Here is a 64,998-nt window from a genome sequence, read left to right on the forward strand (position 1 = left end):
AAAAATAAGGAAAATAAGAGGACAGGAAAATCTCAATTAGTAAGAAAATGTTATCATACATTTTGAAAAACTTGTTATTCTTATGGCTATAAATAAGTTTAAGAGATTTTACAATGAGTGAAATCTCAGCAAGAAAGACATCAAACCTAGGCAAAATCTTATTAAAAAAATCTAGGCTACAACGCAAAATAAAAAAAATAACAGCAAGATCGAAAGCATGGTCACAGCAAAAAACAAAGAAATATGTCTTTTAATCTCTCCCTCATGTGGATCTCTTTTAATGGATTATCAACATGTTAACGACATTTATGCGTGTAATGTGGTCAAATTATTAAAATGATACAAACTATCAAGTGATTGATGCTTGTACTGGCAGCTCCATTTTTTTTTTGAAGACTGGTTAGGGGACCCCCAAGAGCCTTGACACAATTCGAACATTGTATGAAACCCTTACTAAACTACCTATGATTCGTAAACTTGCCAAAAAAACACGGCTGCGTGATGACATCAGACTCGAAACACCAAGGATTTAGGCTCCAGTCACATTGCAGTTTTAGTATGCAACTATTTGTACATGCAGCTGCAAATATGGGCGGGGAGCAGAATATGAGGAAATTAGCGCAAGAATGGAGGATCACGCCCTGAGGAGAGAAACGTCACGCCGTGACGAATCCATCTGGTCGCACGTGCTCACGTGATGCGAATTCTCAGGTCAGACCGTCAGAGTTCACCAAACTTGAACTTTGGAACGCAGCGGCATGCGCAACTTCGCAGCAGAAGCTTGCGTTTCTAGTCTGTCGCATTCGCATGCGTATGAATGGAAGTCAATGGAGCAAAAAGACATCTGTGATCGCGGCTTTAGTGAGAGTCGATATTTCGCTGCGTAGCAAAGTTCAAGTTTGGTGAACTCTGCCTGCGAATTCGCGTCACGTGAGTGCGTGAGACCAATAGAAGATCAAAACGTCACAGGTTGACCTCTCGGTACAGAAATGTAATCTTTAAAAATATATATTTTTACATGCTCACTAAACTTTCTGTAAAAGATTTTGCACTCAAGATTTGCAGTGTGGACTTATACAAGTGCTCTGTTCAGACTGTGACCCTGTGATGATGCCACCACACAGCTCCTGGCTCAAATCTAGTAAATACTGAAAACTTTATCTTACATATCGCTGCTGTCCTTCTGAAACCTTGTATCTCCATATTTTTACTTGATTTTTTTTTGTTGGCATAATTATTATTGGTTAACCTTTATGTTTGTCACTGGGTTTTGCAAATATCTAACCAATAAAAAGTGTTTAAAAGTGCGTGTCAACTTTGACAACACAGTGTTGAATCAAGCACAATGTTTTTCCATTTCCTGAAAAACAGCGAATTTGGACATAGAAGGTTTTGGAAGGACAGCAGTGATATTTATGTGTTATGTGAGATGCATAAATCTTTGCACCCCTCTATAAAATTGTGAAACTGTACAATTATACCATATGTGAATTGGGTTACCCTCAACAATGTTGATGTGCAGCTCTCCACTCTCTTTGTGCAGGCTAATGGAGAAGTGCAATTTGGGATACAGGATGGAGTTACTTGTCGTCATAACACCAGTTTGCTCAGAAACGCAGGGTGTCTCATCTGCAGAGGCTGATATACAGGAAAAGAATATGAGTGTATCAATAAGGTATTGTGAGCACTTTCTGTTTTTCAATTATAAAGAAAAGCATGACATTCTCTTGTTAATGTAAATGTTGAATTCCTTAGAGAGAAGAAGTGACTGCTGGGTGGGTAGAAGTTTAGTCCTATTCACATAGAGAGACCTTGGTTATTCATTATCACAGGTACATAATTTGTAAGTAACCTTTACAAATTGTTACAGAAGCTGTGTGCTATGAGTAAGATCAATGTATGTCAACCACTATGATTATAGGAGCAGGTTTCACAATACGAAAAGGTTAGAAGTAGCCTCTGGGGAACATCTGTACAGAATTTAACAACATTAACGCATGCCACTACAAAATTTCATATTGCACCTATACCTAACCCATTAGTGGATTAGTGGAATTCTACAGATTTTTAAGGGTAGGATTGAATTCGTTCTTAGATTTACCAATATGGATGCAGTCTGAGTACAATAATCCGACTTCTCCTGGCTGAAATGGACTGAAATAAACAGCAGGTGCTGGTCACGCCTTATAGCCTCCCCCATTGTTTTAATATTCCATTCGATTTTAGCTGTCATTTCCATACCTTGCCGCGGGAGGGAGAAGACCTCATCACATCCTGTTGCCTGGTTACAGGTGTCGAGCTCGGCAGCAGATGTGTCGCCGGCAGCTCCATGATCTTTGTAGTTTATTACCTCTGGAGAAGGGACGGAAGGTTTGGGCCAGTATATTTTCGGGAACTTCAATGATACTTGAGGCTGGATCGGTTCCGTCAACTTTTGCACACTGAACTGAAATGTGTACATGAAGAAAGGAGTCAGAAAATAATGCTTGAAAAGCTAGAGAAAAAACAGTTTGATTGATTAGATATCTACTGGTGATAAAACAATGAGAATGTGCCTGGCCCTCGAGATCTTAAACCATTAACCAGATCCGATACTTTTTATAATGATGATGTGACGATGTAAAACCACTTATCTTGAACCATAGAACATCTGCAGTGAATACAGACTGACCTTGATAAACCTAAATTTTCTCCTCCCCAATAAAATTAAGATGTGCATGTAGGACTGGCTGAAAACACTCTGAATATTACTCCAGAGGAACTGAGAAAATAATTGAAAACAATACTCCAAACAGAAATCCAGAGAGCTGAATGTGGCCAGTCAATATTTTCTCATCTTTTGCATCCTTCATCAATAGAAATTCTTCTTTTATTTCATCACATCCTGGACATGTTACAACATCATAGATTTAACACTGAATGGCGAGTTTCACGTTTAATTAGAGTTTTGATGTGAAGCATCTGACATGAAAAACACAGGCGAGCATGAATGAAAAAATCAATAGCAGAGTGGGCAGTTATCAAGCTGAACGAGAGCGCAAAGAGAAAGGAGCAGACAGAATATGCTTATATTTCTCTCAGCTCCCTCATAAATGATTAATACCGGTGCAATGAGTACTCGCCTACTTTACAATATATGTCTGACCTTACATTAAATCTAGAGTTCAACACAGAAAAGCACTCAGCTCTGTTTTCATCTCCCATCTCCTAAATATTAATTTAAATGTTTTTCTAGATATAGCAGCAGCATTTACTGCACAGGTCTGCCTCTTTGGGATTTTTATTTCATTGCTCATATCCCTGAAAGAAAGAACTGAGATACTACTTACTGATTTAAAAAAAAATGGAGCTGAGACAAGGTTAACCAATGTACCCATGGCACTACTGTCACTTTAAGAAGATCAGCCCTAATAATAATAAAAGATTTGCTGAAAATAATTTTTGTTTTGTGTGCTTCGTGTTGATATTCCTTTCAGTTTTTCTGCTGCAAACAGATATTCTGATCTGAACAGGTGATTATTCATGACTGCTTATTTTTAGTCACAAACACTATGTGATTTGTGACTCTGGGCTGGTTCAAGGAAAGCTTGGCAGCTATACAAAGACATGACACAGAAGAGAAGTGTGTGAGTATGTATACACTTTTTAATCTCAAAAAGTGTTTGTGTATGAACGTCAGTAGAAATAATTCCTAAACAAATTATCTCTGATAAAAGCACTCTAGATACCACTCTAACAATAACAGTCTTTTTGTCTCACGCCTTCCCGTGTGTGGTTGCATTTGGCATGAACTGTCTGTTATTTGCGAATGTTCTTTGACACACAGAAGTTCTAGGAGAGAAAACAGCTAAAGTGAGTGATTTTCTTCATTTTTATATGTATGATATAATGATTTTGCTTCAGATATTCAAATTGATATGGAAAGAGTTATGTTGTGCTATACATGAAACAGATATACTGTATATTCCTACTTATGACCATTTTGTAAAATGAAGCTTCAGAACAGAATTAAATCTACTCTGTACATCTCTCAAAATTTATATATTTGTATATTTATACACTGCTGTCCCAGATTCGCTGAGATATTTTTTTAAACCTGCAGAACATTCTGCTGTATTTATGTATAAAATTTGCATACCATTTAGAGGCTATTACATGGATAAAAGATGGAGGTTCTCTACATTTTGAAGAGGAACTCATCCCACCCTTGAAATTCCCTCCCTGGTCCCCTGCATTCCGCCCCATTGCCAGCCCTGTATATATACACATATAAAATATAAGTCTATGATGTTTAGTCGATCAGCAAAAATATTCCAAACATATCGGAAAAGATACTTAGTCTCTTGTTGTATAAAAGCTTGAAATGTAATATCACTATTTGTGCCCGAGACTGAGCTAACCTGTGTTACGTAACCATCACTTCCATCCTTCCGCTCAGAGCGCATTCATTTTGGTCTGTACAACGTGTTCTTGGTTCTCACCTGTTTGTGATTCAGTTTCCTCTAATATCTGTTGAGTACATTTCTAGCTTTTGTACTTGTGTGTATTTAAATATCTGGATACTGGTCTGTCTGCGTGTGTAGGTTTGACTCTTACCTGCGTGAGAGTGTGCAGGATGCTTGGTTTGGCTTTCTCTGGGTCAGTGTCATCCCCAAGTTTCCCCTTCTTACAGCTCTTGCAAAGCAAGGAGAGACCACAAAGTGTCAGCACTCCAGACACAGTACCTAGTGTTGCCCCTAACAGCACTGTCGCAGACATGAGAATTCCCAGCCAGGAACAGACACCCAAACACACAGAATGAGGTGCAGAGGAGAGAACAGGAAAAAACAGGACAAACAATCCACTTCACTGATGTGCTTCCATGGTGAGGTAGGAGAAGGAGAGAGCAGATGCAGAGGAGAACTGGTCTAGAGAGGAAGACCTAGAGTGGCACGTGTGCTTCAGCATGTGTGTGTGTAATGTACTGTCTGGAACCAACTCCGCCAGAACAGGAGAGAGAGAGAGAGAGAGAGAGAGAGAGAGAGAGAGAGAGAGAGAGAGAGAGAGAGAGAGAGCGAGAGGTAATGAAAGGGGAGGGGTTTAGATTGCTGGCATCACCTCCTTATTAATAAGCTCAAGTCTGTCACAGCAGCCAAGCACCCCTCCCCACTATCACAAAAGTGGTTGTGCGTCATCTTTAACGTCAGAGCTGTGTGAACTCACCTTCACACACTGGGTGTGCTTTAGCAGAGCATCTAATGAATACAGGATGCAGGAATGTTTAAAATAAAAAATTCATAGAGTGAATCTATTGTACATGTATTATTTATTTACTTAGAACAAGTAAAGCATTTTTATGAATAAAATAATAAGGAATTCGAAATTTTCTAGAATTAGGAAAATATGCCAATAATAAAATTAGAGAAATCTTCAGGAAAATATCTGTAGTTTAGCTGATTATACTATAGTTCTATGATTTGGATGCTAGAAAAAACCCAGGGCTTGCATAGCTTTGGTCATGCTTTTCACTTGCTTTTGTGCATGTTAAAATACTTGAGAAGAGAGTTTATGATTTAACTAATTTTAAATGATATTCAGGCCCCATCCATTCCCCTATTTTTCGTATTTGCTTTTACAAACGACCACAAAGGAACAGCACAGAATACAGTACTATCCATCATGTAGGCCTACGTAGAATTTAATACAATCACTAATCAATAAACTGGGCATTTTATTCTGTTTGTTTATCATAAGGCCAGGTCTTCATTTTAAGTCACTAATTTATAGGTATATTTATTGATGTTTGCTGATGTCCTGTCTTTTCTTCAAAAACATATAGCTGTCCTATAGTTATAACACCGGTTGCATAAACATAGCCATGGTTTTAAGACATGTCTAAGAATTAGTCTGACTAACTGAAGTCAATTAAGAAAGACTGTTGCGTAAAATAAGCTCATGGTAGTCTTCAGTAAGACGGTCTAAATTGTAGAAAAAGTAAGACACTGAACAATTTAAAACAAAATGGCCGACAGTAGGCGCTAAACCCAGTTTTTCTTTTCTGAAAATATTGGCATATTAAGAGGAATACAATGCCGCCAAATCAACTTAAATGAACACATTTTGTGATTACAGTGCAAATAATCATAAAAACAAAGCTTGGACTACAGTAACTGAGAACATTAATAGTGTAAATCAGTTCAGATATTAGGATACATGAACACTTGTCACTGCGGTCAAGCCAGCCGCGGTTTGAAAATACACGGTCAAGCCAGCCGCCGTTTAGGTTCAGATGCGCGCTTATTGAGTGGTTTACGGTACAGGAACACCGCTTGTAAGACTTTATTTAAATGTAGATGATCCGCGTCTCTTGTCAATAACCTATTTCTTGTTTTATGTTTAGAATATCTCGTTTTTGTCGTAATTTATGCAGGTTTTTTTCTCCGAATGTTTGCATTATGATTGCTGTAACGTTATATTGTGAAACCAATGTCTCTGTCTGTATCTTAAATATGTATTATTTTAATGCCTTCTAGACCTTTGTCCTGCAAATAAAACTGTTTATGCAGTTTGCAATTACAGTACCCATGGATTTGAACAGATTTAATTACAGTATGTTTTTTGAAAGCATTTTGTTTGAAAAATATTATTCCAATATAATTGACTATACAAACATTATTTCTCATAAGTAGAAAAATATGATGGTGGGTTTAAGTAGGAGCCATATATACCCCACTATATGCACACAATATCGATTTATTTCACTGTAACGTTTTGGAGAAATACAATATTTTCTACTTCAAATGCCTATAGAAACTGAAGAAAAAAACTGATGGTGGGTTTCTATAGGGGCCATCCCACTCTATATGCACACCATATATGGAATTATTTTACTGTACCGTTTTGGAGAAAAACACATTTCTCAACTTTGAAAGCCTATAGAAACATTATTTCTAATAAGTAGAAAAAACTGATGATGGATTTCTGTAGGGGCCACCCACACTATATGCACACCATATATGGACCTATTTTACTGTACCGTTTTGGAGAAATACACATTTTTCCACTTCAAATGCCTATAGAAACATTATTTCTAATAAGTAGAAAAAAACTGATGGTGGATTTCTATAGGGGCCATCCCACACTATATGCACACCATATATGGAATTATTTTACTGTAGCGTTTTGGAGAAATACACATTTTTCAACTTTGAAAGCCTGTAGAAACATTATTTCTAATAAGTGGAAAAAACTGATGATGGATTTCTGTAGGGGACATCCCACACGATATGCACACCATATATGGACTTATTTTACTGTAGCGTTTTGGAGAAATACACATTTCTCAACTTTGAAAGCCTATAGAAACATTATTTCTAATAAGTAGAAAAAACTGATGATGGATTTTTGTAGGGGCCATCCCACACTATATGCACACCATATATGGACTTATTTTACTGTGGCGTTTTGGAGAAATACACATTTTTCCACTTCAAATGCCTATAGAAACATTTTTTCTAATAAGTAGAAAAAACTGATGATGGATTTCTGTAGGGGCCATCCCACACTATATGCACACCATATATGGACTTATTTTACTGTAGCGTTTTGGAGAAATACACATTTCTCCACTTCAAATGCCTATAGAAACATTATTTCAAATAATTAGAAAAAACTGATGGTCGGTTTCTGTAGGGGCCATCCCACACTATATGCATACCATATATGGAATTATTTTACTGTACCGTTTTGGAGAAATACGGCTCCGCTTGCGCTTGGCGCTGCTGAGTCACGTGATGGCGGACAACAAAACACGTAGCGCAGAGAGGAGCAACGTACGTGTGCAAAACTATTTGTATGGGAAAAGGTTTTCTATATTATACACTTATTAGCTACATTAGTAAATAAATAAAATCAGTAGTAAAAACACATTAGTATCGATGTTTTTATGTTAGGATCGATCCTTTCCGATACAACCTCTGTATCGGAAGTATCGCTACTTCAGGATCGATCCGCCTCCCCTAGCACAAGTCCTTCATTTCTTACAACAGAGGTAGTCCTTCATTTCTTGCAGAAAGTTGTTTGCATTGATGTTATTCATTTGACAGTGTGTCTGTATCTAAATGCCTTTAAATAATTTATTATCACCAAGCAACATCTATATATTTTTTGACAGCCATGGCGTTCTTGTACAATGTTCGAGTGGCATGTCTAGCCATGTTGACGTTGGCTCTACATTTGGAGTTTACCAGTGCTGCAGTTTACAAACTTACGAGCCAACAAACTCTCAAAACAAAGCCGATGCCTATGTGAAGGTCTGGTGCAATGATGTATTTGGGGGTATGACGGAACATCGACCTGATCAAAATAACCCCTGGTGGTCCGCAGAGCTCAACTTTCCAAACTGTAAAGTCGATAACACCCTGAAGCTGGAGGTGTGGGACAAAGATTTGTTTTTTGATGACAAAATGTTCGCATGTACCGGAAAACTGAAAAGCGGCACATACGATGTCACATGTATCGCATCTAAAGGAACTCTGTATTACAAATACAGGGTGTATTAAATCTGTTCTGAGATCATGTCCACTGTAACCAGCTCTGTTGTAATAAAGTCGACATGTGCATTTATATGCCGATGTAATTCCCGAAACTTTGCAGCGTGTATGTGGCCGTTGGTCTTAGCAAGGGAAACAAGTTTTATACAATTCTGAATAGATTATATATAGCACAGAAACAGCACAATGAGCACTCCCTTTATAATTATTAAAAAGCTGTCACTTATCTTCATCGAGATCTCTATATCTTGCATAAATTTAATCACATTTGTCATTATAATTTTTACTCAAATACAAATATCTGAGGGATCCCCCTAAGTCTATTTTTTACTTCTTATGGGGGGTCCCTAATGCCTTATGGGGGGTCCCGGATTCCCCAGCCCCCTTCAATTCGAGCAGGATGCTACATTGATTTGTGATTGCTTTGACCTTGACAACGCCATAGGATGGATCTGTGATGCCATCTTGAGGTGATAAAAAGCAAACATTCTCATTGGGAATGAAAAAAATTGTTACAAATGATGATACTGTAAAACACCAGTTTTCTTCATATAATACAATACTCGATATAGTAAACGTTTTATTATTTTAAAACTATTTGTGGTTTCTTAGGCGGTATTTTGGGAATGCTTCAAATTCAATATTTTTGTGGCATTCGTCTCTTCACTCATTTTCACGGGGTTAATAAATAGTGTCACAACATGTGCGCATTATTTGATAACAGAACAACGTGCGGCCACGCCCTCTTGTCATCGCAGTCAAGGGGGCGGGGTTTCGCCTCTGCATTTGGTACCAAGATGGCAACGTCCATAACACTCAGCCTGGACAACTTACCTTCCGATCCGTTACTCCTGGTGCTGTCATTTCTGGACTTCAGAGATTTGAACAGGTAAACATTTTTACGGAGGCTGTTCCGTCTGTCCGCGGTATAAGAAACAAGTTTTAAGAATGTTTGTTGCGTAAATGAGCTGTAAAATAGTGCATAGTTAGCTGCCAGTGCTAGCAGGATAGCTTGTTATTACTTAACCAAGTGCAATTCGAGTTTGATAGACAAATTTAATTTCATATCTTTGATAAGACAAACATCTTTCACTTAGTTATCTTATGCGTTTTATGTTTGAATATAAAAGTGCATGTCTCAATGTAAATTGACATAGATGACAAGTGACGATTGCAGCTGCGGTGCATAAAAGTACAAAAGCTTTATGTCTGCTGCAACCTCACTCTCACAATAGTTGAACATGCTTTGGGTATCTTGAGTTAATCCATGCTTTGATGATAAATGTGTTGGTTTTGAAATGAGTGGTGAGAATCACGTGATCCTGCTGACCATCCTAAAGTTAATGTAATTGGTTTTGTTTATTAGTGCTTTATTGTAAAGCGTTCTAAACACTTTAATACTGATGTCGCGCTTTCATTTTTACCAATACAATTATTATTGTATTGGTTATCCCTCAAAACGTTATACCCTTAAAAGACTATATTTGTCTGTGTGTTTTTCTCTCAGCTGCAGTTTTGTAAGTCGTCGACTCAATGAGCTGACGGGTCACAACCCGCTATGGAAGAGGCTTTGTCAAAAGCACTGGCTTCTCACAGAGTAAGCTCACCCTAAAATAATGAAATTCAGTTAATGATATATAAACGTACTATATTTGTTGTAATCCAAAAGTGTTGTTATAATCATTTTTAGCAATCATGATGGCAAATGCCTTTCTGTTTTCAGGACAGATAAAGCCCAGAGAGGCGTGACCTGGAAGGAGTTGTTTCGGGAGTATTACACCGATCTGGGCCGTTACATTGACTATTACAGCAATCTCAAGAAAGCCTGGGATGACCTGAAGAGCTACCTGAATCAGAAATGCCCTCGAATGATAGCTTCACTCAAAGGTCTGTCCACACTAACACACATCAGTCCATGTTTTGAAAAACCTATGGGAAGTCATTGAAAAATACACTAAAGTTGCAATGCACATGTGTTTATATGTATAATATGAGTAGCCTTAATGATGACTTTTAAATATTAAACTTGTGTTTCCCTTTCTTTGCATAGAGGGAGTGAGGGAGGATGAGCTTGACACCATTGAGGCTCAGATTGGCTGCAAACTCCCTAATGACTATCGTTGCTCATATAGGATACACAATGGGCAGAAACTGGTGGTTCCTGGGTAAGAATTCTCTCTTATATTAGCGATTCAGAATATTAGGTATAATTCAAAACATTGATATCAATGAGTGCATTTTCATGCACATCGCTATTAGCCAACAATTTATGTCATGTCAACACATTGGTTAAAATATTTTAGGCAGAACCTGATTGACACACCTAGTTTTTATTTTTGGTTTCACTTTTACATGCAAATGCTTTTATCAGTACTCTGTGAGGAATGTGCACATGGCTGGATGCGTAAAAAGACAGCAGAAGTCTAGTCAATTTAAAATCTCATCTAGATTTGATTTTCTTTTCATTGTCTACTTGTTGATTTGCATGTAATCCCTTAAATTATTTGTAATTATTATACATTTGTCATTTAAGTAATTAATTATTATTATTAATTGTTATAATATATATTATAAGAAAGCAGACATGCTTTCTATAATGTGTTCCCATCTTAAAAGCCACTTTGCGCCCACTTCTCTCCTTCACAGGTTGATGGGAAGCATGGCCTTGTCCAATCACTATCGCTCAGAGGACCTGTTGGATATTGAGACAGCAGCAGGAGGGTTTCAGCAGAGGAAGGGCATGCGACAGTGTCTTCCGCTTACTTTTTGCTTTCATACCGGCCTCAGCCAGTACATGGCTCTCGAGAGCACGGAAGGACGAATGCGCAGTGAGATCTTCTATCAATGCCCGGTTAGATGGCCACTCTTAGATCACAATGCTCTACAATGCATTAACACACTTTTACAGGGCTTATTTGGGGTTGAATGGCAATGAAAGTAAAACAGATGTTTCACTGATGTGCAGGTGTTTATGGTGCAAAGCTAACTTTCACTAGCTTCTGCAAAAAAAAATTCACACAGTGGATGAAACAGCAGCCTAGAAGATCAGATTGACATATTTTTGTGCGATTTATGTGTTTTAGGGTTAGATAAAAAGTGGGATTTTATTGGCATTGTTGCAGCTTTACCAGTGAGAGGTGCTGTTGTCTTCCTTTATAGCACAGCCTCTATCCTTATCAATGTGCTTTTACTTCACAGGATCAGCTGGCACAAGATCCCTCCGCTATTGACATGTTCATTACAGGTAACAGTGCTAGATTTGCATTAAATGCGTTTCAGTTTCACAAACCAGTTTAGACTATTTTAACTCTGTGTCTCTCAGGCTCAAACTTTACTGAGTGGTTTACCTCTTACGTCGATAATGTCGTAACGGGAGAATACCCCATCATTCGGGACCAGATATTCAGGTTGTCTATGCACCATACCTTGTTATATTAAACAAATAAGATGATAACAATGTAAATGATCAGAAAGTGTTCATTTTTAAGTAAATGATTTCTTAATGTCAGCATCTTACATCACAAAAGCAAATTATAAGTGCTAACCAAGTGGCTCCTTTTTCTCTGTTTGTGTTTGTTCAGGTATGTACATGACAAGCGCTGTGTGGCGACCACTGGTGACATCACCGTATCCGTCTCTACCTCCTTTCTGCCAGAGCTCAGTTCAGTCCATCCGCCACACTTTTTCTTCACCTACAGAATCAGGTACGTCACAAAGGACTACAGTAATCAGATTCAGCCTGTTAGAACAAGACTTGAGCTCTGCTTCTGTGTTATTCCATGTTTGTTAATAGATTGCACAGACTGTGATAAACATGCTATTGTAATCTTAAAAACATTTTATACTTTGAACATTGTATCTCTGTAACTAATCTCATAACGTTTCGCTTTGCTTACTCAAATTTTAATAGCAGCCGCCTCTGTTTCTTCACTAGCTATTCTATATTGCCAAAAATAGGGATCTCAGTAGAGCAATTTGTTAAGAAAGTATGTTTACAAAAGGCTGACAGGGTTAGTTGGAATGCACACAGTTCTTACTGAAATGATGAAGCTGTTCTTTGCTATTCCCAAAGTGAGCAATAACACAATGCAGCTGAGCTAAGGCTCAATAGGGCGATACAGTGGGTTAAACCTGCAACCTCTGACCTGTGCCATATGCATCAGGATTGAGATGGCAAAGTCGGCCCTGCCAGAGAACGCATGCCAGCTAGACAGTCGATACTGGAAGATCACGAATGCAAACGGAAATGTGGAAGAGGTCCGTGGACCCGGTGTTGTGGGTAAGACCCATCCCTGTTTCTGTTTTGTAAGAATCAACTTTCCTCTGGTAACAAATATGCAGAAGCTTCAGCATGAGAATTTTTTCTTTAGTCCAACAGAAGCTGCAATCTTTCAGGCCGTTTAATGCAGTATTGTCGGATCAATAAACAACAGGTTTTTTATTCTGCAAGAATGGCCCGAAATCTTGTTTACACTGGTGCTTTTTGCATGTGATGTACATGCAGGTGAGTTTCCAGTAATGACACCCGGTAAAGTTCACGAGTACGCCAGCTGCACCACATTCTCCACAACCTCCGAGTACATGGAAGGCTACTACACATTCCACCGGCTCAAGAACAAAGAGGAAGTGTTTGACGTTGCAATCCCACGATTCCACATGGTGTGCCCACCATTCCGTGAATCAATGGTGCGGTCGGTGAGTCCGTATTCTCTCACAAAAATAAGCTGCTGTTACCATCACATCCAAGATGCTCAAGTGTGTGGATTTGTATTTATTAGTATGTACTAATTCTAAATCCCTCATTGGTTATTTCTCTCCATTTAGTGCTCGGTCACTGAAGTGTCTGCTCCCTATAATGATGAGAATTCATCAGACACAGATGACTATGAGGAGGGAGACATGCGTGGAATAAACATGGCTGATCCGGGAGGACGCTGCCCTCGGCACGTCTGATGCACTTTTACATGTTAATGCTTGGCCAGCAACACCCACCCACACCCAGGCACGCTCATTCAAACAGGAGCACAGGGGGACAAACAGAGCTTTTAGGAATGCATTGTTTATTGTTCAGCGCCTTTGTGCCTGTCACCTCTTGAGCGCTATCTCCAGTTTGTGAGGACATGTGTCTCTAGTCGTGTGTGTGTGCGCTTGTGCCTGTGAATGTGTGACATCATTGTATATATATGTTTGAGTCTGTTAGCGTTTTTTGTGGTTGAGTGAAAGACAGAAAGTTTGTTGTATGTGTGAGATATTGGTTTCGCGGGTTTCACAATGACCTGCTACTTATTGTACACCACACAATTGTAGTAATCCTTAAGAGAGAAATTACTGACCATGTGTGTGTGTGTTGAGAGATAGGCAGAGTTAACTATTCTTATTTTAGTTTGCAAGACAAATTAATCCCATTTGTACTGATGACTGTGCAGTGTGAATGTGTTTGTGTATATCCGTTTGTGGTTGTGTTTGTACAGAGAGTTTCAGGGGAGATTCTGTTATATGAAACTGGTCCAGTTAAAGAGATAAAAGCACATAGACTCAAACCAGTCTGTTCATGCACTGCATCAGCTTCAACACATTTTAGCGATCATCAAACATTTATTAGTTACTTGGTGTTTGCTGGTTAGCAGAGACCTGTTCTCACACACATCCAGATAGAAGTACACTGAATGTTAAATAGACCTCATCTGCCTTCTCCTTAGCTCAGATCATCGTAAGGACTGGATGTTATACAGATTTGTGCGAAGAGCGAGAAAAAAATAGTTATTAATTTCTGAATTTTTACTGATGTAAATGGGTAGTGTGAGAGGAAAAAATTTGCAGTCTTGAATGGAATAGACACTTTTTCCTCATAATGGCAAGTTAACCTTATCTTGTGTAAAGACAATATGATTTTCATGTTAAAGATTGCAGTTGTATTGTAATCATTGCAAAATAATGCAGTGCAGTGGGATTTTTCAGCAGTTATTATATTCTTGGTTTAGCCATATCTGGCTGGTTAAATAGCCCTGTCTGGCTGGTTAAAGCGATACTTCACCCAAAAATGAAAATTCTGTCATCATTTACTCACCTTCAAGTTGTTCCAAATCTGTATAAATTTCTTTGTTCTGATGAATACAGAGAAAGATATTTGGAAGAATGCTTAAACCAAACAGATCTTGTCCCCCATTGACTCCCATAGTAGGAAAAAATACTTTATAATTTTTTTGTTGTTCTGTTGAACACAAAAGAAGACATTTTGAAGAATGTAGGACAGCAAACAGTTCTGGGGAATTTTTTCCTACCATGGTAGTCAATTGGGGCAAAATCTGTCTGGTTATAAGCATTCTTGCAAATATATTTCTCTGTGTTCATCAGAGCAAAGAAATGTATACAGATTTGGAACAACTCGAATGAGTAAAGGATGACAGAATTTTCATTTTTGGGCAAAGTATCCCTTTAATAACTCCCTGTTTTTATTTTGTATATGTGATTTTTGTTATTTGGAGCAAATAAAAGGGTAATGGTGTATTGATAACATTTTATTTTATTTGTTTATCTCTGAGATCAGAATGTTTTCTACTAAATAAGAACAAAGAAATCATTGATCTTGTTTGAAGAATCCAGCCATAATGCTATTGTCTCATGCTTTGGTTTAAAACAAACACTTACTGTTCTAACACAAAACGGGGAGTCATTTCTCATTCTGACCCAAACTCTAACCCGACCTGTAGGTGTCAGTTGTCATGGCAACAAGTTGAAAAGGCCTTTTGGTAGTCTGACTGATGTTTCTTTGTTGTGCTGGGGGTTTTTTTTGGCTTGATTCTCCTCTCATCCTGTTTTATTTTAATTTGTATGTCAAAGAGTGCTTGTAAATCTGCTGTTTGTGTGCACTGATCAGAGACTGCCCGATGATATGACACATTTAGATAAGTGAATGCAACATTTCTGCGAGTTAAATGTAAGTACTCTCACAGAAAAGAAAAACACTTGCTTTTCTTAATTCTCTCAAGTGGTCACATTTAGACCTAGACAACAAACATGAAGGCTATCAATGTTATAAATTAAATTTTTGTTTTCTAGTTATTCTTGTTTATTACAAAAATGATGGGTAAAATTTCAGGTTGTTTTTCTAGACATTATTTGAGTTATTTCTGTATTTAATGGCCCTAGATGTGTAATAACAATGTAATTGACCGTTGGTTCACGCCATCCCTCATTCAGAACCACACACATCTGTTATTGTGCCACAACAGAATGGGCCCTTGTCTGACTCCATGTTCAGTAATGACAAATGCAGAATACCCATGTCTGCTAATGCATAATCTGTTGTCATATGGTAACAAGTAGGGATCTTGGCAGCACATTTTCATGGGGAATGTCCATGCAGTAAATTACTCCGGAAATTTTGCATAATTAATAAAGTAAGTGATTTAATGATTTTAGGTCAGTAAATCATTAACGTTACAATCCAAACACATGCCTAGTTGTCATGAAGTTACTAATGTTTTAAGTGTGTACCCGCCAGATCCCTACGCTCTGCAACCTTATGACGTCTTCTGTGCCATCCCAAAAAGGGAAAAATCACTCTCACGTACCTTCTCTGGATCTGTTCCACATTTGTGGAATGATCTGCCCTATGCGACAAGACCATCAGATTCTGTTGCCATCTTTAAGAATCGGCTGAAAACTCTTCAACACCTGACCGATTAGCTCTGACTTCTATTTCTTTTCTACTCTTTCTATCCTTAAAAAAAAGAAACCTTAGCCTTGTATACTGTGGTAGGCTACATGAGACCAGTTTTACTGGACTTAAGCTTTTTGTTGTCCTTATGTTGCTCCAATTGCTTCTATTGTTCTATTCTACCTCATTTGTAAGTCGCTTTGGTTAAAAGCGTCAGCTAAATGACTAAATGTAAGTATGAACAGATATTTGGAAACGTGTGATTTATATAGGAAAATATGTTGTCGGTTTCATAAAATAATACACACACAGCTGCAGATCACAATTATAGCCTATGTGTCCAAGATTGTCGATGGTATGTTGAATGATTGGCTAAAATATTTTGAATACATTTGGATTTCTTGACGAGCATTGTGGGCGTGTTTAGGACAGAGTGAGTGGACTCAAGCTCTTCAGTTTTCAGAGTTGTTTGGATTTGTCAGCAGCTGGATTCCTTCTTCACATCGGGGTAAGCCTACAGAGGAGTAATGGATAAAAATACTGCCATAATGGAAAATCAATTGGAAATGTTTTATGTTGCTTCATGGACATGCTTTGCTTGTCAGCCAGGCTGATTTAAATTGTCATTTTGGAACTTATAAATTAAAAATTAGGCAGTAGTTTTTATTTTTGCAGAAAAATGCTTTTTCAAAAGAGTGAAGGAGGAAATGTGTGCCTTATTACTGTTCGGGTTGTTTTTTGCACATTCTTATTTTGAGCTAGCCTTGTTTTGTAGATATCACCACAAATAAAATGTATAATTTATATCTTTGTGTAAATTTTTGTGCATTTATATGATTTCCAGCTCGCTCACAACCAATGCAGTTTTCCATATAAAACAAAAATGTTTAGTAAATCTATAATTTAATGAAGGGAAGACCAAGACGTAGTGAACTGAGATATTTTGATACTCTATATAAAATATCCTAGTTTTCTAATTGTATAATAACTGATAGTTAAACAATGGAACACCTGCATACATTAGGGAACGCATCGACAACTAAATAAAGGTTTGGGAATATGTGGTCAAAACAAGGTTTATTTTTTATAACTGTTAGGTTGGGACAAGTTGTTAGTCACTCTTGTTTCTTCACAAAATCAGATACACATTTTCTTTCTTTTTTTACCCGCTGTAATTTAATTTATCAATTGAAGTTTTTGCAGCAACAAACCAATTTCCCCTGTTGTCATATGTGCTGTGTTCTGCAAATTAAGTTGTGATTGATATTTATTGAAATTATAAGACAAATTATTTAAATAATATTAATAATGTAAGATAGTGTGTGTGTAATTTAAGATGATTTGCTAAACAAATGCTAAACATTTACAATCACGTTTAGGTTGTTTAAAACCTAATGATAAAAGCAATAGAACCGTTTACATAACAGACATATAAATCAACCTAACTAAAACTGTTCAAGAGTAATAATGAGAAATAAAACATCATTTTATTTTTAATAAAACCCTCCCCTTCATTCTCTCATTTTTACCTCTTTGACTCTTTCTGTGTTGATCAGGATTAGACGGATAAATTGAAGGCATTATGAAAACTTCTGTTGGAGTGTGTGTGGTGTTCAGTCTCGCTCTGGTGGGGCTTGGTATGTATTAATTTCTTGTAATTGTCACTGATTCTATTTACAAACAAGTATTTGTCTTTTTTTGTATTTATATTTTCTCTGTCTCTCAAGGTTCTGCCATTAAATGCTACAGTTGTAAGGACTACACTGGAACATGCTCTAAAATACGAGACTGCTACTATGATGATGCCTGTGTGTCAGTCTATGAGAGAGGTGACCTATTTCACGCACACTGTGTTTTCCTGAAATCTACAAAAATAGCACAGTAGTGCCACTTATTCATTTTTTTGGACTTTGTGCCTTCCCCCTGTTCTAGGTGGTGACATACACAGACAGTGTATAAAATACTCTGAATGTGATTACAGCACAATCGCTCAGAAATTTCCTAAAATTTCCAGCTTCAGGTTCTCCTGCTGTGCCTCTGATCTGTGTAACACAGGCACTATGTCACTGGCCAGCCACTCGGTCGTGGGAATTCTGCTCTCGCTTGTATTCTTCTGGTGGTGTGTTCTCTAAATATTCACAAAATGCTTCTGCATTGTTCCTCATATATCTAGTAGTGGTATCATGCAGCAAGAAATCTTCTATCTCTTGGGTCAAATGGTCAAGATTTGACAGCTTAAATCTAAGCTGCATTTTTAAACTGTGTGCGTGCACACTGCTAAGGCTTGTAAGCACTGTTTGTTGTTTTGCACTTTACAGTGACAGGGAAACTGTCTGATTATAATTGATTGTAATTTGTGGCTTTCATTGTGTGTGTTTAATTTTCAAAGCTAATACTTAGTGTTACACATGAAAATGAAGAATCTGATTGGACTCATTCTGGTGTAGAGGATTCCTATGCAGTTTTTCAAAGGGTACTTTACCACTGCACTTTTTATAAATGGCCTTCATACATGCTTTCATTTGCCTTGTTTATGAATGTCTTTAAACAAAAACCTTTGAAACACTTTGTGCAATATATAGATGTCTCTTTTCAGCATAACAACCTGCTTTTTGTTACCACTACAGTTACTTACCAATAAAAGGAACATGCTGTTTCATGCAAATTTTGTGAATAATATTTTAGAGCTTGAAATTAACTGGAAAAATGTTTATTCATTATGTAAATGGCCAAATATTAAGAAATATCTTGTTTTTATGTATTTAAATGCTTATTTTGCCCAATTTTAAAATATTAGGCCCCCATGGAAGTCAGCTGGGGCCCCCTTGTGCATGGGCCACGGCTCCCCTGTTGAGAACCACAGGTCTATATGATGATTCCTCAAACAATTGCATGTGTCCTAATTAATATTCACTGTAAACATCATATTATAAAATATTAACCTTACAATATATTTTAAAATGTATACGCATTTTATGTCTACAAATTGTCAAAGCCTATAGACTTAATTTTCTCACCTTCTAAATGCACTAATTAACAGTAAATTGTGCAGCAATATTCAGCAGTTATCAGCTACAAACCATCACAAATATTTAGAAAGTTTTCAATGTTAAACACAACAAACATTAGACCAATGCCAAAAAAGGACTTTGATACCACACCTAAAATGTTTTTTTTTTTTTTTCGTAAGAGGGTTTGAATGATGAGTGGTATGAAGAGTTCTGATACATTTTACAAATAAATTGCAACAGATTATCCTATAATTTTCTTAGACTGTAAAACTGGATCTCTTATATCTGATAACATCAGTTCTCAATTCTTCCTGGGAACTTACATGAAGTTAGTGTGTCTCTTTTAGGCTACCCTCCTTTAGTGTTTTTGTACAGATTTTAAATATTTTATAACACACTAAACACAATTAAGACATATATAAAAACAACAAATTGTACTACTAATAATAATAATAATACATTTTATTTATAATGCGCCTTTCTTAAACTCAAGGCGCTACAACATGGTAAAACATAAATAAACAAAATAATTTAACACTACTGCAATCGCAAAGACAAGTCACAAATCATAAAAGGTAAATCACAATCATAAAACATTCGGAGGATTCTTGTTTGAAATCATGGATAAACAAGAATGAACAAAGGCCTACCTATTAACACTAGCAATGCATGATCAAACTGTTATTTGTCTAGCATGCCAATCACCCACCAAAACTTTAGCTGCACGATTCTGGATAAATTGAGAATCACGATTCTTTTGTTTCAAATAGAGATTGCGATTCTTTTACGATTCTGAATGATGCCTAAAAGTAATACATCATTTAGAGTTCTGACAAAAAAATAGTTTATTTAGGTATGTAATATGTAGGACTTTGCTTCAAAATTATTAAATATTTCATGGTTAACCTACAGTTAGACTTTTCATTGTATTTTTGCGGTAAGTCACTGGCAGCACTATTGAGTGACTTACCGTAAGTTCCCCCTTACAGCAGCTTAACTGCATATGTACCTTACAGTAATATGACTGTACTGCAACTTCTTTTTACACTATAATCTCCATACTGTAATGTCATTGTACAGTATAAAACCCTTACCACAATTTGGCTTCACAGTATTATAACTCCACAGTAACTTTACTGCAATTATAACTTGCTAAATAGTATTGTAAATTGTATTTCATATTATTTTACAATATGTGCCACTAGCAGTACAAAATCTCTACGAATAGTTTACATGAATACTGTTAAAATTTAACAAATTCAAAATAAGTGACAGAAGTCCATGTACAACAACATTTTTATTCAGTACATTATTATTTCTTACATCCATTAATAATGGCTTTTTGAACAATGTGATATAACAATGCCTGATGACAACTGATGAAATCAATATAACTCTTTAAGAATAATCTAACAATAGGTTGAATACTGTAAATGCAGCCAATATTTTCATTCAAAATCTATTACAACAAAACACACCAGCATGATGTTAATGAGCCTACAGGCACAATGCTTACAAGATCCATTCTAGGCTTGTCTCTGTTCTGGCGTTGAACTGGCACCGGTTCATTGCTAGACAGATGATCTAAAGAGAAACAAAAAGAAAATGTTTGAGAAATTTTCTCTCATTTAAACTGTCGATGAACAGACAGGCTAACAATTTATGCAACAGCATAAAATACAACAATCAAAATATTATTTTATTCTCTTCAAACCACCAACTTTATACAGTTTATACAATTAGTTGGAATATGAACCAAACTTGTGTTATTCTTTAAATCAGACAAAACATAGCACATTTTCTTTCTGATAATATTTTTTTACCATTTCACACAAATAACCTAATAAAAATAATTATGTGTGTAAAATAAGAGTCTCACATGGATGATGTTTTTTTAGTTTGTGCCGCACTGGTTCCCTCGACCAAGAGCCACTGGATTTTTTACATAGACTTAGATCTGTGATTAACAAAGGTTTGACGATCCACCGGCGGCAACCACCTGCGGGCCACCGGCCTTTTGCTCATCGTTTCCCAAGCGGTCCACCGGCGGCAGCCACCATATTTCCGCTGCTAAACCGCTGGTTTATTTGCTGGCGGCCCACGGTTTATAATCGTTAAATCATGCTAACCAAAATGTCATTCAACATAAAAACCAATGTTCAATAACAACTGCAAATTTAATATTTTAACAGATTAAATACACAAATGCATTACATTTATCAGACCAACACACAAATACAGTATTTGTACCCATATGGAATATCCATGTTTTTTTACAGCATTTGCAGTAAGACCATACAAAATCTACTACAATGATTGATTGTTGTAGCAAAACCACAATAACTATGACATTACTACAACATATAGAAAACCTATACAGACTTTCACCATGGTTTCAAAAGCATCAGAACCATTTTTAAAACCTTGATTTGAAAAAAGAAAAAAAAAATGATTTCATGGTTGCAGTGTTTCCACAGTAAAACCCAGGATAGCTGTCGTAAGGGTATAGAGCTTAACAATGCATATAATTTCAAAGCAGCTTAAAAATGCATGTTTCAATGTTACAATCAAAAAATATATCCTTTAATCAGCCAGAGGTGGCTGTGACTCACTGAGAAACAACAAAGTGATGTTCATATCACAATAGCTCTAAGACAATACTTAGCCATGTGTTTAAAGTAATGTTCAGTTAAACAGGCAATATTATTATAGGTTAAGTTTGCAGATTTTCAACCCATATCCGGCAATTTTTTTGTGGACAAGTAAATGGAAATATCTCAGCAAGTAACTAAAAAAATAAGGGTAAACATTGTCCATTTACATATACAGCCATTATTGTAATAATACAAAGTGGCTTGACAATCAGCAAACTTACACTTTCATAGGCAGTGTAATCAGGCAGTGATTACAATATTTGGCAGGTTTTGTGCCTTTATTTGTACAGTATAGTATGCAGGGTTCCCACACTTTCATCAACACCAAATTCAAGGACTTTTTCAAGCACATTTTGGTCAAATTTAAAACTGTGTTTTTGTGCCGTCGCCGGGCACTTTGGGAAAAGGATACCATTTTTTATGATTTCTCTCTTCACAAAGCGCCGTTTCAGAAGTCTGTTAGCAAAGGGTACATTCAGTCACAGACATAAATAGACACCGCATTCAAGGCTTTGGCCTGTTGCTGTTATGGGTTCAACAATGCTGCCATATTGGAGAGGACAAGACATAAACAAAAGGGAGCTTCTTTGAATAAAAAGCACAATAACGTAATGTAAACGTTACATAGTTTTTTTTAATGATTTACAGTCTACGTGGAGTATAAAAATGTCTCATCTCGAGTTACTTATAGATAGTCAGACTTCGAAAATTGTTCGTTGTTTTGAGGAATTTAGAAAATTCACACTGGTCAATTAGTGATGTGGCTTATTTTTCATAGTAACCGTGGAGACATTCCAATGCAAGTATGGGATACTGTACAGTACAGGCGCCCGCTTATGATAGTATAAAGGACTGAAGCGGAGACAAGTATCACACAGAAGGGGTTTCTTTTGTTATGACAACCGACTGGCTGTACATTATCCTGATTTTAACATGGCTACTTGCCTCAAGAGCAAATTATATCATGTATTAAGTATTGATTTTAAATATTTTATTAAACCATTTCTAACAAATGCAAACCTACTGCAGGGAAAACATTTTTACTTTTGGTTTTTAGGCAAGAAAAAAGTAAAAAAAAAAGACAAACATTCAATTTGGTTTAATCATTTGTAAATATAATCTCATATATGTTATTATTATTGTACTTGTCAGAATGACAAGTACCTGGATGATTGTGCATTATTAGTTTTGATAATAAACAGATGAGAATGCCCTCAAGGAGCTTAATTCAAAGGGTTCTGCCCTTCAAAGGTAGTACAACATAGGTGAGTTCACTTCTGTTTGGAATTCGCCTTTCATTTGAATATTTTTATTTTCAATTTATTTATTTAGCATTCAATGTGACAAGTAATCAACGGTGACCTGAGGGTGCTATGTACGCTCAATGTTATCTGTCAATCTGCGTAAATAGTGCTCTGGAAAGTTTCAAGACATTATATAAAATAAATTGTAAATAAAAATATATGATATTACTGTATGATGATTATTATTACTGTTATATTCAAAATTATATTCAAAATCGCCTGCAGGAATACACCAGCATTCAAACATTTCGTTCCATCACTGCTGATATGGTGAACTTGATAAAAAATGACTGAGCGACTTCAGACACAGCAAGCTCAAATATCCAAACCTCCGCCCAAACACACAGCAAAAGTTCATTACTGCAACAGATAACACTGCTGGGAGCATGTTTTTGTTTTCACTAAACCAATGCTATCTAGCTAGCATTTCAGTGTTTCTTAACATCCTAAAAACGATTCAAACTCTTAAGGCACATTCACTGACAAGAATAATGATAACTAATGAAATTATTCTTGAAATGAATGTAGCTGAAAAGAAACGTATTTAGCAGTGGTTTAATACAACATATGTTTGACTGTATACGATGATCTTAACCGTTTTGCTTGATGCATAACCTGCTGGTGTACTCCACATCTTAACTTTAAACCATATTTTTATTATAGCGCAAGCATCGTTGAATTTGCACTTCTCTGGCATTGAGCGAGTTAAATAACTCCACGCCTCTGACTGATTTATGCAGTACTGCACATGATCACGATCCATCTGCTCAAAGCCTCTTTTTTCAAGTTCTTCCCGCTTTCCCCCAGATCAGCAACGTTGTTTTGTTTTGGCTTCGGCAACACTAACCAATATTTTTAACAGTGCAATGCAACTAACAAAATCTAGTTTGTTTAATTTAAGCACTTTCAAGTACCTATGTCTGTTTTCAAGTACTTTCCAGTCCTTGAATTCATATGTCAGAAATTCAAATACTTTCAAGCACTTTCAAGAAGAGTGGAGGATAGGAGGAGTGTCGTGGATGTCAGACATTTACGTAAACATGACGGATATATTTTTTAAATGTATGTTTTGATAAAATTCAAAATTAATTTATTAAATAGTTACATATTCACATTAAGCATTTTCTTACTTAAGGTAATAAGCCATATTTTGTTGTAGATTTATATGTAGTTGTCTCTGGGCTCTGTAAAGCTGAACAACACAGCTTATGTATTATAGAGAAATATTAAATAACAACATATATGCATATTAAGAAGTGTATACAGAAGAATAGTGTATACAAATAAATAAATATACATTAAGCAGTTGCATTTACTTCATGACAAATGAATGCACTGCAAACATAAGTATCTATTGCATAATGCTCGGGTGGCATATCAACATATGAAATACAGAACAATAAAAACCGGCAGCTCCTATCCCAAATAACTACAATGGGACAACAAGTGTGATCGACTTCATGAGGCGCTGCGCAGACTGATCAGCGAATGACAACAAAGTACCGTGAGAGTGATTAGAAAGCATCCGGCGTGATGACCTCAAGTCTGTCCCAAAATGCGCTCCCACGTACCCTTGTGGACTCGTGCCTAGTGCCCTATAGGTCTGCACTTCCTGACGTCACCAAGTGTGGACTCGGAGGAGGTCCACAAGACGTCATTTGGGACAGGGCCGACCTGACCGGATCCAGCCATGAGATAGCTCATTAGATATGCATACAGGCCAGCTGTCATTGCCTTAAACTTGCTGCTCGTCAGTTCCTGGTCCCGCCCAGTTTCCATGGTAACTTTTCTCCGCTCCAGTGTGTGACACACATTCAACGCGCAACGCACACCCATTAATACACTTCAAGCTGGGATTAATACATAATTTTAACAATTTAAAATCTCATAAATTATTATTAAATTGCAAATTAATAGCCTTTTTATAAAACAAAATTACATACATATACTAAAATTTGCCTGTTAAATAATTTAGCCTGTATTCCATCGATGCCTTTGACTGTATTTATAAAAATGTCCTGTAAGAGCTTAAAATGTCCTTAAGAGCACTATCATTTAGCCACTGCTGTACCAACAGAGGTCCAGCAGTGGCAAGCCGCTGGTGGCGTGCCACCCAAAAAAAGCTGGCAGACCCACAGCATTTTTACATTGATCGGCTTATCGACAGTGTGCCGACGGTGGTCCGACTGCGTTAAGCTGCTAAATCTATGCCACCCAAAAACCGCCGGTAGACCGCCAGGTCATTGTTTGCTGGGGTATTATCCATGCATAATCCAATATGATTTATTATTAAATAAATTTATGTTTTGCCAGATTATATATTTAAGTCCTCGGTTCACATGTGCTCGTTGCATTAGCACAGCATCAGTTGTCCACACTGTTCTAGCCTCATGGTGAATCACACATTTTTTTTATTGAAACAGCATTAATTTACAAACTCAAATGGGGAACACAAATATGCATATGAAAAAAAATCTACACACTTTTCCATAATTTAATTTTAAGCATACATAAGTATCCATGTGTTTATATAAATCTACACACAATAAAACAACAAACAAACAAACAAAATACTTTTTGAACATTTCCGGGGGGGTTGCAAGGTAAATAAATAAATAAAAATATATAAAATTATTACCATTCTTAAAAGAAAAGAGACTCATACATGGTTTCATAGAATTCACCAAGGGGTTGAATATCTGTACTCCTATTAAACCATCTGTAGATATTCTGCCAAAACTGAAATGTGATTGGACAAGAAATAAATAAATATTCAATGGTTTCAGGCACTTCTAAACAAAAAACACAGGGATCTACCTCAAAACGGAAACTTTTCCTTAAAATTTCAGCAGCCGGATAAACATTGTTAATCCTTCTAAACTGCATATCCTTCACTTTATGGTGAATCACGCATGCTCACTATCATCAGTATGGGATTACTTTTGTGTCACCTCTGATGTTTGAACGCAAACTTAAAAAAAACGAACAAAAATATACAATGAGAAAGAAAAAAAAACACTTTGATAATGACAACAATAAACTGCAATTGCAAGAATGTGACATGATTTTCAAATAAACTGCTATTTTTCTTAACAATTTTCTAAGTTTTGTTTTTGCAAACAAATAGTTTTTAAACAAAGCAATAGTTTTGAATTCGCTGCTAGATTTTTCCTTTGCGCTTTCCGAGTTTTCGTTTACGCTTCTCAAGTTTTCGTTCACCTTTCTGGCACAAAACTCACGTGTAGGCAGGACTTATGGCCGCTTTACGCTGATTGGCTAGTGAGTTTTTGATTGATAGCTCCCTGACAAGGAAGTCGATAATGAAGACAGTACAGTGCAATGAATCTTAGAGAACGATCTGTATGCTGTTATCTTCATTGTTTGTACTTAAAACTACTTTCTTATTTACTTAGTATATTAGTAATTGGTATTTGAAGTTGGTAAGTCATGCGCAGTGTGGATCCAAGCGTCTTCCTCATCATCGTCTTCCTCAGCCTCAGGTAAATGAATGTAATTCAGATAATAAAGAAAATCACTAAAACTTTTATTCCTGTACAGTAGCAATTCTGCCTTTACTAAGCGTGTTCATTGTATGCTTTATATTTTTTGTCAGGTATTATTTTGTAGACTATTAAGATTATTTTCTTAAAAAGGAACTAACAACTTGCATAAAAACATCCATTAAAGACACGTTACAGATTATTGGGTTGTGAGAAATTAACGTGCTATATGAAAACATTGCTGCATAGTTACTGTACAGAGAAAATTTTAGCGATTTTATTATCTCGGTTACACAAATCTACCTGAGGGTGACTTGTGTCCAGCTGAGGAGGAGGATGTTGCTCTTGCAAACAGTCTCCTTTTAAAGAATTAAGTCCACTTATAAGTCAAGTACCGTATCTTTCTTTTTAAACTCATGGTGAAGTACACCATGATAAACAATAAAAATATTAAAACAGTAAAACAGTACCAATACATTCAAATTACATTTATGTTTTTTAAACGCTACAACAAAACAAATTCATAAGGTGACATAATTAGAGGCCTTTAGAATGTTTTATTAATTTAGTCTGCATCTTGCAAACAACAATTTCATTATGAATTTACACACCTACATAAAACAGGTTAAAGAAAAGCAGAAGAGACTTCTTAAAATATAAACAAACATTAAAGATAGAAACAATACATAAAATGCCACCACGATTATAATCTATAAATTATAAATATGAACTGGAAGCATAACACTTTATTGTATATCTCCTCAAAACTCACTAGGCATCTCGTTTTCCTGATATCATTGTAATTATAAATTATAGACTGCTGTCTTGATGGCCTCTAAACCCACGTAAAGTTGCAAGTGACTATGGCTAGCTATCCTGGGGCATGTTCAAGCTCAAACCGGTGCGCAATGTTTGCTACGGTTTCCAGGTTGAACGACATGTTTTGCAACGTTTTGTTGGGGCTGAACGCAGCCCTGTATTTGCTCGGCTTGTTGTTACGGCGTGAAAGAGCCTGGAAGCATGTCCTACTTTTAAGTGCGTTAAAGTTGGCAACCCTGCTCATATACTAACAAAATAAGAAAGTAATTTAATTACAAACACTAAAACAATACAATACAGAAAACCGCAAGCAGATTGCTCTCTAATCCGCTGCACTGTCTTCAGTATCAACTTCCTGGTCAGGGAGCTGTCAATCCAAATCTCACTAACCAATGAGAGTAAAGTGGCCATAATTCCCGCCCACACGTGAGATTTGTGCCAGAAAGGCGAACAAAAACTTGAGAAGCGTAAATGAAAACTCGGAAAGTGCAAATGAAAAATCTAGCAGCGAATTCAAAACTATTATTTGCAAAAACGAAACTTAGAAATTTGTTAAAGAGTACATTCCTCGAGATCATAAAAAATACATTTCATGAAGTGTTTAATTTTGCCGTGTTTGAATGTAAGCAATCTGCCAAGTTGTAAATCCGAAGGTGAACGAATAACAAAGTTATTAGCTTATAAAAAAGGTAATCGACTCTGAATCACGCGAACAAGTCATGACCTGTCCGAATCTTTAACCACAATGTACCTACGTCACTAGAAATAATCCCCGCCTAGGACTGACTGCGAAAATTTAACTCTCTCCTCTCCAAACACTGTACTAGCTCGTTCGTGACGTGTGCATCATGTCTAAGAGAAGCTGTGTTCTATGTAGTGAAACTAAGTCAGTCTTATTTTCACTACCAAAGGAAGAACTTCTGAGGAAAAAATGGTTACTATTTATTTTTCAAACGACACCAAAGGAGTATAAACCGAACGTTTTACTTTGCGCGCGTCATTTTACCGAAGATTGCTTCATCAATCTTGGCGCCTTTACTGCAGGATACATTAAACGTCTTTCCTTAAAAGATGTTGCAATACCAACTTTATTTGGACCTGTAAGCTCCACCGAATCACAACCTGTAAGTGTGACTCTTTATTTTTGTCTTTACTTAAAATTCAATTTGTGTGACGTTATCTCATGTCTGTGTTTAGCTAACGTTACCGTTATTTTTGGGGTTGTTACTGTTTGTTTACCTAACATTAGCTATAAACTCGTTGCGCTAATGTAAGTGTTCAACCATATTAACTCGCAAAGTCTTTATTTCAAGAACTGCGTGGTGTACTATAGTTATAATAACATCTGAAGATACGAACACCGTACACTGTATGCCGTGATAACTAACTGTTACAAGAGAAGTGTCTAAAACAGTCCTTTTTCTTACTGGCATCTGTATAAGGATTAAAGAATTTTCCAATCACTTTTAATGTTTATGAAGTAGATATATATTGTTCTCTAAAATAATTTGAATTTGCAGTAATTTTGAATAAATTACTTAATTCTTCTTTTAGAGTACATCACAGCAGACCATTGTGTCACCACAAGTTTCAAGTCTATGCAAAACAGCTGAAGTGGGTTGTCAGACTGACTCTCCACAAAAAGTCTTGGCGGTAACTCAAACAGATGAATTGTCAAAAACATCAGTCGGCACACAATTGTCCATCGGTACACTAAAACAAACACACACTCGGAGCAAAGGTACAGTGCAAACCCTATATATGTTGTAGTCATTGTCTTCACAGTATGTCATGTTGTATTCTTTTGTTGTACAATAATACATAACAAAATCGCATGTTTATGGTTTCAGCCTCACAGGCAACAGCTTCTTGTGTGAGTGCTTCATATGACATGCCATTTTCATCAACACCTGTAAAAGCGACTGATTACAGAACACACAAAAGACCTCGACTGATGTTGGAAGAGGAAGAAGAGGAGGAGGAACAGGATGAAGAATCATACACGCAATTTCAGATAGACCCTCTTGACTCAACTTTTAACCCAGTAGAATCTACTGTTACAGAAGAATCTGAACTGTCGTAAGTAATTCTTATGTACTATCTCAATGAATGTATGTACTATCAGTAAAAACAGGTGAAATAATTTTATTTTTATTTTTTTTCTTAGGTCTGCGGCTCAAAGTTCCATATATTGTGGCACAAAATATATTGTTTTTGAGTCTTGTCTCCGTGAGCTGTTTGACACGTGTCCAATTTGCAGAGGGAAATCGGATGTACAGCAACAGCGTATGGGCACATATGTGGCATTCTCTCAGCTTTGCCACAAGTGTACTTACAATCGGAAATGGCAGAGCCAGCCTTTGGTCGGAAGTACACCCATCGGAAATCTCCTGTTATCCGCTGCTATTTATTTTACAGGAGGATCATTCTTCCATTTTCAAAAAGTATGTATATAACAAATTGTAAATCTAAACATAGTTGTGAATCATTGATATTTAAGTATATTTTTATGTATTCTTAGATTTGCAGGGCCATGGAGTTACAAGTTTTACACTATAGTACATTCCGGAGACATTGCAGAAACTTCTTGGAGCCAGCAGTTGTGCACAATTGGAAAAGTGAACAGCAAAACATTTTACAAATATTACAACAGGGGGGAACAATTGCTGTAGCTGGAGATATGCGTGCAGACTCGCCAGGTAAGACATAAGTTTATTATAGTTTGGTTACAAGTTATTATGTCAAATGATTATGCCTACACAGCCTTCAATTTGAAACATAATGTGCTCATCTATGTTGTGTATTTTAGGCCACTCAGCAAAATATGGAAGCTACTCTATCATGCACATGGAAAGCAATACTATTTTGGACCTTCAGCTTGTTCAGGTGTGTACCCTATTTAAAATTTGAAAACATGACACTTAATGTAAATACTTTTATTTTGTTTATTATGTAGAGCAATTAAGTTGGAGGAAGTTCTCATATGGAGAAAGAAGGGCTAAAGAGATGTTTGGATCTGCTAGAGAATAAAGGTTTATCAGTGGACTACATAGTCACTGACCGGCACCCACAGATCCAGAAATATCTGAGAGACCGCAGCATTACTCAATTTTACGACGTGTGGCACTTTGAAAAAGGTAAATATTCGTCCTTTTAAAGTAATATTATTTATTTGTAATTATGCCACCCTTCGAACATTGTCACTACTCGTGCATTTTGTGTAAATCAGGTTTGTCAAAGTTGAACACACTGTCCAAAAACAAGGATTGTGAGTTGTTGAAGAAGTGGCTGCACAGCATCCGGAACCATGTTTACTGGTGTGCAACGTCTTCTACGTCAGGACCAGAGAAGGTTGCCAAATGGACGTCAATTCTCAATCACATACAGAATTTTCACATACATGACAATTCCATCTTTCCGAGGTGTGAACATCCTGTATGTGTTTCCAAGGCCCCCAAGAAATGGTTTAAACCAGGTATTTAAAAGTTGGATTTCTTTTATTTGACGTAATAATGTATTAGTGATTATACGTAACATAGTTTTTTCTGTAATACCATTCTCTGACAATTTAGCATCAGCAGCTCTCCGCAAGGTTGAAAAAGTCCTTTCCAACAAGAGGGTTCTCAAGTACATGGAAAAGCTAAGCCACCATTTCCAAACATCATCCCTGGAGGCTTTCCATAGCTTGATTCTCCGATTTACACCCAAAAATGTGTCTTTTCCTTTCATGGGAATGTTGTGCAGGTACTACAGTTATTTACAAAGAATAGTAATTATTATGTGTGTGTATATAATTAAATGAATGCTTTGTCCTTTCAGACAGTACCTTGCTGTGCTACATTACAATGAAAATGCGAACCGAACACAAGCCACAACATTGGCAGGACAGCCAATGTACAGACTTGAGCTGCCAAAATCCAAAAAAGGAGAATTCATAGTACGGCCAATTAAAACTGAACCAACACACCGTAAGTGATAAAACATATATTATTATTGAAAAGTAATGTTTTACATAATATTTACATAAAAATTTACATCTATACATTTTTTAAAGATTATGTCAAAGAACTACTGAATCTTGTCTTTGAAGAGGTGATAATCGACCCCACTCCATTTGGTGAGGAACTGAAAACCATTCCTGTTCCCCCTGAACTTTGTGCAGAATTTGAGAGACCATCAAAGGAGGAAACAATTGCCCGCCATGTTTCCAGATTTAGTCAAGAGGTGGTCGAAAGCCAACATATTGACCAGACTGATCTGGAAACTCCTGGCGTATCCGGGCTACAACACAGGAAGGAATAACAACACGGACATGCCGACCTAAGTAGCCCCAGCACCAGCTCACAAAGCTCCGATACGCCAGATGGCGGAATTGCCTATAATTCAAAAACACAATATTTAATATTTGTGAATATGTGTGTACATAAATGTATTTTCTATACATATGAATAAGTACTTTTCATTTATAGTTTTAATATAAGTTTTGCAATAAATAGTTAAAGTGACTAAATTTTGTATCATGTACTCTTTAATTTATTCAATAATACATACTTATTGCTATTTCTGTGCCTTATGGGGCCGTAGTCGCTTCTGTAGATGTTGTAGATGTTCTGCAGTGTATATGGGTTAAGGCAGTTGGCCTCAAAGCCTGGATGATCTATCATGCATGTTGGTGGGACTTCAGTTTGCCCTATGCGTCTTACAACCTGAATAATAACTTAATTCTATTACTACACAGAAAACACTTTGCAGAATAGATTTTTTTAGTTAATGCAACAAACAATAGAAAATCATTTTCATAAACAACACATACATTTATTTGTAGATTACTATATTACAATTAACGTTAGTGTGTGCTAGCATAACACCGCATAACACACTGTAATAATCATTAAAAGACAATGTATTTACAACCTGTTGCACTTCGTGACAGCAAAGATTTTCTGCCTCGCTTTGCATTTTCACACATTTGCCACACGTGCACCTATGTAGATAGATTTTGGTGAAACTACAAGCATGTTTTATAATGTGGACTTTTTGAAAAAAAGAATTATCTCTATGTACCATAACAACGCACAGTAAAGAAAAAATATATAATTACTACTATTGAACAGTATTTTTTCTAAATATAATACGCTTTTATGTCATTGATGAGCAAAAACACATTATGCATGTTGTTCCCCTGGAAACTTTGGGGACAGTCTCTTGAATTGTCACTTGCCACTGAAAAACATCCTCCTCCAGTCTTGCTCGCACTATATTTTCATTTTGATTAGCATCTTCGGATGATTCGTCAGACTCGGGCTCGAACTGGTAAGGTAAAATCGACGCCATCTCTCTCTATACACTGTTAATATCCAACCACCTGCAAACCGTAATACAGCAGTAATGATAGGCGGTCCATTTGCGACACATGCTGAACGCGTTTGACCAATCACAGGAGACTAGACCATTTGACCAATCACAGCAGACTAGACCATCTGACCAATCACAACAGACTACACTATCTGACCAATCAGATCAGACTACGCTGGCGGAAAGGCGGAGATTACACAGATGAATCGCGGAACGAATCATTTGAGAGTCAGTCAAGAAGTAAGGTAATAAAAACTGCTTATTATTACTAAATAATAGTATTTTTACATCATGTATGTACATAAACTTGTTGTCGGACACTCCATAAACCAAAATAAGCCCTTAAAAATATTGAGGAATGTACTCTTTAAAAAAAATAGCAGTTTATTTGAAAATCATGTCACATTCTTGCAATTGAGTTTATTGTTTTCATTATCAAAGTGTTTTTTTCTTTCTCATTGTATATTTTTGTTCGTTTTTTAAAGTTTGCGTCCATTTTTATTGACACAAAAGTAATCCCATACATCATCTTATCGGTTCTCACTCAGTCGGACGTGTCCGAAAGAAATGGCTCTTGGTTAGTGCACAGCTGATCCAAACGCTATTGCAACTGGTTCTTGACTCGAGAACGAGAACCTCTCTAGCAGTGGCATGAACGTAAACGGCGCTGCAGATTGGTTTACATACAGTGATAAGGCAGTAATAAAGTCCTAAACATATTTCCAATGTGTTTTACAGTATCACACCTCTGATGTTTGATAAAAGAAATGACTTAGGAGCTTTTGATCTGCTTTAAAAATGACACGCATGCGCAGTATCATCGGTTCTGAATCGGACGTGTCCAAAGGAAACGGCTCTCGGTATCAGCTGCTCGTGCTCATTAGTTCTCTCTTCGCCCCACTTCAGTTCAGTACTGTTGGGATAACTGAATAATAAAATTGTTTCGAGTCAGAGGCACTGTCAGACACGCCAGAAAGTGAGTAATTCAAGTTATTTGTGATTAAGTGCGTAGTGGAGACGCGAACCGTTTAAAACGATTCAGTCCGATTTGGTGAACCGGGTCGACCGGTTCACTGAAAAGAACCGGTTCAAAAGAATGATTCGTTCGCGAACAGGTGTTACAGCAGATTCTGTGAACGTCGTATTCTGTGACCCTAGTATGCGCTGTTGTCGCTGTGCAAATACGGCTCTCACTAAGTCCTTCGTTTTTCGAGTCTGACATCATCACGCAGCCGTGTTTTTTAGGCAAGTTTAAGAATCATATGTAGTTTAGATACTTTAGGGTTAGGGTAAGTGTTTCGTAAGACTCGAAACAGCAAGTATTTACTCAAAATCAACAAGCCACACACCAAGGATTTAGTGAGAGCCGTATTTGCACAGTGACAACAGCGCCTACTAGGGTCACAGAATACGACGGTCACATGATTTGTTGCAACACCCAATATTATCCGACTGCAATATCGGAGGCTGCACTCTCAGGACCGCACTTCTGGGGCCGCACTTCTAGGACCCTAATTGGTTTTTACAGCGCCACCTACCGAGTTAGGAGAGAACCGTAATACCAAGGACCCTAGTTTTTGAGGACCGAAAAAGCACGGGATTAGTATTATCTGGGGACTCGTGTGTCATGATTCTGCCTCATCTTGTCATATCCTTCTTGATCTTGTGGCAGAATGCACTGCAGGATCCCTTGTTTTATGTGGAGAGAGGCGTTTTGGCCCTGTAGGCCTTCCATATCCTCTCTCTCCGGTGTCGCGTCTTTAAGCCCCACCCTCTCATTCCCTCGTTAGTGTTTGATCCCTGTCACCTGCCCGTCACCCTCCCTGTGTTATCATCCCTCGTTTGTATTCCCCTATTTAAAGCCTCTGTTTTTCCTGTCCCGTGTCGGTTCATTGTTTCTCGGTTGTTGTTCTATGGTCCTTGTACAGTGTTCCTCGTCCATGTCTCCATAGTTTCTCGTGTTCCCACCTTGCCTCGCCCTGAGTGTCCTGTTAAAGTGAGTTTTGTTTGTTTGTTTGTTTATGATTGGTTCTCATTTTGCCCCCTTGCGGGAAGTTTTTGTTTTCCCCTTTTGTAAGGAGTCTTTTTGTTCATAGTGTTTGTTGCCCCATTGTGGGTTTTTGTTTTATCATTTAATAAATACCCTTTTGTTAACCCCTTCCTTGTTGCCTGCGCCTGGGTTCTCGGTCCCCGCCATTTCATGACATCGTGTGATTTATAAATGACCTCCCCACAGCTGTATTTCATGTGGCGCATTCGCACGGGGTAAGTGAAGCCTGTGATTTTACTCAAATTTACTGACTCAAATTTTACTCAAATTTTATTTCCCGGATGTGATGGCAAGGCTTTGTGTATAGCTTGTGTAGCCTATTGTTGTATGGTGTTTAATGATATATGACCGTACCTGTCAGCATTTGAGACCCGCAACGATCGCGGTGATCTTCTGTCCGGTTCGCGATCACGTCTCAAATGCTGACAATGTTACAAGTGTTTCCATGATAAATAAATAAACGGGAGACTCCCGTCCAAAACAACAGTTTTGGCAATGTATGGAAATGACCCAGCAACCAAATTAATATCAAAACACTTCAAAACAGCCTCCATTATTCGCAAACTGTGGATAAAACCTTGAAAAATGATTTATGAGCCCGCCAAATCACAGAGATGCCGATCGCACGGGACTAAAGGGCTCGGCATAGTCCATGCGAATTGCGCTTTCGTTCTGCGTTTGGGGGTAAAACGAAGCTCGAAAACCTAGAGACGGCATAGTGTTTTCGAACAATCCAACACCCCTTTGTTTCTGGAGGCGGGGTTTACATGACTATCCAAATAGCCTCTGCGCACATGGCCACACAAACAACACACCCACCTATTACGTAATGGCCATGGACCAATGGTGGCTCGAGGGTGTTTACCGGCCAACACGAACTTTCCCAGAGAGTTCTGTTTGGTTTGCTGCTGCGAACTAGTGAAACGAATTGTCGTTTGGACTAGATTTTGTTCGAAATCAGGTCACAGATGGTCATTATTCGATTTCGAATGTAGTATGCTGAGCCCTTAAGAGTGCTTTCTCACCTGACTCATTTAGTACGGTTGAATCGCACGAGTTCGTTTTTCTTCTTGGTGCGGTTCGTTTGGGCAGGTGTGAATGCAGCAATCGCACTCGAGTGCGCATCAAAAGCGGACCAAATAAGCGTACCGAGACCTCCTTTGAAAAGGTGGTCTCAGTACGCTTTCAAACGAACCCTGGAGCGCTTCGTTTGTGGTGAGAACGTGATTCGACCTCGAAGAGACCCAAATGCAAAAAGTACTGCACTTTTGTGAACTAAACCAGTTGTCGTAGTCAGCTGCGCTGTGCATTATGGAACGAGAACAAGTGTTTGTTGACAGTTTGCACTAGCATTGCAGCTCCCGGACAAACTAGAGTTGTGAGGAGGTGCGGAGCCTCATAGAAATTTGGTCTGATGACCATATTCCATCCTAGGGATGGGCATTTTTCAATAAATTCATATTTGAATATTTGAGATCATAAAAAGTTTATTTAAATTGAGTTAATAATGACGTTATTTGTTAAGTTTTTATTTAGTCACAATTTCACATCAAGCTTATAATTATCATTAAATAATCATAACGCATTAATATCATATCTATATATATATAGTATATGATATATATGGTTTTTTAATGTTGAAAAAAAGGAAAAAATAGAAAAATACATAAAAACATTTAACCCTGTTCGGAACGGTATAATACAAAAAGAAAACATACAAAACCAAACGAACAAAACGCAATGTATACTGACAGTCTGTGATATATGGTTATCTTGTTTATTTTGTTTTACATGTTCTTGATAAGAAAAACAAGCATATAGGTCTATTTTACTATGGTGAACGTTCCTCAGCCAGTTAACAAGCTGACAGCGGAGAAAACAAGCTGCTCTTCTAACTCACGCAAACAAAACCCATCTGACAAGAATATCTGGTTTTATTGTTTATAATGTTGATAAAGAAAACGGGCTTGATACCTCCATGCCGACTGTTCAGATCCTAAAATTTACCCCGCAACAAAGACGGAGCCATGTAATGCTTGTTTCCCGTTAATTACGCGACCGTGCAAATTTATTTACAGGATGTAACTTGAAGGTGACGACCCTATTTTGAACTTCTTAAAAGGAAAATTCAGGCTTTAGATTTGGAAAAAGGTGCCAGTCATGCTAAGGCCAAATTCATTAACATTAGTTGCAGTGAAATGTACATTTTCATGTTGTTGAAATTAGCATTACTTAATATATTTTTAACAAACGAATATGAATTTGCCAAGAACAACCGCTCCGAACAAGTTATAGTAATAAATTAATTATTGTTAATCTTCTAATATTACGTTGGCATTTTTATACCTAATGTAAGTAATGTTAACAAACTCTGTGTCTCACCAGTTTTTAAACATTTAATATGTGAGCCGTGCATAACACGCGATACGGGCATCCGGGGTGTAAACTTAAAATATTTAAACTAGCTTGCGATCTGAGTGAACAAAGATTTAGGAACACATACAAATGATTTTTTTATATTTTCTGTATATTATAAAATCATTACAGATGAATTGAAGAAGCATTAAATAAGATGTGACAATTCGAAGGTCTTCTGTAGCGGTAACTTAATCCTGTGACACAGTTTTTATTCTTATGAAAAATACAAATATTCGAATAGCATTTTTAATTATTTAATAGTTATTGCGGATCGAATATTTGAACATTCATGCACATTCCTATTACATCCCAACTTTGGAAAACTCCTGAACAGCAAGATATTTTCATTGTTTAGCAAACAACTCCGGGAAAGGGGGTTTAATAGATATGTGGAACAGTAACGGGTTAAGGTAAAGAAACTCCGCCAGCAGTGCATCCAAGTGCGGAATGTACAAGTTCTACGTGACTGCATTTTGTTTCGTTTCAACTGGTTCGGACCAAAGCAATCAGTGTGGTGTGAAAGGGAACCAACACCGCTGAAAAATGTATCATTTTTAAAAATTGGTCCAGACCAAATGAACCGAACTAAACGCACGGGATTAGTATTACCTGGGGACCTCTGGTCATTTGTAATAATTGCAGAGATTGTCTGTGATCTTAATCCCGTGCGAATCGGCCATGTCTGTAATTTGTAAAGTAGCCTTTTCAGTCACTAGATCAACCACATTTCAAGTCCAGAGTGAAGACACAATGATGACTTTGGGCGCAGATTGTGTTTATTTAAAATCACAACTGAACAGTTGAACAAACGCACGCACACACGTCTGATTTACTATCTCCGTGGGGACAGTCCACAGGCGTAATGTTTTTTTATACTGTACAAACTGTATATTTTATCCCCTACCCCTAACCCAACCCCTAAACCTAAAGATCATAGAAAACTTCTGTACAATTTATACGTTTTTTTGCCCATGGGGACCTCAATTTTGGTCCCCACAGTGACACGAGTCCCCATGTGTTGGTGTGCAATCAGGTTTAGGTCCCCACCGGGACACACACACACACACAAAACAACAAAAATATATAAATAAATAGACTTAAATTGGGCCGAAGCCTAGTACTTGACCAATTTATTTATTCATCTTTTGTCATACTACTGCCTGCACTGAGCTGTGTCCTTGAATAGACTACACCAGGAGTCTTCAACTAAAATTGCTTGAGGTCCAGTAAACAAACCCTCCTTACCAGCCGAGGTCCGGACAATTAAATACCTAAAAATATGAATAGATGTTTTTTATATCTATACGATGGCATAACGATGTCTGACAACAATATAATGAAGGAAAATGTGCAAAATGCCCTAATCTCCAAACCTGCAATGAACATACATTCATTTCAACATTAACAACTTTAAAAGAGAACTGAAGTGTTGTTTTCTGCTGAACTGAGATTAATAAATAGCAGCATCAAGTTGTGACTGATCATCATCTGATAACATTTCAGCTCTTCTTGTGGCTGTTGCAGCTGAAAGGGGGGTTTGTTTAATATTTTCTTTTAGTTCATGTCTTTATTTTTCTTCTAAAAGTGTTTCACAGAAGCCTCCATGCACTCTTTTCCCATCAGTAAAGGGCTTTTTATGTTTTCCTAAGATCCACTGTATTCTTAGTGAACATTCATATGCTGGTTGTTGGGCAGTAAGTGAGTGAGGGAGGACCCGTGTAGATCGCTCCTACTGGGCTTTGAGCTAATATATTTTTCGTGTCCTTACCTCGGACTGCTGCGGGTAAGTTTCTTCAAAGTGTCCACGTCTAATTTCATAATGCCGTTTAAGGTTTCCACTTTTGACAACCGCAACAGACTCCGAGCAAACGAGACAAACCGGTCTCGTGCATGTCGATGCAGGAAGAATAAATGCAAATCACTCGACCCATTCATCTCGGAAAACATGGTTTTCGGCGTCAACTTTTGAAAAGGTCGTTGTTTTTCGGTCACTGACTGTTACATCTGTCTGCGCGCTGTGCAGCGACTCTGTCTCGACTCTCTTCACTCAACGACGTCTGAACGTGGCGCCGTAGGACCCAAACTGCTACTGAGCGGACCTTGATGTGCCTGGTATACATTTGATTGCATTAGAAAATAATGTTAGGCGTTCATTTTTTTTATCATGTCAAAAGTCTTTGAGGTCCGGTCGGACGCATCTCGCAGTCCGCTAGTTAGTGTGCCCTGGACTACACAGTACATTACAAAATCTAGCACATGGTATTTTAACAGTCAATTATTCTGATGTCAAATGTAACAATCAATATTATAGAAACAGTGTCAAAATGACGAGACATGCATCGTGGGACTAACAAGTTGGCTTTGAGCACGAGACAATTAAAACATTAAGATTAATTTAAATTACTTAAAATGGAAAAACAACGAGTAATTAACAAGGTTTCACAACGAAGACTGCTAGTTTATTGTGCTGGCTAGGTCTAGAATTAATAATCATCCCATAGTCACAAAATCAACATAAGATCAGTAAGGGTCAATTTAAGCTATTGTTTTAATGTTGAACTAAAAAAAAAAAAATTAAAATTTGACAGTCACACTCTGATTGTCGTCCATTCTGGAAATGCACTCGACTCGTCACTTCCGTTGTCGCAGGGTCCTAGAAATGTGGTCATGAGAGTGCAGCCTCCGATATTGCAGTCAGATACTACTCGCAACACCGGCCATCACTAACGGCTAAAACTCTAGTTTATGTCAGAGGTAAGCTGCATTTAACACTACATTTCATCTAACTGTTTGCTAAGCCACCAGTATGTCCACGTTATAAAATCGATAGTTTTTTAGTTATTCACATATTTTCTGTAGAGTGTACAGATGAATCAACAGCTGTTTTTAGCAGGGCGTGTGCTGTGTGCTAGGCCCCAAACAAACGAAACAAGATCGCAGTATATTTAGTTAGTTATTTTATTCGAGAGTGCTTCCAAGGAGCACCGCACAATGTCCTTTTATTATAAGAAACTGCCATGTCGTGTTAAACACGTTGTGGTTATTTTTTGTGACAACAAATTGTAAATGCAATGAAACTGCTTCTGTTTCCCCGTCAGGATTACAGAAAGAAACACGAGATGAAAACTCTGGTTGTTTTGGTGTTTTCTCTGAGTCTTCTGGAACTTGGTATGTACAGCATGAATGTTTACTTTTATGAATGGTCAGGAAAACCCTGACAATATTTGGCTGATGTTTTTAAATTTACAGTAATTCTTCTCTAATGTATTTATATATATATATATATATACTTCTCTCTCTCGAGGTTCTGCACTAAAGTGCTATACATGCAACAAAGGATTGTGTAATGCTACTCAGGTTTGCACCTATGAAGATTCCTGCCTGTCAGTTAATGGCGAAGGTATTTTCTTATAGACATGTTTTCATGGTATATGCGTAGACTAATATGTAAATACAGAATACAAGTTCATATGAAGATTTATAGGGATATTCCCCCAAAAATGAAAATTCTGTCATCATTTACTCATCCTCAAGTTGTTCCAAACCTGTATACATTTCTTGATCTGTTGAACACAAAGAAAGATATTTGGAAGAATGTTAGCAACTGACATTTCTGGGACATCATTCACTATGATGGTAGGAAAAATTTTGTCATTTTTTTTTTGTTCGGTTGAACACAAAATGAGATATTTTAAAGAATTTAGGAAAGCAAACAGTCATAGTGCACTTTTTTTTACTATGATAGTCAATGATGTCCCAGAAATGTCAGTTGATGACATTCTTCCAAGTATCTTATTTCTTTTGTTCAGCAGAACAAAGAAATTTATACAGGTTTGGAACAACTAGAGGTTGATTTTTGGGTGGAGTATCTCTTTAACTATATTTTGCAAAAGAATTGTTGAATTGTAAAAATACCCAATTGTCATATACATTTCATTGTTTTCCCCTCCACTTCTTTCAGGTTCTTTCCGACACAAGCAATGTCTCAAGTATGATGATTGCAATTTGATGAAAGTCCGGCAAATGTTTCCTACTGTTTCAAGCATGGATTTCAGATGCTGTACCTCAAACCTCTGCAACACAGCATCATTGTCGGTGGCCAGCAACTCGCTGGTGGGATTACTGCTTTCAGTGGCACTGTTCTGCTGGTCTGTTCTCTAATTTGCAGTCTTCACAATAATGTCCAACTCAAGGGAAACTGTATTAATGATATTCAAAAAGTATTTGTTTATTTGCACTTTCATTAGACATTAATTTTGTATTTCCCAAAAATATATAAACAAATACTTACATTCTGAATTTACAAGCCACTTAAGAAACTCTCATCACGAAGACATGCATATCAACTTTTTAAGTTTTACACCGTGGGTTTTATTACATATTTTTTCCTGTTGGAATAAGGTTCTTATAACACAATATAAACAATCTGACCAATTATTACTGGAAAGTTGTTGGTCTTTGTTTTTTTATAACGCCTTGTATTATGAAAGATGCAGATACATTTAACAACATAGTATTATCACTGTGCGTCTTTTATTAGTTGCTGAGGCTAGTCTAATATACTGATGTAGTAAAATTTCATTTCACTAACAAATAATACATATAGACTCATGGACTGATTTAGGTGATCAACTGGGTTTGTGTTTTGAAGGTCTTTTAAAGATCTTGGTGCTGAGAGAAATTAGAAGTGGAATTGATTGAAATTAACAATTTATTAAGGATTGTGTTTGGCTATTTATATGCTTTCTTGTTAGCTAATCATTCAGAAATTGCACTACCAAAATAAAGATGAATGATGAACTTTCAAAATGGATTTCTTTAGATTTTTACCATTATGTGAGACTTTGTGCTCTATGACAAAGATGGAATGTGTTTCCGAGATTTTAGAAATTCGTTATAAAGACAACAGACATTTAAACTTATTAAAATCCTTCTTCAGTACTTGTTGGACTGCATTTGATGGTGATTGCAGTTAAGGGATTTAATAGAAGTATTGATGTCTGAACACCTTAAGTTTGAATGGAGCTTTATATACATAACAATGTCGTTAACAGTAAATGGCTTTGGTGATTATTGCTGCTGCCTCGTAAATACTTGACAGTGTCAAAATATTCCTAAAGACAAAGACTTTCCCTTCTTCATTCTTATTGAAACTCTCAACACACGCACGTGCACAAATCACAAAGCCCACAGAAGAGAGTGCTTGTGTGTTGGAAGTGTTTAAACAGTGTAACACCCGACTGCTCAAACGGTTCATCTGGGACCTTAGACATTCAGATAAGCTCAACAGAACAACACTATGGATTGATTAAATGGCAGGCGAAGAGTTCACACACGTACTTTTTTCTAGGGACTAGAGACAGAGAAAAAAAATACTATGCTACATTACCAAGTTAACTGGTGACCTATTATTTATTATCTTTTCTGAATGAATCACCTTTCAATGATGATCTGATTGATGCAGGTTTAGTGAACACCAGAAGATGACTGTATATTATTATACAGGATGAAATTGAGGATATTGCTATTTTTTCTGGTTTTTATTATCTTAGTAACTTATTGTGATCAATGCCCTTTAACGCCGCCATTATTGTGTGGAATTGACAAAATTTGAATTTCATTTTACTGAAATACAGATGAAGATATTAAATTGTGAGTATAATTTGCTTGCAAAATATAGAGGTTTAATTGTCACTTTTAATTCAGTAAGGCCATCTTCATTATGGTGAATTGCTGATTTCCTGATCTTCAGATATATTGTCTTCAGGAATGTGTACAATGTTTACTAATACAGCCTCATGTATATAGTGTTTAAGTGTACTGTCAGTGTTGACCAGAGGGTTGTTTACTATCGTTAAACACATTGTTATGTATACAATGCTCTTTTCAAACCTAAAGTGTTCAGGCCGGTGTAAGTATCAATGTTCTGAGTTTACTCAGTCTGTTTAAGAGCAGGAGAACTGTTTGGAGATCTCGCAAAACTGCTACAGGGGTGGTCCTATATGAAGATGGGGAAAGCAGAGGGTGGGAAGAGGGGATCTTTAAAAAAGAAACCCTTTAGGTGGGACACAGAAGGAAACTTTCACTTGTGGAAGGAGACTGTGGCTGCAGAATAACTACTTTCCTTTTCTGGAGAGCTGATTTGAAGAACTTCAGAAGCGACCCTTCAGAACCCAGCAGGTATACTTTGCCTCATTTACAATCACAGAACTTTGTGTGAGAAAGTTAATTGCATCCTTAACTTTCTAGATGTTAATTTAAAGCTTACTGCATACATTGACTACAGTTTTAGTTATAAATTGGTAGCGGTGTGGTAATATTCTCCATGGGCATCTCTTTATTGTTTGCCAAGCCTCCTTAAATTCTTGTGACCAGTTAATCCTCCTGTTTTGTGCAAATTCTAGTAATGATTGAATGTGTGCGGTTATACTGACTACACAAATGTTTTAATACATGATAAATTATTTAAAAGCTGCCCTGTGGTTAGGTGGGTGAGAAATCCCTTTGTCATCTTTTTAAAGCCCTGGCTGGAATCTTTATTTTCTTTTTGTCTGTTAGTGATATCGTCAACGAGGATGAAGGAGGGAGGTCTCATGCTTTGTACTCACTCCCTGAGATAAGACAAAAAAGTGTTACTTATAATACAGTACCTACAACATGAGGATAAATGGGCTCTCATCAGCAGTTAATATAGGTAAATAAGCTATCAGTGTAAACAGTGTAGACTTTTACAAAGGAGAACAACAACTACACAAAACTCAGAGGAAACTCTCACTTCTGTCCATCCACAATCTTTGCTCATGTCATGCACTTGGTCTTTGTGCTGGTAGGTGTGAGTATGGATCCCTCCTCGATGTCTGAGCCGAATCTTCCCTTCCCTTCACCCTCCCCTTTCCCCTCATGTGACTATAGTGAATGGTCTCCAACCTGGGTGCTCATTCCAAGTGTGTACCTCTTGGTGTTTATTGTGGGCTCACTAGGTAATGGCCTGGTGTTGTGGGTATACCTGGACCGCCGAACAAGAGGACGCGGAAGGATTGGGAGCTGTTCCAAACTTTCCCAGACCCCTGATGACCCAACCTCCAGGGCCTCGCCCACATCCCGTTCAGTGACAGAGTCTTTAATAGCCAGTCTAGCATTAGCTGACCTGGCTTTTGTTATGACCCTACCATTATGGGCAGCATACACAGCGCTGGGCTACCACTGGCCGTTTGGCCATGTTCTGTGCCAGGTGAGCAGTTACATAGTGGCTCTGAACATGTATGCCAGTGTGTTTTCTCTGACTGGGCTCAGCGTGGAGCGATACTGTGTCATCACACGGCGCTGTGGTAACAGCTCACGACAGGGTGGATCGACCACTCGTGCCAAGTGGATTGTGGGTTGCGTTTGGGTGGCAGCAGGAATCCTGGCACTTCCTGCACTGCTTCTACGGACTGTCAGGGAGGTGGATTTGCAAGCGGGACCCGATGGTGACTGGCAGGATGGACGTGTCTCCTCGTGCTTGTGTGATATGGACTACTCTAGTTTGATCTCGAACGAGCTGGACCCGATGGCTTCGGAACAGGCAGAGCTGATGTGGTCAGCAGCTTTGGGGTTAAAGTCAACTGTGCTTGGTTTCCTGCTGCCTCTGGTAGTGCTTCTGCTATGCTACGGCTTGCTGGGCCGACTCCTTTTGCAACACTTCAGTCACGGTCCACGGCCCGATCACGCACGTCAACGTCGGCTTCTCCGCATCATCGTCACCCTTGTATTGACCTTCTTCTTCTGCTGGCTACCCTTTCATACAAACAAGACACTGTCAGCTTTGGTGGAACTGGGCATTCTTCCCTTTTCTTGTAGTTTTGATCAGTGGTTGGTGGCAGTCCACCCATATGCCATCTGTCTGGGATACGTCAACAGCTGTCTGAACCCTCTGCTGTACGCTTGCTGTGACCCAGCGTTCCGTAGACACTGCAGGGGACTGCTAGTGTGTGCATGGACCAGATGCAAAGGAGCACAGGAAGGGGATGTGAGAGAACAATGCAACAAGAGTTCCACAGAACCATCAGGAACACATGAAATGACAGTTACCAAAGACAAACAGTGAACCGTGAGAGATTCAGGAAGACTGACAGAGCTTTGTGGAGATTGCTGATGTTTGTATTTTTCCATCCATGAACTTCATCCCCTCAAAACAAGATGTCAACGTACTGTGGGAACCGAGATACAGAATCCAGATTTCCTATGACTGTTGTGTCATAGTATTGTAAATATACTGTATATAACAAGTATCTGCTTTGAAGTAAGAATTGTTTTGTCATATACTGAATGAAATCTTGATTTTCATGCAAAAATCTTAAGCAGATGATATAGTTGGTGAAAAGATACCCAGAGCTGGATCTTTTCTGTGGAACAGGAAAAATCAGATTACTGATGTTTGTATTCGAATGTGAAATTTGGATAAACTTCCCCAAGATGCCAACGTGCTGTGGGAGCATTTTCCATGACATTTTGCTGGAAGATGATCTAACTGTTCGCTGCTTTCTGAAATCCCAAACACACATCAACGTCGTCATAAAGCATTATTATTAGTCGCCCTTTGTTTGTCACTAGGTTTTGCAAATATCTAACCAGTAAAAATATTAAAAAGTGCTTGCCAACTTTGACAACACAGTATTTAATCATTTAAAAATATTAAATGTTTTTTCAATTTCCTAAAAGAATTTGGACATCCAAGGAAGAACTGCTGCATTTTCCTTTCTGCATAAGTGTAAACTGTTAGCATGTTGCTGCATCTTATAAACAATTTGAAAGGCTGCCATTTATCATAGCAGGCAACACTTTGTCACATGTAAAATAAAGCTTTCAAGTGTATTTTATTTACGAATAAACTTCAGGTCACTTCATTGGACAGCTATCAATAAGCTTTTCTTTGCATTGGTTTTGATAGCATAGTTACACAATCAGTATCTTATAAACGAAAATGAAAAGCAATATGCGTGTAAAAATTTTAAATCTTATTGTTCACTATTAAATAACATAAAACTCCCTCATTGCAATGCAGATTTAAAACTCTTGAAACTTAATAAAGCACAAAAACAACAAAACAAATGAAAAAGATTTGTATTTTTAATGGATTATGAGACAAACAAAAGGGGTAACTGAAAAATAAACAGTGTGAGGCAGTCCAGTGTGGCTGATCTGTCTCTTTCATTCAGAACAGTACTGGATACCAACAGCACAGGTTTACAAGTGTGCCTATTACAGATGTTTAACCACATACACACCCTCATACACAAGCGCACACACACACAAACAGAAAGTCTAAGGACAGTATTAGGCATAGTACTGTAGGTTGGCCTTCTTCTTTGCCTGCACCTCCAGAATGCCCTCCATGTAATCCTCATGGTTGAGTTCAGTGGCCCCACGCCGCAGAGCTATCATACCCTACAAAGTCAAAAAATAAATGGTCAAGTACAATCATTCTCATGTCCTATAACACCAACCTACTGCATTAGTACACCCAAGCAATGATTTTCAATTCATTTTCAATGTGAGTGGTGTAAAATGTATAACAGCAATGGTCCTATTTGCACCACAAATCAATTTTCTCATTTTACTATAACTTTACTGCAGCTTTACAGTGAGTGAGACTTGTGTTATCAGATGGAGAATGAAACCCTGATTGTTTTTAATGTTTTACAAGCAAATCGTTTTCGTAAGATTTAATTCTGAGTGTATTATATGTAAAGCAATAAGCACATGAACGAAATAGGTTTTACTCTTGCTGTAGTAAACACGTGCACCCTTTTAAAATCACACCTGTGACAAGTCTATGACAAATGAGGCAAATATAGATTGGTTGCATAGGTAAATCATACTTACAGCCTCAACACAAACAGCTTTACACTGAGCTCCATTGAAGTCATCAGTACAGCGTGCCAATTCTTCATAGTTCACATCAGGACTGCATCATATACAGAAGAAATAATAGTAAATGCATGAACGGATTTTAATGTTTTTTTATCAATCAAATTGCAACACCTTACAGTCAGTCTCTATATGTTAATAGTAGTTAATGCATTTGATTTCATAAACTTATAACACGGTAAATTATTTTTCAAAGCATTTACTTTTAACAATGAAAGTGAATTTTTTACAGTTTGAACTTTTCACTGTACACTCTGTGAGAGATGAGCTTAGACACAAAAGAAAAAAAAATTCAGTACCAGACGTTCATCTTGCGTGAGTGGATCTGCATAATGCGAGCACGAGCCTCCTCATTGGGCATGGGGAACTCAATCTTACGATCCAGCCGGCCTGAACGCAACAGAGCCGGGTCCAAGATATCCACCCTGTTAGTGGCAGCAATCACCTGAGAATAATAATTAAAAATGTTAAAACTCAAGAAATACAAGCCTATGTTTGCTTACAACATCTTAATCTGCGAGTACAGACCTTCACTTGCATGTTAGGCTGAAAGCCGTCAAGTTGGTTAAGCAGCTCCAACATGGTTCTCTGCACCTCTCTGTCTCCAGCTTTTTCACTATCAAAGCGCTTGGTGCCGATAGCATCCAGCTCATCAATGAAGATGATGGACGGAGCTTTCTCTTTGGCAAGAGCAAATGCGTCACGTACCAGTTTGGCACCATCGCCAATAAACATCTGCACCAACTGAGGGCCAGCCAACTTCAAAAACGTTGCCTGAAGAAAGGACAAAGGTAAAATGTGATGCCTCAAAAAAAAATCTGGGGAATGCTAATATTTTGCACTGTACTGAGGGGTTTTCACTGTACCTTGGTTTGGGCTGCACAGGCTCTTGCCAGCAGGGTCTTTCCTGTGCCTGGTGGCCCATACATCAGAACTCCCTTTGGTGGTTGGATGCCCAGATTCTCAAACTTCTCTTTATGGTTCATAGGCAGAACGATCGCCTCCACCAGCTGCACAGAGCAAACCAGTCATCACAAAAATCAGTCGAAAGAGGTTTGATCTAGAGGCCATGTCTGTGGTCTTACTGTCAACAGCATTTCGATTTTTCAAATACGAGGCATGTTATTAGGTGGTACCTCCTGGATCTGTTTGTCAAGGCCACCGATGTCACTGTACTGCTCTGTAGGCCTCTCATCCACCTCCATGGCTTTAACTCTAGAGTCATACTCAGTAGGTAGAGTCTCCAAAATCAGGTAGGAGTCTTTATTCACGCCCTGTGAACAGATTCAGAAACCTTAAAAACATATCTAGACAAAAAAAAAGCATTTTAAGGCTGAGAGCATAAGAATAATTTCTATGCTAATGCTGAATACATGGAGGGAAGTCACTGATTTATAGTACCTTTTTTTACAGTTACAGGCTAGCACAAATTCTCACTTACCACAAGATCACCAGGTTTCAGTTTCTCAGCATCCACCAAACCAATCACAGGCAGGAAATAAGTCTGCAATTAAAACACTGAATATATTAAGCGCCATAAAAATGACATCATTTAATCAACTATCAAAATTCAGAATTTTTATGGCCAGAAAAATTCAAGCTACAGTTGCAGTTATTTCAGTAATCTCCCTGACTAACCTGCCGTGTGGAGGTTTTGATGACTGCACACTTGCCCTTCCTCTGTGAGTCCAGATCAACATTGGCCCCATCCTCTTCTTGGTCATTAGGATCTACATCCAACAGCTTCCGTTCAAACAGACAAAAAAATGAATACTGGTTCAAATGATTTAAGCATTAAAGGCAGAATAGGTGATCCTGTCCAGAAACATTTTGTTACACTGGTTGGAAATCTCTTTACATCCTGATAGCAATCTAGAAGTAAAGTGGTCCAATGATATTTTTATAATTATATATGGTCTATGAAAGGTGTAGGACCAAAATACCGTTCGCCCAATCATTGCATTCAGTCCGAACGCAATGACTGATTGCATCTACATTTTCAGTCAACCTATTTTGCATCCTACTCCGCATCCTGTTCATGCAGACACCATACATCATCAGCGCGGTCAAATACGCTGCGCAGACACAGCGGTAGAATGGCAGGTAAACAGCTGGAACCTAACTTTCCCCTTGTCTCCCGCAGTTTTCTCAAACAATTGGGCTATTTTAAAAAAGCAGTTGCGGGAAAAATTAGGGAGCTGCGGGTTGTGTTTTTTTGGGCTACTTTCATAATATGCGGGCTGCGGCTGCCCAAAATGTTTATTTATAAGCAAAGTATGATTGTTAATTGATCAGTTTCTTAATGTGTATTCAAACTTGGAATGAACACCTGGCAACCCCACGACCAACCGTGTTCTCAAAAGGGTGGGAGAGTTCGACAGGTACAGTACAGGGGCGCGGGAGCTCAGCTAAACCGAAGAGGAAAAATATAGCGGTGGTAGGAGACAATGCATCCGTACCATGTTTGTACTATTGTTTCGCACCAAGGTGCATGTCGCATTGCACAATAAAATAAATCACGCATGATTGTAGAACAGTTGATTCTTCCGACTGCCAAACGTTTGAGCAGAGCTATACGCAGTCTGGAACAACGAAAACATTAACGTGCTTGTACTAACACGTACGTATGCAATAAATTGAACCATGCATCATTTCTTGTTTTTGCATGTATTATTTATGAAGAGAAAACAAGTTTCTCATCCATTTCCATGCATGTACACATTGGATCTTTTTTAAAGGGACAATCCACCCAAAATGGAAAATTGTCAAATTAATCATTACTTGTTCCAAGCCTGTTTAAATTTCTTTGTTCGGTTGAACACAAAGAAAGATATTTTAAAGAATGTTGGCAACTGAAAAGTCTGGGGCTTCACTGACTACCATAGTAGAAAAAAATAAAATGGTATAGTCTAAGGTGGCCCAGAACTGTTTGCTTTCCAAAGTCCCTCAAAATATCTGTTTTTGTGTTCAACATATAATATATATATACAATACCTAGGAAACTTAGTTAACAACTGTCAATATTGCTATATTTACTTATGTGATACGTTAATATAAGTAAATATAACAATATTGGAAGTTGTTAAGGTTGATTTGACACCGGAAAAAATTAGTTAAAACTAGTTTTCGTTCTTTTTGGGAAGGTTTTGAGGGGTCATTGGGCTGTAAATATTTCTTGGACCTGGCAAACTTACCAAATCATCTATTCCTCCTTTTAAGTTTCTATGTTGTGCCTATAAGAGAGCTTTATTTTCCTTACCTCTATGACATTAGAGACAAGGTATGGTAAAGTCTTGTTGACTTTGATTTTCTCTGTGTTCTCCTTTATCTTGTCTTTCATAGCTTGCAGCTCATGAGTGACACGCAGGACCTCACTCTTCATAATCTGGAACCACATACATTATAAAGTCAGGATCGAGTACACGTTGCGTGATAAACACAAGAGCATTTGCATGGAGCCACCAAAAATGATCAACTGCACACTGTTACACTTCTAACTAGGACTGTGCAAAAATATCGATACATGTAACTATAGCAATATTTTTTTTTTCGATAGTGTATCAATAGTGATACCTTTACTATCGATTATTTGTTTTTAAATCATGTCTTAATACATACGGCCAAAAGTAAGTGGAAGCGAGCATGGCGAAAAATATAAGAACGCTTCAAGCTCTCGGAGCTGATGTGTGGGTGTGCTTTGGTTTTCAAAATAAGTAATGGAGTAATGAGTTATATAAAATAATGCTGTTGGTAGGCTTCGCAAGTCATGACACAAGTCACTTGGCTACTGCAGTGCATTAGACAAAAAGTTTAGACATTTATTGTGCTTTCACGGATGTGACACCAGCGCATTTACAGCACGGGTGAACCAGGGGTTTTATTCTGCCCATGTTCATTGTTTTAACTGTAATGCACCACAACAGCCAAGTGACTTGCGTGAGCCACCTTATTCCCCTGTGCTACCCACTTGAGGGGCGCAATCCACAGTTTGAGAACCCAAACCTCTGATCTAAAGGTCCATGCATCGCACATCATGGCCACTCTGCAGAGGTAAGGGATGTTTTTACACTTATCCTTACAGAAAACCCCAGGTGGTGCACAGCATGTTGTATTCCTAGATCTACTTTTTACATTTTCTATTTAAAGTATTGCAATATATCGCAAATGTGTATCGTATCGACATGCATAACAGTATATTGTATCGTGATATGCATCACGATACAATGCCACGATACAATAGGCACTTGCCAATACACAGCCCTACTTCTAACATTACATCACCTTAATCTCACTGTCCAAAAGACGAGTCCTTTGAACGATCTCCTCCGTCGACATCTTAAGGACTTCCTCGCCGATGCCATCCTTTAAAATACAATAAGAAATGGGTGTTTCGCAATAGCAGCAGTATACAAACAAACAAAACCAGTCTTCATGTGCACGTTGCACAAGTCTTTTAATCCCTCACCTTGTAACCAATAAATACCTTATAAACCTGAATAAGTTAATACCCCGAGAAAACTGCCTATCAACTACTTAAAACAGTGAATCCGTTAGCTCGCTGCTGTTGCCAGGCTAATGTTATCCTAGCAAGCCATCACTACTACACCTGTACTAAAGATGTAAAGTTACGGCGAGCATATTATTTTTGACCAGATCATTTATAAGAGCTCGTTTCTGTTATTTCCGTCAAATAATCTAATGCGCGCACAGAGGTAAAAACACACGTTTGTAAAGAATGAATGAACCAGGGTGAAATTTACTGTGTCATGCTACGCACTGTGATCTGAAAGCCTTTGAACCGCACACAGAGAGACGCTCACAGAAATTTCTAAATGATCACGCCCGCAAACAGAACACTTCAGGACACATTCGTTACAAACAATTGCAAAACTAGACATAACCTAAAACAAACCTCAACCTCATCCCAAACTGATCTGTCATTCAGCGACGACATCTTGAATGCTTATTCCTCGCAGGAGCGAGTTATAAGTTTTAGTGGCTGGCGTTAGTGAAAGACACTGCTTCCTACTGGCGCGGAGTAAAACTGCTTTGAGTTTAACGAAAACATTAACAATGCAAAATACTACTTGTGTAAAAATGAAATGAGTATTACATGAAATGACTATTGACGTTTTTTAAAATATATTTTCCATGATATAAATGATTTCTGATATGTATCTGAAATTTGTAATTCTGGTAGAATTTAAATGTATTTTTTCCAGAATAAAAGAAACGTCAGTATCATTTAGTTCTTCTAGCGAAACATTTTATACATACAATATGCGTACATTTACATTTAGCAGATGCTTACTTTCATCTTAAGACTTATTACAAGAGTTGAAAACAGTATTTCAATATTCTCATGTGATATGTAAAATTTTGTACAGGCTTGATATTGCCCCCTTCTAACATAATGTTTGTCACCCCGGACATGTGCCATTTTGTATTTATTTTTAAAAGGAAAATTGTTTTTGGAATAGATCTAGAATAAACTTAATATATATATTTTAAAAAATTGTATCAACTGTGAAGTCAATAATTTTTTTAACCTGTAGCTGTTTTACCATTTATTTGGTCAAAACATTCATCACACATTCAACCTCTATATTTTTTTCCTTGATATGGACATTGAACCCCAGCGTTTTTCCCTTGATATGGACTTTGAACCCCAGCGACATTCTATTGGGATTTTAATAGTCACTATGTTCAGATGATTCGTTCTGAGAGCTTTCTTAATGTTTTTATACATTATTAGGAAGTCACAAATATCTTCTTCATATTTTACTAGCATGCTGAAAATGCCCATTCCTAAAATGCTTTGTACATAAGCATATTGTCACTTTGCTAATAATAAACACATAAGCCACAAAAAAGGCATTCTCAGATTTGGGTCAGTCAGAATATTAACATAAATAAAACTTCACCTGCTCTTTAATGGGACCAGGAGCCCAGGTAGAGACAGTGAGTAGAAGCCAAACTAGTCCCCTCACCCTGTTATAACTGATATAAAACCAGAGGCTCTTATCTCATGTACTTGGGAGGGGTCAAACTTAGCAAAGCTATGCAAAATATACAACCACATAAAGAATGCACAGATAGAGAAGTCAGACGCTCAGTGTCGCATAACCTCTATCTCACATAAGCACTCATAAATAGACAAAGATCCCATTTGGCTGAGAATGGACCTGTTGAATTCACTTCACTGTCAGTCTATTGTTAACAGAGTTTAGCATTTCTTATTTATCTCTGTCAGTGAATTAGTCATTACATCAGACAGTTAAAACAACAGCAGGTGTATAATGACTGTTTTACTGTCGAGCATCATGACTGGGATCAATGGAAACAAAAGTGTGTGTAGGAGGCCTGTACTGGACTCAGGCACAGATGGAGCAGGCGCTTCACTTATACAATTCAACGGTGGTATTTTTTTCTAATGGGGCATGTATACAAATCGCTGGGTATTAAAATAAAGCTCTTTATGTTTTTAAATCAAAGGACACCACAATGTAGTGAAATTCATGTACTGACAAAACGAACAGTAATAATCCTGTAAATTGATTATCAAAAACAAAAGTCTGTTATTGTAAACAAGTGCATACAAAGGATTAGGAGTCCAACATCATGGGCCAGCTCAATTAAATTATCATTATTAATCACTATGCTGTTGGTTTCCCATTCAGAGAAATCTCTTCTGATCGATGGAATACATCTTCCCTGCAGGCATCTTTCTGAAGAACAGACTGTTGCCTCTGCTCATGTTGCCCTGCAACACACAAGCAAGAACCAGACTTATATTTTATGATGGCTGCCTTTCTTCACACTGTAATATTTTTGTAGAAATCGTGGGCTGACCATATAAAAGCTGTGCTCAACATTGCAGTCAACTTAATATGTTGCTTATCCAAGTAGATTCATCATCAACTGATTAGGTCATTTGGATGCAGCTCTACTGATCAATTAAATGTGCTCATATTACGATATGTGCTCACCTCTCGGCTTAGGTGACTCCAGCAGTGGAGCCAGTTGGGATAAACGGCAGCATAGGGTAGTTGACCTCCAGCCAGCCTGGGTCAGACCAAGAGAACACTTTACACACAAGTGATTTTACTCTTACGGTTGTCCACAACACCACCTCTTAAGCGGCAAATATGATATTTGTGCCACGAAATAGAAATAGTTTGTTTTAACTGCCTAAGGGTACGATCAGACAGAACGTGTCTTTTGCTGTGAGACGCGCCTCTTTTGAATTGTTTTCAGTTGGCAGGGAGCGTTTTGCGCGCTGCTTATGCGTGCCGGGCACCTCGCGTTTCTGCCGCCTGCTGCGCCTTGCGTTTTAGGCGAAGTTGAAAAAAACTCAACTCTGAGCAGAAAAGCGGTTGACGTCATGTGCGCTTTTTTCCATTGTCCAATCAAATGAGTGGAGAGGCGGGGCTTCGCTTGTGGCAACGGAAGTTTACAGATGCTCGGAACGCCTGGAGACATGGAGGAGAAACTTGTTGTGGCTGTTTCGGGTTACCTAGCAACATACAAAAAACGCTGCGCGCTGCTCTTTTCAAAGAGTCACCAAAAGAGCAGCGCAGCGCGCATCGCGTTTTCGAACATGAAAAGCACGTTCTGTCTGATCATACCCTAATTGGGTCAAACATGGTCAAGCAAAAATGTACGCTTGCAGAGGGGTCTACTTGTTTGCCCTGGCAATGAAAGATTAAGGAGTGAATAAAAGCTAACTATAGTAAATAAATAACAAAACTTTATTGTTCAAATACATATACTGAATATTTGAAGAAAAGCTATTAAGTTATACGATTCTATTGGCTGAAGAAAATCTCCTTTAAATGGTATTTAAAAATATTCCTAGTATAGACAAACAACATCACTTACCCACAGTTATTTACAGCCATCAGGTTGGACACCAACACAAAGGGATATGTCAACATACTGGCAAAAAACTGCATAAGACAAAGAAACAAAGGAATTACATCAACATAGCATTACAGAGGATCAGATGATAATTTCTGCTTGCGAGTAAACACCCGGAATTATTTTGAGAATTACCCCAGTCACAGCCTGCGAGCAGTTCTTTATTTCTCCTGTATGACTTGTCTGAAAGACAGGAACAAACAGGATAACTCTAGTAGACATAAGGCAACGTAAAAACGTAAATGCATATACACCAAAACACGTTAGAAAGAGTAAACATCACAGAGCAAAATTCTCACATACTCAAAGTACTTCGATGCAAATCTAAAATAAATTTGCATTTTGTTTATCTATTAACTACATTTTTGTGTGCCTACATACCGAGTCATCTATAGCATGTGTGTTGATGAGGTGAGCAAGCATGTTGCAAATCCACAGGGAAAGAACGTCACCCAGCAGACGAGGAATGAGGCCACTTTGGATCATCAAGAATTTAGGATCAGTTATGAACAGTTTAGACACGTTCTCACACAAGATACATTCTGAAACTAAATATAATAGAAAATACATTTCTGCTTAGGTTTGTGTTGCCAAGAGACCTGGAATGCACAGCTGCATGTCACCTGCTTTCAATGTTTTGTATTTAGCACTTACGCAAAAAAACCCAGGATCCCTTCTTCTCTGTAGATTGTAATAATGGAGTCAAAGACGCCACTGCAAGAAATAAGACAGCAAAAAGAGATGTAAATGAAAAAGCACAATACACAGATACCACAAAAGAAAAACAGGAAAGACGGACGAACCTGTATTTGGCTTCTCTACCAATGAACTGGACCATGCATCTGAGTGTGATCACTGGAATAAAAATGTTTGTGAGAAAAATCTGAGTTTACAGTTAAAGTGATTCAAGTCATAATCAAGAAATGCATATTTATTGCATTTACCATGAAAAGGGTGTGTGACAATTGTGGCACATGAGCGTGCAATCATTTCTTTAGTGGTCTGAGAAGATAACACGAGATGGAAGATTAAAAACATCCTAAAAAGAACTGCAATATGATCTGCTAAATGCCACATTTTTAAATAAGATTTTTAATAAAACAATGCGTCTTTTGAACTCCTTTACACAAATCAGAAACATTGCACTGCTATGATACTGTGACAATTCAGAAACATTCAGAAAGACATTCAGAAACCTAAACCTCTTACAGAATAGGTATTAGTTGTAAATCAGGCTTTTGGTAAAATATAAGGTGGTATAAAAGCCAGTCTCACCTCATTTACTACACGTTGCAGAGAACCCTCCTCTGCTTTCTGACTGCTTCCCAGTATCTGCAAGAATGCAGAGATGTGATATCATCTTAAAAACAATCTTTTACAGTCTCTATTCACAACCATGCCAATAAAATAAGAAAAATATGTAATTTATGCATAGTATCCATGTTCTCACTCACCTGAAGTTTTTCCTCCTGACATTTCTGTGGGTACAAATAAAGGTTAAAGCCAGATAAAACAGAGAATAAATAACCCTGGCTCAACTGTCATGTGCTGGTGCGCAGCCACATGAGCACAAGTCACATAGCAACAGCCAGAGACAAGACCCTGCACTGTCATTATAGCCGGTGAGTAAATCATACCTGTAAAACTTTACTGTGGACGATAGTTCCAATGGTCCCAGCACAAAGCCTTGGGGTGAGACCATTAAACAGGCCTGATTTCCCATCAATCTTTATGATGTGTTTGGCTATAAGAGACAAATACATATGTGATGAACTTCCTACCCTTTCCAGAATTCTTAAAAATTACACCCAGTATCAAATGAACAACATTAATGTATTCCTGTAGCTCACTGTGCAAAGGTCACACATTTGATCCCCACTGAACAAAACACTGGTGAAAGTTACTTTGGATAAGTTTTGTCCAACAAATATAATCGAGAAGTTAGTCACACAATCTTGAAAATCTTACCATATGCAAAAAGCCCTGGAAGCTGATACACCTGTCGGCCAAATAAATTCCTCCCTAGAGAAGGAGGGAGGGGTTCATGTCCAACCTACATATGCAAATAAACAAGCCGGTACACTGTTAAAGAAGGCGTGCATGTGATAAACTGACAGATAACCAAGGCAAGAAGAAACACCAGTTTGCCCTATTTATGCAATGCTGTTTAAAAAGCATTTAACAAATTATTACGCTGTGAAAAAACGAAGCTGTGTTATGTTAGAAGCAAACAATGTAAACCCTTGAGTCAAATCATTTAGTTTACGGAAATGAAAGAGTGTGCTTACGTTCCTGAATCAAATCCCTTTCGCTTTTACACAAAACATCGGGCTGGCATCTGTGTTTGCCATCTAGACCATATTGTTATCAGATCACAGTACAGTGCACAATGCAACACAGACTGCTATTAACAAAATCCCAATCACCTACTAGAGTACGTTAACCTTAACCTGTGGCCCGAAGGATAGACCTGCTTTACCACAACACACAAGGGTAACGTGACTGCTCGCTGTGTTTTGACGGGGAAATATCAGGACGCATTAGGATAATATGAGCTGCCAGTATTATAATTCATGATTTACAATAAAAAACAATCCTGACAGACCAATTAAGCACACACTTAAGACAGACAGCAGTCAATAACCCTGCTACAGCTAGCTAACTAACCTTAAAAGCAGGTTACGAACTGTACACCGACACCTTTATATCGTCAAATACACGTCTTGTTAAAAAAAGATGCTCCTATTTCTAAAGGAAATGTTGTCACATGAATTAAACAGTCGTTATACTCTTTATCTTTATTTAAAGAAAGGGCTAACGTTAGCATGCTATCGAAACTGTAAGTGAATGACTCTTTAGCAGCGCATCTGCAGGAGTAAACTCGGTACGGCTGCCATTTTAATGTACGTTGTGTAAATCTTACCTGAACTAAAACCTTGATGTACATAAGAGGGTGGGAAAGGACAGTTAGCCCAGACCCGAGAAATATTTGGCCACATGTGTCCGCCATTACTACGACAATCCGAAACGTCTCCCTCAAAGAGTAGGGGAGTCACGTGATGAGGGTTACTCGTCCACACTGATCACGTGACAGGGTGTTTTCTTTATTGTCCGGCAGAGGGCGAAACTTTATCATGACTTACCTATATGGGGCAATATTATCCGACTGCAATATCGGAGGCTGCAGACCTGGAGCAGACAGTTTTACGCCGCAAGCAGTTTTGCGCCCAGGCAGTTTTACGCCCCGTTGTTCCTTATTTGTCCAGTAGGGGGAGTTGAACGACAAAATAAAATATTTGTAACCGAATCAAACTGTTAAACAAAAATGTAATTATGTATGTGTAAGATTAAAAGTAAATAAATAAACTAAACTGAAAGTGCTTCTGGACCAGTGAAAATTAACTATGGTAAAAGTGTAGTAACTATGTTTTTTTGTTGTTGTTGTATTGGTGACTTTTGGCAAAACCAATCTTACTACAGAAACCATGGCTTAACTAACGATATGCAGAACAGGTTTAAATATTTGTAGATATCTACTAACGGTCTTAATACATAGCTTACAGGAGACAATTGATTTGCAATTGCAACTGCAATTTAGTGTTTTTGTGAATTGAAAAATTAATAATAATACAGTGGGATCAGATGTACAGTACAACAATAATATATAATCTACTGTGGCCTAGTAATATACAAATATACAGAAGACTTGAGTGTTTGTTGTGAACGTATAGGCAAAGTTACATTCAAATATTAACCATATTTAGCCCATAAGACATTAAGTGCAATCATATGAAACATCAATTAAATATCTTCCCTGCATTTAGAACAGTGTCCTGCATACTATTTCATGAAGAAAAACATAATTCACCACTTTAAGAAATTTCTAAGGTTTATCTTCTAAGAAAAAAGTGACAAGTTTCTTGTGAACAACGTTATTTATTAAGAGCATTATCAAAAACAGGATTGATGATCATTATAGGATGGCTCTCGATAATGACTCCTATGGGTTGCCACTCTTCTTCAAAATGTTCTTAATCCTCCTGTCAAACTGCTCCCGCTCACTGATAAAAGAAAGTTTAAAGTTGTAGAGAAAATTGTTATTGGAAATAATGGCAGGACGTCATGCTTGACCATTTCTCCTTTAAAGTTAAAGTGACCTATTAGTCAGATATGGTGACCCATATCCGAAATGTGACCTCTGCATTTTAACCTATCCAGAGAGTAGTGAACACATACACAGCAAGTAGTGAACACACGTTCAACCGGAGCAGTGGGCAGCTATCACTGCAGCGCCCGGGGAGCAAGTAGGGGTAAGGTGCCTTGCTCAGGGGTACCTCAGTTGTTACCGCCGGCCCTGGGAATCGAACCGGCAACCTTCTGGTCTCGAGTCCGACTCTCTAACCATTAGGCCACGACGAACCAGCTATAACTTCAAACTGCTGTCATGTGATGTAAGTTTAGCATTAAATACCAAGTATTGTAAATTTAGCATTAATGTGACAAGTAGTCCGTCTTTGCTCTTGGTTGGGGATGGAATTGTCAGAGCTGGGCCAGTCATATGGTCGCTTTTCTCTTGGGTGGTGATGGAATTGCCTTGGATGGAGCTGGGATGGTCAGTCAGTCCGCAGGCTCTCGCAGGAGGATGGCACGGGATTTTCCGATGTAGCTGGCGTAATCTCTAGTTGGGGATGGGCATATGATGTTCATCTGGGCCTGGCGGAATCTCTCCCTACATCGGGATGGGCATCCCGAGGCGAGGGCAGAAAGAGAATAATTAGCGTATGATATCAATGAATCATTTAAAACTTTACATGTTGGACGATTGCCTGAAAACGTTTATTTACCATAACTCGTGATGGACGATGAAGTTATCTGTTCTTAGGTCTGTTCTGGTGGTTCTTAATGTACAGTGCCCCCTACTGGACAAATAAGTAAAAACAGGTGCGTAAAACTGCCTGGGGCGTAAAACTGCCTGCTCCAGGTCTGCAGACTCCCCCTTCTCTGACTTACCTCTCATGAGTCATGACTCCTCTTGTTTACCTTGTTTAAGTAAATTGTTTTAATTATGTACAAAAAGTTTAATAAAATAAATATACACATTGAAGTCAAAGTAAATACCTTGCATAAAATAATACGTATTTGCAAGATATGAACTTTGAACTGGAGCAGGGGGTTAGTCAGGCAAGTTTTTCTGTTGTTTCTTGATATATAAGGGTTGTAATGGACTTAGGTACTGCTCGGGTGGAGGTTCCACCAGAGAATAGAATAGGTAAATGTTGGTGTGGGTGATTTCTGGCCACGGCATGTTGTGATGGAACAACAAGAAAGTAGGCTTGTTCGACTTAAAGCTACAGTTTGTAAAAACCGCCGCTAGAGGGCACACGATCAAAACAACAACAATGCCGTAGCTTGATGACGCTGAGAAGGAGCGTGGAATGATGGGATCTGTTGTCTTCACCTGCTGATGGCCATCAATCAGACGGGAACTAGAAATCATGTTAGCAGATGAGGTAAAGTTTTATAAATGTTGCGAATTATTGTGGTCCATAAATAAGTGACTGCTCGAAACAAGCTAGTGGCTTGCTAGCAGAGATGTAAAGAGTACCTGAAAACCATACTTAAGTAAAAGTACAGATACCTTGCAGTGAAAATTACTCCATTACAAGTTACAAGTCACCAATTCCAAAACGACTTGAGTAAAAGTCTTTGAGTATCTGATTTTAACAGTACTTGAGTATTTTACTCATACTGAATGTAGGCTCAAAGCAGCACTAGTCCTCAACACTTAAGAGACACATCAGTGAAAAACTAGAAACAGTTGATTTGTGAGGTGAGCAATCGCATTTATTTTCTTAAATCATAATAAGACTGAACACCTCAAAATTGCAACAAATCATGGTCGACACCATAACCTACGTCATTACAAACACCCTAAGTCTCATTTAAGCTCAAGTGCTCATAAGTAAACCAAAGTCCTTCAAAAAGGTCTCTTCAATATAACAGATAAATAAAATAATGTTAAGTAGAATTAAAAAGTCAAAGCCTTTTTGCACTGGACATGCTGGTTTGGGCCTCATCGCCAGCTGCAGTCATGTCCTCATTTCACATACACTGTTAGCCCTTACCTGCCATTTCTACAGTAATATATTGGCAACACTGTTGCCAGCTAGTTACTGTAGGTGTTTTACAGTAAACTACTGCAATGGCTGTTTGAAGATACATTATTAAAGAATCTATTAACGCACTTAAGTCACACAGTCTTAGATGAACAAGTGTAAATAACAGATGAACACAATAAATCTGTCAAGATTTCACCAGAGGAGAATTAAACACAAACATCAATAACATCTTCACATATTACAGACACCACTTTCACTTTATTTCTGTCATCTGTGTAAGATCTTATTGAGATTTAACTCTAGTTCATAGTGGTTCAATTATGTTTTAAGTCACCATTATGGCGATCAGTGTTTGCTTTGGTTGGACTCTTTGACTTTCTTGTAGCTTTAAAATGTACACTTATACAATAACACTGAAAGGGACTTTACAGGAACCGCAACTTTATGTTTGCTTAGTAACTGAAGATACATCTGAAAGAATTCAATCATTAAATAATAATAATATAGCATTAAAGATTTATTAAGATATGTTTGGTAAAGTGATTACATGTTATAATGGAAAGATCTCTGTCAGAAAATCTTTCTTTGCAATTGAGACACAGTTAGACACTTGACATACAAACCTCATCAATGGTGACAAACAATCATGAATGAGTTTTGTACTATGTACCCAGCATGCATTGCAGCATGAAGCTGTTCAGTTGATTGTCACCATTGTTGAGATTCATATGTGGATTGTTCATTTCTCTGTGTCCGACTCATTCTATAGGTTAATATTTTGTCTATATAGTGTGAGAGCACTTTTGAAAATTGAAATACTATACATTCTTTTTACTGGTTTACATCACTTCATGGCAATAGTCCCACCACATGGTCAAATTTTGAGCAAACATGTTTAGAGCACATTTAGGAAGAGTTAGTTTTAAAAATAAGAGCTTTTGTAGATGTGTGACCTACAGTAACTAGCTGGCAACAGTGTTGCCAATATATTACTGTAGAAATAGCGGGTAAGGGCTAACCGTGTATAAACCGCCAGCGATTGACATCTACCTGATACTGCACTCATATTCATATAAAGAAGCCATGTTGACAAGTTTTTGTAAGTTATGGCAAAATCCACAAGATTGTAGTACCTTCAATGCCCTGTGAATGGCAATATTAATTATAAGATAGGTGGCATGCAAAATGTAATGTGTAATTGCATTAGTCATTACAAATGTAGTGGAGTAAAGAGTACATATACTTGTTCAAAAATGTAGTTAAGTAGAGAGTAAAAGTTGCTAATATCTTTAATACTCAGTACAACTACAAAGTAGCCAAAAAGATACTTAAGTAAAGTAACTAAGTACATTTACTCCAATACTTTACACCACTGTCACAGCACAATACGGCACACAATGTGCATGAGAAAACATCACCAGGAAAGAATGTGGGGAATCTGTCTGCGTTTTAGCGCACACAGCATCCGTAATTAAATGCAAATCAACCATAACTGACAACTATGAAATAAAAAAATACCAGTGTGTTTCCCAATTGTGATTGTCAATAAGTAAAAAAACTGCCAATCTGTCAACAGACTTTATCTGAATCAGATTACAAACGGTGTCAAAACATAGGTTGATCACCAACACTCAAATGTCTTGCACAGTTGTGACCTCTTAGTGGGTATTGCCAATTTCTATCTGTACATGATTGCTGAGAGCGCGTGGTTTGAGTCGGAGCTCTTTCAAACTTATTCTTAATACATCGTTTATTCTTGTTATATCTTAAGACTTGTTTTTAAATTGTTATTCTCCGAGGGTAAAACATATCCTTAAATATATCCCATACCAAAAATCGTACTTAAACGCACAGATAATTTATTTTTATCGGATCACTCGCTATTAGCCTCAGGCTGTTAGCATTCCCAGCCTGCCTGCTTACTGCTTACACACTGTTCTCGTTATTACATCACTAATGGCTAATGTTTCAGATGTGTTTGTACCTCTGTGTGCAGATGAGGAAACGATCGCACTTCAGTCGGAACTGGAGGCTGTGGAGAAGCAGATCCAGGATCTACTAGAGAAGCAGACACGGCTGCGAGAACGAAAAACGGCGCTGGAAACATCCAGAGCTGACGCTCGCAAATCCGCGGTAAGTTTTCATCGCGATTTTAATACTCCTTCCACTTCTACTCCGCGTGTTTCTCTGCACAGAGCCCAGGCTTCGAGAACACGGTCAGCCCAAATGAACTTCACTCCTGCACCGGCACACCCACGGCGAAAGGCGCGAGCTAGGACTGGAGCGATGACCCAACGCCGCCACCGGTCTTCGAGATCCCGACCAGGAACCGCTTTGCCGCCCTCTGCGAGACGGAATGCAACGCTGTGGTCATCGGAGACTCAATCGTCCGGAACGTACGCGCTTCCTCCACTAAAGGTAAGGTGCGCACTCATTGTTTTCCTGGCGCCCGTGTTCTTGATGTCTCTGCGCAGGTACCTGCGATCCTGAAGGACGATGCTAACGTCGGAGCTGTCGTGCTGCACGCGGGGGTGAATGACGTCAGGATGAGGCAGTCGGAGATCCTGAAGAGGGACTTCAGGAGTCTGATCGAGACGGTACGCAACGCATCGCCCACGGCGAGGATCATCGTATCAGGGCCGCTTCCTACCTACCGACGAGGGAATGAAAAGTTCAGTAGACTATTTGCTCTAAATAAATGGTTGATGTCATGGTGTATTGAACAGAAGCTGCTCTTTGTTGATAATTTTGATCTGTTCTGGGAGCGACCTAGGCTCTTCCGCCCTGACGGCCTGCACCCCAGCAGCATCGGAGCGGTTCTTCTGTCTGACAACATCTCAAAGACGCTACGCACCGCTTGACTACGTCTCCCAGCGGTAAGTCAAAACTTCAACCATAGTCTGTGTTCCTCCCACTCATCTGTTAGAAATGTTACTGCTTCCAAATGCATAGAGACTGTGTCTGTCCCCCGAATAATACTACAAAATAACAAAATAGCCAAATCTCAGAGAAAAAATCTAATCGTGATTAAACCTGAGGACAATGTAATAAACGACCAAAACAAACTCATAAAGTTCGGCCTACTAAATATTAGATCACTAAATTCAAAAGCTTTTGATATACTTTGCCTTACCGAAACCTGGCTTAAACCAAATGATTATTACGGTCTAAATGAGTGTACACCCACCAAGCTACTGTTATATGCATGAGCCACGTCCGGTTGGTCGAGGTGGCGGTGTCGCAACAATCTTTAGAGACTTTCTTACTGTAACTCAGAGAACGGAGCATAAATTTAAATCATTTGAAGTGCTTGCGTTGAACATAATTGTTCCAATTGACAGTAAAAAACTCATTGCTTTCTTGTACGTTGGCTACAGTGTATAGACCCCCTGGTCCCTACACTGATTTTCTGAAAGAGTTTGCGGACTTCCTATCGGACCTATTGGTTAACGTTGATAAAGTACTAATTGTCGGAGACTTTAATATCCACGTAGATAGTGCTAACGATGCATTAGCAGTGGCGTTTACAGAGCTATTACACTCTTTTGGAGTAACACAACACATCAATGGACCCACTCATCGATTTAATCATACACTAGACTTGATTATATCTCACGGAGCCGATCTAACCAATATAGATATTATACCTCAAAGCGACGATGTCACTGATCACTATCTTATAACATGTACACTGCGCACTGCAGAAATCAGCCGTTTAACTCGTTATCGACAGGGTAGAACAATTACC

The 64,998-nt window shown here is 37.9% G+C and overlaps 8 protein-coding genes and 1 long non-coding RNA gene across 19 annotated transcripts in view; 5 read left to right on the plus strand and 4 right to left on the minus strand.

Moving 5' to 3' along the window:
- syt13 (synaptotagmin XIII) overlaps positions 1-4,988 on the minus strand; it is a 13,364-nt gene extending 8,376 nt beyond the window's left edge. The window contains exons 1-3 of the mRNA XM_057327588.1: positions 4,597-4,988; positions 2,242-2,446; positions 1,501-1,638 (exon numbers count right to left, since the gene is read on the minus strand). Of these exons, the coding sequence (XP_057183571.1) occupies positions 1,501-1,638; positions 2,242-2,446; positions 4,597-4,758 (505 nt within the window). The 5' untranslated portion in view covers positions 4,759-4,988. The remainder of the gene's footprint in view (positions 1-1,500; positions 1,639-2,241; positions 2,447-4,596) is intronic.
- Positions 4,989-9,235: 4,247 nt separating this feature from the next.
- On the plus strand, positions 9,236-17,779 carry fbxo3 (F-box protein 3). Of its 3 annotated transcripts, XR_008962356.1 has the most exons (14): positions 9,236-9,420; positions 10,039-10,128; positions 10,255-10,418; positions 10,582-10,696; positions 11,178-11,382; positions 11,730-11,775; positions 11,854-11,938; positions 12,113-12,235; positions 12,695-12,810; positions 13,036-13,226; positions 13,356-15,931; positions 16,036-16,422; positions 16,619-16,699; positions 17,748-17,779. XR_008962356.1 is itself a non-coding variant. In XM_057327585.1 (11 exons), exons 1-11 carry the CDS (start codon positions 9,329-9,331, stop codon positions 13,482-13,484), a joined length of 1,356 nt encoding a protein of 451 aa, XP_057183568.1. In that variant the 5' UTR covers positions 9,236-9,328; the 3' UTR covers positions 13,485-16,522. The 3 variants fall into 3 exon arrangements, 1 of the variants encoding a protein (XP_057183568.1); XR_008962355.1 differs by having other exon boundaries at positions 13,356-16,422; XM_057327585.1 differs by lacking the exons at positions 16,619-16,699; positions 17,748-17,779 and having other exon boundaries at positions 13,356-16,522.
- LOC130550181 (CD59 glycoprotein-like) lies at positions 16,641-18,856 on the plus strand. Its single transcript, XM_057327586.1, has 4 exons — positions 16,641-16,699; positions 17,748-17,828; positions 17,919-18,020; positions 18,124-18,856. Exons 2-4 carry the CDS (start codon positions 17,774-17,776, stop codon positions 18,321-18,323), a joined length of 357 nt encoding a protein of 118 aa, XP_057183569.1. The 5' UTR covers positions 16,641-16,699; positions 17,748-17,773; the 3' UTR covers positions 18,324-18,856.
- A 7,639-nt stretch (positions 18,857-26,495) lies between these two features.
- Positions 26,496-31,781, plus strand: LOC130550184 (uncharacterized). Of its 9 annotated transcripts, none has more exons than XR_008962358.1 (11): positions 26,496-28,603; positions 29,034-29,220; positions 29,330-29,558; positions 29,647-29,923; positions 30,001-30,178; positions 30,289-30,365; positions 30,436-30,616; positions 30,709-30,954; positions 31,052-31,223; positions 31,299-31,447; positions 31,534-31,649. XR_008962358.1 is itself a non-coding variant. In XM_057327591.1 (11 exons), the coding sequence occupies exons 7-11, from the start codon at positions 30,463-30,465 to the stop codon at positions 31,779-31,781; spliced, it is 969 nt and encodes a 322-aa protein (XP_057183574.1). In that variant the 5' UTR covers positions 26,496-28,603; positions 29,034-29,220; positions 29,330-29,558; positions 29,647-29,923; positions 30,001-30,178; positions 30,289-30,365; positions 30,436-30,462. The 9 variants fall into 9 exon arrangements, 4 of the variants coding, with proteins under 4 accessions (XP_057183574.1, XP_057183575.1, XP_057183576.1 ...); XM_057327591.1 differs by having other exon boundaries at positions 31,534-31,781; XM_057327592.1 differs by having other exon boundaries at positions 31,546-31,781.
- Positions 31,740-33,196, minus strand: LOC130550186 (uncharacterized). The gene is made up of 3 exons (XR_008962362.1): positions 32,394-33,196; positions 32,031-32,185; positions 31,740-31,855 (listed from the first exon to the last, which is right to left on the minus strand). It is a non-coding gene; the product is annotated as an uncharacterized LOC130550186 (long non-coding RNA).
- Positions 33,197-39,951: 6,755 nt separating this feature from the next.
- On the plus strand, positions 39,952-42,200 carry LOC130550185 (CD59 glycoprotein-like). Its single transcript, XM_057327594.1, has 4 exons — positions 39,952-40,056; positions 40,401-40,470; positions 40,607-40,702; positions 41,264-42,200. Exons 1-4 carry the CDS (start codon positions 40,048-40,050, stop codon positions 41,461-41,463), a joined length of 375 nt encoding a protein of 124 aa, XP_057183577.1. The 5' UTR covers positions 39,952-40,047; the 3' UTR covers positions 41,464-42,200.
- A 1,955-nt stretch (positions 42,201-44,155) lies between these two features.
- Positions 44,156-46,283, plus strand: aplnr2 (apelin receptor 2). The gene has a single exon (XM_057327582.1). It carries the CDS (start codon positions 44,156-44,158, stop codon positions 45,386-45,388), a length of 1,233 nt encoding a protein of 410 aa, XP_057183565.1. The 3' UTR covers positions 45,389-46,283.
- A 114-nt stretch (positions 46,284-46,397) lies between these two features.
- Positions 46,398-52,252, minus strand: psmc3 (proteasome 26S subunit, ATPase 3). The gene is made up of 11 exons (XM_057327581.1): positions 52,124-52,252; positions 51,493-51,573; positions 50,471-50,596; positions 48,850-48,954; positions 48,653-48,715; positions 48,348-48,485; positions 48,078-48,221; positions 47,740-47,985; positions 47,511-47,656; positions 47,167-47,248; positions 46,398-46,728 (listed from the first exon to the last, which is right to left on the minus strand). The coding sequence occupies exons 1-11, from the start codon at positions 52,163-52,165 to the stop codon at positions 46,618-46,620; spliced, it is 1,284 nt and encodes a 427-aa protein (XP_057183564.1). The 5' UTR covers positions 52,166-52,252; the 3' UTR covers positions 46,398-46,617.
- A 200-nt stretch (positions 52,253-52,452) lies between these two features.
- Positions 52,453-58,186, minus strand: mtch2 (mitochondrial carrier homolog 2). The gene is made up of 13 exons (XM_057327584.1): positions 58,055-58,186; positions 57,100-57,184; positions 56,769-56,875; positions 56,586-56,609; positions 56,407-56,463; positions 56,076-56,133; positions 55,935-55,986; positions 55,786-55,845; positions 55,513-55,606; positions 55,267-55,314; positions 55,093-55,160; positions 54,201-54,276; positions 52,453-53,974 (listed from the first exon to the last, which is right to left on the minus strand). The coding sequence occupies exons 1-13, from the start codon at positions 58,139-58,141 to the stop codon at positions 53,888-53,890; spliced, it is 903 nt and encodes a 300-aa protein (XP_057183567.1). The 5' UTR covers positions 58,142-58,186; the 3' UTR covers positions 52,453-53,887.
- Positions 58,187-64,998: the final 6,812 nt, after the last annotated feature.

The sequence above is a fragment of the Triplophysa rosa genome, unplaced genomic scaffold, assembly GCF_024868665.1.
Source record: "Triplophysa rosa unplaced genomic scaffold, Trosa_1v2 scaffold251_ERROPOS137759, whole genome shotgun sequence".
In the NCBI taxonomy this organism is placed as follows: domain Eukaryota; kingdom Metazoa; phylum Chordata; class Actinopteri; order Cypriniformes; family Nemacheilidae; genus Triplophysa; species Triplophysa rosa.

What these genes read in the sequence shown, in the direction of transcription:
- LOC130550181 (XM_057327586.1), top strand. Translation starts at nt 17,774, where the DNA reads ATGAAAACTTCTGTTGGAGTGTGTGTGGTGTTCAGTCTCGCTCTGGTG. An exon ending in TCTCGCTCTGGTGGGGCTTG is followed by an intron (nt 17,829 to 17,918) that starts GTATGTATTAAT and finishes CTGTCTCTCAAG; the next exon opens with GTTCTGCCATTAAATGCTAC. An exon ending in TGTGTCAGTCTATGAGAGAG is followed by an intron (nt 18,021 to 18,123) that starts GTGACCTATTTC and finishes CCCCTGTTCTAG; the next exon opens with GTGGTGACATACACAGACAG.
- mtch2 (XM_057327584.1), bottom strand. Translation starts at nt 58,141, where the DNA reads ATGGCGGACACATGTGGCCAAATATTTCTCGGGTCTGGGCTAACTGTC. An exon ending in CACATGCTATAGATGACTCG is followed by an intron (nt 55,315 to 55,512) that starts GTATGTAGGCAC and finishes CCTGTCTTTCAG; the next exon opens with ACAAGTCATACAGGAGAAAT. An exon ending in GCTCGCAGGCTGTGACTGGG is followed by an intron (nt 55,161 to 55,266) that starts GTAATTCTCAAA and finishes TGTCTTATGCAG; the next exon opens with TTTTTTGCCAGTATGTTGAC.
- fbxo3 (XM_057327585.1), top strand. Translation starts at nt 9,329, where the DNA reads ATGGCAACGTCCATAACACTCAGCCTGGACAACTTACCTTCCGATCCG. An exon ending in TATTGACATGTTCATTACAG is followed by an intron (nt 11,776 to 11,853) that starts GTAACAGTGCTA and finishes TGTGTCTCTCAG; the next exon opens with GCTCAAACTTTACTGAGTGG. An exon ending in CCGTGGACCCGGTGTTGTGG is followed by an intron (nt 12,811 to 13,035) that starts GTAAGACCCATC and finishes ATGTACATGCAG; the next exon opens with GTGAGTTTCCAGTAATGACA.
- psmc3 (XM_057327581.1), bottom strand. Translation starts at nt 52,165, where the DNA reads ATGTCGTCGCTGAATGACAGATCAGTTTGGGATGAGGTTGAG. An exon ending in TTTTGGACAGTGAGATTAAG is followed by an intron (nt 50,597 to 51,492) that starts GTGATGTAATGT and finishes ATGTGGTTCCAG; the next exon opens with ATTATGAAGAGTGAGGTCCT. An exon ending in TTGTCTCTAATGTCATAGAG is followed by an intron (nt 48,955 to 50,470) that starts GTAAGGAAAATA and finishes TTTGAACGGAAG; the next exon opens with CTGTTGGATGTAGATCCTAA.
- LOC130550184 (XM_057327590.1), top strand. Translation starts at nt 28,328, where the DNA reads ATGTCTAAGAGAAGCTGTGTTCTATGTAGTGAAACTAAGTCAGTCTTA. An exon ending in ACAGAAGAATCTGAACTGTC is followed by an intron (nt 29,559 to 29,646) that starts GTAAGTAATTCT and finishes TTTTTTTCTTAG; the next exon opens with GTCTGCGGCTCAAAGTTCCA. An exon ending in TATGCGTGCAGACTCGCCAG is followed by an intron (nt 30,179 to 30,288) that starts GTAAGACATAAG and finishes TGTGTATTTTAG; the next exon opens with GCCACTCAGCAAAATATGGA.
- aplnr2 (XM_057327582.1), top strand. Translation starts at nt 44,156, where the DNA reads ATGTCTGAGCCGAATCTTCCCTTCCCTTCACCCTCCCCTTTCCCCTCA.
- LOC130550185 (XM_057327594.1), top strand. An exon ending in TCTGAGTCTTCTGGAACTTG is followed by an intron (nt 40,471 to 40,606) that starts GTATGTACAGCA and finishes CTCTCTCTCGAG; the next exon opens with GTTCTGCACTAAAGTGCTAT. An exon ending in CCTGTCAGTTAATGGCGAAG is followed by an intron (nt 40,703 to 41,263) that starts GTATTTTCTTAT and finishes CACTTCTTTCAG; the next exon opens with GTTCTTTCCGACACAAGCAA.